This window comes from Sorex fumeus, unplaced genomic scaffold (assembly GCF_029834395.1).
Source record: "Sorex fumeus unplaced genomic scaffold, SorFum_2.1 ptg000029l, whole genome shotgun sequence".
In the NCBI taxonomy this organism is placed as follows: domain Eukaryota; kingdom Metazoa; phylum Chordata; class Mammalia; order Eulipotyphla; family Soricidae; genus Sorex; species Sorex fumeus.
The window spans coordinates 27,612-88,559 of NW_026606086.1; the positions used below are offsets into that span (position 1 = coordinate 27,612).

The 60,948-nt window shown below is 54.4% G+C and overlaps 1 protein-coding gene across 1 annotated transcript; it reads right to left on the reverse strand.

Moving 5' to 3' along the window:
- Positions 1-37,791: 37,791 nt before the first annotated feature.
- On the reverse strand, positions 37,792-60,182 carry LOC130024551 (CAP-Gly domain-containing linker protein 1-like). Its single transcript, XM_056115271.1, has 6 exons — positions 60,098-60,182; positions 58,819-59,360; positions 57,745-57,869; positions 56,547-56,772; positions 53,011-53,050; positions 37,792-37,856 (listed from the first exon to the last, which is right to left on the reverse strand). The coding sequence occupies exons 1-6, from the start codon at positions 60,180-60,182 to the stop codon at positions 37,792-37,794; spliced, it is 1,083 nt and encodes a 360-aa protein (XP_055971246.1).
- Positions 60,183-60,948: the final 766 nt, after the last annotated feature.

Sequence of the window (60,948 nt, forward strand, 5' to 3'; positions counted from 1 at the left end):
GCAGCCCCCAGCAAAGCCAGCCCCCCGGGACACCCTCTCCATCGTGGGCCCGTTTCCCTGTGGACAATATCTCAGGGCACCCTTGCATATTCAGACACACTTTAGTGTTTATGACTCAGATAGACGTGAGGGGAGAAGCCACGAGGCCCCAGCTTTGAATTGCGGCACCGCAATGGACAGAAGTCGAGGCCACTCTGCATGTGGACAGCGGTGCAGAGGGACAGGAGGGAGCAGGGAGAGACGGAGAGAGCAAAGAAGCAAGATGAAGGGCCAAGCCTTCCCCAGAGTTTCTGGGCCCTGCTCTGACCCTCAGGCGCCCCCTTCAGCTACCCCACTTCATCCCTAAGGTGGGCTGAGGCCAGAGAGGAGCCCTGAGCACCCCAGGAAAGGCCGATCCCTGCTCCTGTCACTGGTGGTGGCTGGGAAGCCACCTGCCTGCCACCCGGAGCTGCTCAGCCCACGAGCTCCTGCTCCGCCTCTCGCCCCTGGGGCTGTGGGAGTCTGTGGGGGCCCGAGCACCCCGCAGTGGTAGGGGGCTGCTTACTAGTCCCGTGCGGCCGGATCTGCTGCTCTCGAATGAGGCCCCGGAGCTGACGGAGCTGAACGAGGAGGCCGAAGGGCTGCGCTTCAGGCTGGCGGGGGTGGTAGCCATCACACGCCTCACGGCGGCCACCTTGCCCTTGGCCGGCGTCGTGGACGGGAAGCCGATCTTGGTGACTTTGTGAATGGGAGCAAACAAGCCATACTTGGGCTGACACTGGAAGTACCTGCGGACAACGAGGAGGGGGGGACAAAAACACCTTCGGCAAGAGACACAAGCGCCGACCCAGAAGTCCACTGAGTCCCACAGTCTCACACCCCCACAAACGAACACGCTCCCACAGCCCCACATTCCCACACACTCACACCCCAACAAACACACTCACACACGCACCCCAAACAACACTCCCACACTCTCACACTCCCACCCCAACAAACACAGTCACACTCACACCCCAACCAACACTCCCACATTTCCACAGCGCCACACTCACACTCACTCCCCAACAAACATCATACCCTCCACCAGCCCACACTCACACACACTCACAACCTAACAAACACACACACACCCCAACCAACACTCCCAAACATAAACACCACAACCAACACACACTTACACTCACACCCCAACCAATACTCCCACACTTCCACACTCTCACAGCCCAACAAACACACTCACACCCCAACCAACACTCCCATACTCTCACACTCCCACCCCATCAAACACACACACTCACACCCCAACAGACACTCCCACATGTCCACAGCCCCACACTCACACACACTCACTCCCCAGAAACACACATACTCACACCCAAACCAACACACACTCACACTCACACCCCACCGACACTCCCACACCCACACACACTCACACCCCAACCAACACTTCCACACACCCACAGCCCCACAGTCACACACACGCACACCCCAAGCAACACTTGCACGCTCTCAAACCAACACTGACACGCTCTCATTCCCCCACAAACACGCTCACACCCCCACCAACACTCTGATGCCCACGCCCCCACCAACACTCTCACAGCCCCACACTCACACGCTCACATACACACTCCCTCATACATTCACACCCACACTCGCTCGCATGCCGACCAGCCCAACCACGCAAACCAAGGGCGATTCCAAGCAGCCTCCCCGGCATCTGAAGGGTGACAGCAGGCCCGGGGGGTTCCTGCGGCCCGAGCACAGCTGCATATGGGGGCCCCAGGCTGTACCCACATCCCTGCAGGGTCCCCGAGTGCCGCCGGAAGTGGCCCCACCTAAGAACCAAGTGAAGTGGCCTGCAGTCCCCTCAGTGCCTCCCGGGCACCGTGGATAGCCCCAGGCTGTCTGGGGGGGCAGAGGGACCCACCTCGTTCCGGCCACGGCACCATCGTTCTTGCCCAGTGGCTTGTCCAGCTCTACGCCGCACCAATCCCCCTTGGCGAAGTCCGTCTCCCCGAGGAAGCGCACCACACGGGCCTCCATGCCTCCCACCTGCCAGAGGGATGGAGGGACGTGGGTCAGGCACCCTGGACTGCGCACAGCGCCCCCACCCCCGCAAACGAACATTCTGGCTTCAGAGTCGGGATTTCCTGAAGAAACCCCAAAGGTCAAAGTGCCATTTCCCCCCGCAACCCCTACAGGGTGAGCAGACGCTGCTGCTCAGTGTCCATGCAAGGCAGCGGCATTCACACCCACTCGCTGTCACCGGTGGCCTGGCTGACCACACCCCCGGGAATCTCTGACCCAGGCCAGCCACCTGGTGTGGCGAGGGGGTCGCTGGCCCTTGGGTGTGGGAGCGGAGCACTGGCAACCCCACCGCTGGAGAACAATTAAGCCAGAAACCAGCAAAAGGAAAATGACTGTTCTCGTATCTTAGCAGAGTTCGATCTTCCAGTTCTCCTTCACTATGCCTTGGCTTGACGCTTGGCTCCCGGGACACAGAGCAAAACAGAGTCACAGCGCTGGACACTGACAGGAATGCTGACAAACAGGGCTGGAGCACCGGGGGAAGGGTGCTTTGTGTGCGACCACCCTGTGACGCCCCAAGCAAAAACATCGAAAACCAGAGAAATAGAACCGATTTCCAACTTTGTTCATTGGTTTGTTTTTGAGTCACATTCAGAGTGCTCAGGGCTTACTCTTGGCTTGGTGCTCACGGATCACTCCGGGATGTGCTTGGGGGACTGTACATGGGACCAAGACTTAAACCCCGGGTCAGAGGTGTGCAAAGCATGACCCCTCCCCACGGCATGACCCCTCCACCCTGTTTTGGCTAAACTGGTAAAACTGGCAGCATCCCCGCACGCATCCATCACGCTGGAAACTGCAGGACAAGGCGTCCCGGCTGCTCGTGCTTCCACCCAAACCGCGAGTCTGGAGGAGCTGATGAACCAGACAGGCGAATGGACAGCCACCCGCGACCGCTGCCCTCGGCACTCACCAGCACCTGGTCCCCGAGCTTCAGCTTCAGCTCCCGCTCCCCTTTCTTGAGGAAACCAGCCTCAGAGAGGTTGGAGATGGACTCGCTGGCCGTCCTGGTCAGGCTGCTGATGTGAGGGGTGGCCGGTGCCTCCTTCGCGGGGGACTGGGGCACCTTCCCGGTGCCGGCAAGGGCCGGGGAGGCCGACAGGAGCGGTGTGGCCCAGGCGGCAGGCGCTGGCTGCCGGCAGTTGGTCTCATCGTCGGCCTGCAAGCTCCTACTCAGTTTGGACGGCCGGGTGAAGATGTCCTTCAGCGGCTCGCACTGGAAGTAGCGCACACCCGCCACCGAGCCGTCGTTCTTGCCGATGGGCTCGTCCAAGACGATCCCGGCCCACTGACCAGGGGCAAACTGGGTCTCCCCGAGGAACTGGATGAATCCAGGCTTGTTCCCGTTCACCCAGACTCGTTCCCGACCAGGAAGTCGCCCACAAACTCCTCCTGCATCTCCGAGGAGGGGGCGCTGGGGTTTTTCTCCCCAGGCACGGTCTTCTCAACGTGAGCAGCCGCTGGAACAGCAGAAAGGGTCAAAAGGGTCAGAAGGGACAGGAAGGGCCTGTGCAGGTGCAGTTAAAGTGTGGTTGGGGGAGAGGGACACCCAGCAGTGCTCGTGGCTACTCCCAGCCAATGACGGGGGCTGCTTGTGGCGAAGCCTGGCCGGGCCAGCCGTGAAGCGGATGTGCTCACCTACTGCAGCATCCCAGGCCACAGTCATACTTTGGGCAGCTCAGGGGAAATCTTTGGATACACCCCGTGATACTACGGACCAAGCCAGGTGAAAGCTGAAACCCAGTGTCTTATTTCTGCTGTGTCCACTGGCCCATCTTCTTTTTCTTTTGGGCGGGGAGCAACCCAGCCAATGCTCAGGGCCTATTTCTGCTTCTCCGCTCAGGGTTACTCATGGTGAGGTTGAGGGTGGAGAGTCACATGGGGTGCCAGTTGCCCTCCCCACTGTACTGTGGCTTTGGCCGGCAATGAGGCCCTCTAGTCCAGGTGAGTCCACCTCCCTAAGCCTGTCCCCAAGCCCGGGCAAGGGAGCTAGCAGTTAGAAGGGAGCAGGTTGGTCGCCTCAGCTGTCACCGGTTGCCGTGACACTAAACTCACAGAATGTGACACTCGTGTGTGAGAGCTGTCCCCAGAGCCACGGACGTGTCTACAGCTCAGGGAGCCCTTCCCGGGCGAGGACTCGGGATGGGGTTCCCGGGTGGGAATGAGTCTCCCTTGGCCTGGACTGAGCGCACTTACCGGCCGAGGGTGCCTTCAGGGCCCAGCTCCCATGCTTGAGGATCTTGGTGGGGGCCTTCAGCCCGCTGGGCCTCAGCAGACTCATGGTCAGGCGGTCAGACGCTGCCGCGGCCACTACCACAGGCCCCGACCATCGAGGATACTGTGGGGCCTTCTGAGGCACACTCGTTCTCAGGACTAAATCTCTGAAGAGCAGAGGGGAGAGTCTGTCTCAGGCGAGTGACCACAGCAGCTTCCGGAGCCCAGAGAGCTGCCAGCCTGGCACTCACCACCCAGAGTGCGACCCCCAGTCTCCCGCACAGCCCCCTGAGCCCACCAAGTGTCATTCCTGCGCAAAAACTCAATCCAAAACAGACAAACAAACAACTGCCGATTCGGGGCCAGAGAGCAGAGGGGACAGGTACTAGCCCTGCGGGCAGCTGACCCTCATTCTTCATTGGTTTGTTTGGGTGTCCCTCTCCCCCAACCACACTTTAACTGCACCTGCACAGGCCCTTCCTGTCCCTTGGGGGACTGTACATGGGACCATGGGATGGCGCCCTCCCTGCCATCACTCCCACCACCAAACACATTCAGGAGCCAGAAATCATCCCTGAGCACCGCGAGTGTCACTGACCACCTCCCCGTCCAGACACTGACGAGCCGGCAGGCGACTCAGCAGTGATGGCTGGTCTTGTGTGTGCGTGTGTGCGTATGTATATGTGTGAGAGGCCCGGGGTTACACGTAGAAGCTAAGGCAAGCAACAGGCACACTTTTTTCTATGGGCTGAGAACTGCCAGGGAAAAGGGCCCAGCAAGACTGCGCCAAAGGGGGGCTGGAGAGCGATAGCACAGTGGGAAGGGCATTTGCCTTGCACGCGACCGACCCAGGTTCGATTCCCAGCATCCCATATGGTCCTCTAAGCACTGCCAGGAGTGATTCCCGAGTGCAGACCCAGGAGTAAACACTGTGCATCACCAGGTGTGACCCAAAAAGAAAAAAAAAAATTGTGCCAAAGGGGAGCGAAGGAGTTTTCGGCATTTCCTTCATTCCTTGTGACGCTGCCCAGGTTGGATAACCACAAGCCAGTATAAACTCCATTTCTTAACCCACAGAACTGAGGCAGACAGGTAGATGGGGGAAGCGTCCCCATGGCGATGGAACTCCGAGAAAGTCAACAAAAGCTTCATGGCCACCAAAAGACTACCTGAGTGCACGGGACCCAAGGTCTTGTCAAAATTAACCCACATTATGAGGCCCAGAGCAGGCTGGACACCCCGAGGGAATAGGAACAAAGGGCAGGAAAGGAATTTCTAAGAGGACCATGGACCACTCAACTCTACCCCCTTGGCAACCACCCTAGCAACGGACTCTAGGTAGCTAGAAACTCCCACCAGGGGCAGCCTGGGGAAATCCCTAGATTAGCCACCTTGAACCAAGGGAGGGCGCTCAAGTGTGCCCGAGCCCAGGTACTGCTCTTGCCTATGAGGTCCATCATGTCACGGGCTTCTCCCCTCCTGAGGTGTGGACTTTCGAACCGAATGCAACCTAGCAACATAATATGTTCAGTGGCTTTCTGCACCTCTGGAGAAGCCACACTCTCTCTCGAGCGTGTTACTCCCTCCCTCCTTCCCCTTCCTAAAGGCCTCCAAATAAAATGTTTCTGCTTCATGCTCATCTCCTGAAATGCTTTCCTGCGAGGAGGACAAAGGCCCGGGGGCCTGAGGAGGTCGAGGATCGTCTCCCTTTCCCTGAAAAGGGCAACCCCTCACTTCCGCCCAAGACCCCGGGAAGGCCTAGTGGGCGTCATGGGGCTGGCGGGGCTCATTGCACTCAGCAGTGCCAGCGCTCCAGCCAGTCCCGGGGGTGTGATATCTTCTCCTGTGCTTCTCATCAGCCCCCCATGAGGGCCCACTGACTTCAGAGTCATTCCATATTTCAATAGAGAAGTCCGCAAGGGGCAGAGAAGCAGGACAGTGGGGAGGGCACTTGCCTTATATCCAGTTGTCCTGGGCTCGATCTCCGTCAGCACAGGGACGTTAGCCGGCCAGGTCACCCCTGGGCACAGCCAGGTATGGCCACCCCACCCCACCCCGCCCCCACCCCACCCAAAAATATATATATAACTAGTAAAAAATCTTAAACTAACTAAAGATTAAAAACTATCATACACTAAAGAACTGTTAGAGAAAAAAAACGCCCGCACGCGGGCAGAAAGCCCAGAGACTCAGATTCACCTGTGTCACACTGCACTCGCAGCTTCAGTACTGAGCTCTGCCAAACAGGCTCGTGCCAGTCTCGTGGAGAGACTGAAAATGGCAGTTGGACTCTAGAATGTTCTGAGGTAGAACTAGAATTCAGCAAGGAGGAGGGCATCATGGGCCATTCTTAAAGGGGCAGGCGCCACCCTTCGTGATGTCAGTGTCTGGCTGAGGCTCCGGAGGGCTGCCCTTGCAGACGTCAGCACTACATGGCCAACGAGCCTCTGGTCCCTGCGGGGCCCAGTTCTGGATCCCCGGGCCCTGTGAAAGTGGTTTCAGAAAACTTTTGACAAATGTTTGTCAGTTACAGATCTCCAACTGAGGTCATTCAGCATCCCCCGAGTGGGACCTGGAGCCAGTAACCCTGCCCAGGACCCTCCTCAGGAGCCGGGCCAGGAAATCTGTGAGCCGGGGGGGGGGGCGGGGGGGCAGAGCGACAGGGCAGAGGCCCTGAGTTCGACCCCGACAGCCCTGCTCTCTGTGACCCCAGTGCTGTGAGCAACACCGGCCGCACCGTGGCCAGGGAGTGGCCCAGCCCACTAAGGCCTGAGAGCTGTACAGAGGAGTATGGCACAAGCTGAATGAGTGCGGGTTCCCTCGAGGATGAGTGAGCAGGAACCTGGGAGTGGGGGGGAGGTGGGGAGGGCGGAGTGACCTAACCTGGGGGCTGAGGACGGGACATCTGACGGTGCTCAGGGCTGACTCTGATCCAGTCATGGGGGCTCATCCTGGCAGGACCTGGGTGGGGAGGGACTTATAGGGTGGAGTGGGGTCAGCCACAGGCAAGGCAGGCTCCTTGGCCCTGGGCTACACTTCCGGGCAAGGATACTTATTTTCTTTCTTTCCTTTTGTTTTTTGGGACACTCGGCAGTGCTCAGGGTTACTCCTGCATCTGCACTCGGGAATCACTCCTGGCGCTGCTCAGGGGACCTATGGGGTCAGCCATGCACCAGGCAAGCGCCAGTCTTCATGTCAAGGTGCCCACAAAACACAGTGTGCAACAAGGGACTCTACAGAGAACGTCAGGGCCAGCAAACGCTACTTGGAAATCAATCAATTCTGAAAAAACACAAAAAGATGCAAAAGGAGGGGCTGGAGTGAGAGCACAGTGGGGAGGGGTTTGCCTTGCTCACGGCTGACCAAGATTCGATCACCAGTCCTGAGCACTGCCAGGAGTAATTCCTGAGTGCCACGTCCGGCGCTGCGGGACAGAGCCAGGGGAGGGCCGTCAGGGTGAAATCAGCACTCGAGTCACACAGGGTTCGTCATTCAGGAGATGGCATGAATGCGTGCGTTTATTCAGAGCATAAGTACAGACTTAAGTATGTTTCCACAGCCCACCCAAAAGAAGGAAAGGGGATGGGACGTGGGAAAGTGGATGGGACAATGAGCAGAGCCATGCACTGTTGGTCAGCCACCTGGTGACCCGTTCGGCATAATGCTATTGGTCAGAACGACCTGCTTTGATATAGCTTTGACATATCTGCAAAGATTGTGCTGTTCCTCATACATCAGTTACAAATCATTTACGAGGGTGCATTTTCCCCAAACTGAAACCTCCTGTACTGGGAAGTTGCCCAGCTTTGAGCAGGACAAAGGGGGAATGAAAAATCAAGCATTCTTTTACTTGGTCAGTAGGCAACACTGAGCATCACTGAGTGTGACCCAAAAAGCCAAAAAAAAAAAAAAAAGAGAGAAAAAAACAGCGCAAAAAAAAATGTGTTTGTGCCTCACTGTCTCCCTGAGACTTGAGCACTCAATGCTGTGTGTGAGCCTAGTAGAGTCTCCGGCCTGAACAAGCCCCTACCCCCCCCCCACCCCCATGCTCCTGTGTTTGGACCCTGACCCTAAATCCTGTGATGGGACCACGTGTGTCCATGACAAAGACGCTAGCAGGCTCACGCCCTGGAACATCCCTGCTTCACACAGGCGTGGTACACGGGGCCTGGCCTGCTAGCGGCCGGCAGTGATTCGGCAGGAAGCAGAAGTGTGAGCCTGAACGTGGGTCAAATCCGTTCCTTCAGCTTGGAGGGGAGGAATGTACAAGAGGGGGTTTTGAGCACTGCCTCACAAGCAGGAGGTCCTGAATCCAAGCCCCCGGGGTCAACCGTGCACCTGGCACAAAGCCGGCACAAACCCGGCAGCTCTGCTGTCCCAGCACCACGCAGGAAGGGGGGTGACCCCAGGGGGAGGGCCACCGAGAGAGGAGGGGGACACCACAGAAAGGAGGAGTGAACACAGGGCAGGAGTTGAGGGCTGCAGAGCCAGGAGCACCGGGCAGAGAGCAGCCCTGGGGAGCAGGAGGACACGCGGGCGCCCTTGTCACTGGCCACTCGAGGCAGTCGCACAAGCCGTGTGCAGACCCACGAGGCTGACAGGACGCCAGGGACGGGGAAACCCCAGCAAGGATTTTTCTTTAAGTTTTGGGCCTTGGGGCCAGAAGTCTAGTACAGCAGGGAGGGCATTTGCCTTGCACACAACTGACCCGGGTTCAATCCCTGCATCCTATAGGGACCCCCGAGCACCTCCAGGAGTAAGTCCTGAGTGCAGAGCCAAGAGTGACCCCGGAGCACGTCCAGGTGTGACCCAAAAACAAAACTACAGCAGAGCAAGCGGAAGGGCACGGAAGCTCCGAGCCACGGAAACGCCGAGGTTGGTGCCCACTCGCCCCCGCCCCCCGCCAGGTCAGGCCTGCCTGCGATCAAGGTGCCCGATTGTCTCCAGACAGGATCTGCCTCAGCGGCTCAGTGCGTCATCTCAGCCTATTACCCAACTCGACTGGGATTGACTCTGGTTATCTCCTTGTCTGGTTATCTTGGGCATCTCAGGGGCCAGCCGCCAATCCCCGTCCTCCCACCTGCCCAGGGCGGGATCAGGTGTCAGCAGCTGGGCCCTGAACACCCCACCTGCCCGTCCAAACACAACGCGAGCCCAAAGGCCAGGCTCGCCCCCAACTCGTAGGACACGACCAAGCTAGGGGCCCCGGAGAGCACTGGGCCCGAGGATGGGTCCCAGAGATCCCCAAATCTCCCTTGATCGACGGCCCGGCCCAGCAATCTGCATCAACCACTGGGCCCAAGCTCTTTGCTTTCCTTCTGCTTGCTGAGCGAAACTTGGAGGGGAGGAACTCCAAACTTTTTTTTTTTTTTTTGCTTTTTGGGTCACACCTGGCGATGCACAAGGGTTATTCCTGGCTCTGCACTCACAGGGGTTACTCCTGGCTCTGCACTCAGGAGTTACTCCTGGCATTGCTCAGGGGACCATATGGATGCTGGGACTCGAACCCGGGTTGGCCACGTGAAAGGCAAACGCCCTACCCGCTGTGCTATCTCTCCAGCCCCAGAACTCCGAACCTTATATAGAAAACAATGTATTTCACAATGCCATTTCAGCCATTCTGATTGTTGGGGGGTAAATTCTAAGCAATCATGGTGCATCTTTTGTCAAAATAATGAATGTAATCAATGTAGAGAAGAGTTAGTTAGAAATCATTTGCCTCATAGGCATTGGGTGGGTGGGAGGTGGGGTATATTGGGGTTCTTGGTGGTGAAAAATGAGTACTGGTGAAGGGTGAAGAAGACGGTGTTTGATCATTGTATGACCGAGACTTAAATCTGAAAGCTTTGTAACTTTTCCCACAGTGATTCAATAAATAAATATAAGAAGAAAAAAGAAAGAAAGAAAGAAAGAAAGAAAGAAAGAAAGAAAGAAAGGAAGGAAGGAAGGAAGAAAATTATGGAAAAAATTGTAAGGTGGAGTTCATGCCCAATTCAATCAGCTAATCAGTGGCTGAATAAATAGCAGTACTCCTACATAAAAACACAAACCATGAAACAAATATCACTGTACCTGTGAGGCGAGTGCATCAGCAGCCTGATGGCGCCTCCACACTTCCAGATACCCCAAAATTGCTGTTGTGCCTTTGGCCAGACCCCAAAAACTTGGGGCAAAGTTTACCAAGAAAGTAAATGGCCAAAAGTTAGGTATGTGGGAAACACACCCACAAATCACCTCCGGCTCAGCTAGATCATTGGAGGCATGGCCTCTCTGGGTCCTGATTGAACTGCTTAATGACCATGATCCCAGAGACTCAGAAAAAAATCTCGAAACCCAGTGGCTTTTGGCAGAAATGCATCTGGTCCCTGCAGTGCTGGGCCCACGGTTTCGTGCCTTGGCCTGTTCCCTCTGCTGGCACGGTGGCCGCCATCCTCCAGAGGCCACTGGACAGTCAGGCTTGGGACCTCAGTAACAAAACTTGTTGGGCCTCACAGGATGGGGGTGGAGCCAGTCCTGTCCTCCCCGTCCCCAAGAGACCCCAAGTCATTGCCCACGAACGGCCTTTCTGGCTCCTGATCAAGCTGCTTAACGACCATGATCCCAGAGACTCAGGAGCAATTCTCGGGAACCCAACAGGTTTTGACAGAAATCCCTCCAGATTTAAGTGTTCAAATGTCAGAATTTCAAAATCGTGCGGCCAGTACTGCAGCCACGAAACATCATATGTTATTCATAACCAGCAATAGAAAACAAATTGTCTACTGTTGCCTTTTCAGCAGATTTGAGTGTTGGGGCAAAATCTCAAATAATAATGGTGGGTCTGGTGTCAAAATATTGAATGTGATCAAAGTAGAGAGAGAGTAATGTGGAAATCATCTGCCCCACTGGTAGGGGGAGGGTGTGGGATGGGGATATACTGGGGTTGTTGGGGGAGGAGAATGGGCACTGGTGAAGGTATGGGTGTTTCATTGTATGACCGAGACTTAGACCTGAAAGCTTTGTAACTGCTCTCACGGTGATACAATAAATAAAATCATAAAAAGTGAAAAAAAAAGTAAGGTGGAGTTCATGCACAATTCAATCAGCTAATCAGTGGCTGGATAAATAGCAGTACTCCTACATAAAAAAAAAAGAGAGAGAGAGAGAAATCCAGAAAAATGTGGCAAATCTGTACCCCAGGCACACTTCTCCCCAAACGATCCGTTTTCCCCCACCCGAGATAAAGCCGACACGCTATGGGTCACATCCTTCTGCCACTGACCCCCAAAACCCGATGCTCCCTCCTCCCACCCTAGGGACTGATGGCACAAACTCCATCTTTGTGTCACGCCATACATGACACATTTGTCACTAGCACCTGATGACTCATTTCAGAACCTCAACAGAAGCCACAAAGATGGGGAGCACTGCTCAGGGAGCACCATGCAGGGGCTTCTCAGACCTTCCCTCTACCTCTGTCCCCCACCTGTTCTGGGGAAGATGTATAGACAAATGGCCGGGGGTTGAGAACAGAGGAACCAAGCTGGGAGGAAGCCGGTGCTTGTGCTTTGTTTTCTCTGGTGGCCTCTAACTACGGTTCCTCTTAAGAGACAAAGAAGGCCACAAATAAGCAAACACTCTGTCCTCAGTTACCACCCAACTCTGATTGAACGCCAAGATCTGCTCTAAATGAACTTTGAAAGGGCAAGCTAAATATCTTTCAGGGAAGCAAATAACCTTAGGGGATTATCTGCTCTGGTACTAAAAATGGGGGGGGGGAAAGTCTGTTTTGTATCTCTTGAAAATGTCAGCTTGACTCAAAGGCAGTTCTATTTCATCCCGCGGTACAAATGCTTCCTCCCAGCTAGAGCTTTGGCTCACGTCTGTCCAGCATTTTCTGGACAGGGAAACACCAGCCCTGGGAGCTGTGGCGTGATGGGCAGCACCACACACCGTTCTATGAGGAAGTTACATAAAAATCAGTCTTTCGTTCCAAACAAAATGTCAGGAGCTGCAGACACAGTTCAAAACTATATATAGCCTGAAGGCACAGGACATATGCAAACGGCATCTATTCAATGTCATCAGCCAGCCCAGTCACCCACCTCACGCTGGCATTCAACTTCAAAATATCCAGATAGAGGAAATTGTCACATGTAAGGGGGAAAAATCAGAGTTAGCAAGAGCTCGAAGAGAAGAGCAAGCCGGCAAACAGGACTGAGAGAAGGTGACCGGAGGTGAGGCAGGTCTCTGGCCTAACCCAGGTCCTAGCCCCAGCTGCCCTGCAGAACCTGCCAGGGGCAACCTCACATGCCTCGGAAGACTCACGGGCACCCCACATGCTATAGAATCCCCCCAACGCCCACAGTCGCTCAGTTCTGACTCACACCTGCCCTTCCATGCAAAAGACCCGAAGGAACAAGAATCCTAGGTCGAAGCTTCTAGTATTGGGGCTGGAACGATAGTACAACAGTGAGGGCATTTGCCTTTCATGCAGCCAACGTGGGTTCGAATCCCAGCACCCCACATGGTCCCCTGAGCACCGCCAGGAGGAAATCCTGAGTGCAGAGCCAGGAGTAACCCCTGTGCATCACCGGGTGAAAAAATTAACAATAAAAAAATAACACCGTGGAGATGTGCAGACTGGGGGCGGGGTGCAGAGGAAGACCTCCCAAAGAGTGGCCCAGAGTGAGCATAACATCCCCAAAGATTCCGTAGGATGGGTCCGCCAGGTCTGGGGTGCAGCCTCACACTTGAGTCTAAGCCACCCTGGTCAGGATGTCCAAAGAGTCCTCAGAAAAGGACCAGAAACTCTGCATTGGAGCAGAGTAGAGAGGATGATTCAGGGGAAGGAAAGCATTAGGGGGCCTCTTTCGAACTGCTCAAGGGTCCAGGTGACTGTTCAGAGCGGGAACTGTGTCTGCCTGCGGACAGCTAAGCCGGCTCCTGCCCAGCCCTGCCCAGCCCCGAGTACCCAAACAAAACATTCATTTTGAAAAACGGCGTATTACTACAGAGACACCTCTAACAACTCCCACCCGGCGAGGCTCAGGGGATACCCCTGGCTCTGCACTCAGGAATTATTCTGGTGGTGCTTCGGGGACCATATGGGATGCCGGGGATTGAACCTGGGTCAGCTGCGTACAAGGCAAATGCCCTCCGAATGTATATAGCTCCAGCCCTTGCAATTCCTCTTTAAAAGTCCCTAGGGTCATAACTGGTGGTGTGTGGGTCCCTCCTGTCCTGAACCCGGGGCTCCCCAGGTGATGCTGGGGCTCTAGCTCTCTAAGCTATCTCCACACCACCCAGAAATCCGTAAGTAAAGTGAAAAAAGTAAAGGCCCTCCCGTTGTTCGTCCATTTGCTCGAGCGGGCCCAGTAACGTCTCCATTGGAGACTTTGTTGTTACTGAGTTTGGCATATCGAATACGTCACGGGGAGCTTGCCAGGCTCTGCCGGGTGGGCGAGATACGCTTGGTAGCTTGCCGGGCTCTCCGAGAGGGGTGGAGGAATCGAACTCGGGTCGGCCATGTTGGCTGCGTGCAACACAAACGCCCTGCCACTGTAATATCGCTCCAGCCATAATTCCGTATTAAAAAAAAATTTGTTTACTTTAACCACAGGGGCCGATGGCACAGCGAGGCCCGGGTTCTTTCTCTTAAGGTGCTGCTGAGACCAACATGCTGAGGGGAAAGGGTGCCCGGAAATCTGGTGATGCACCTGCGTTCTCGAACGGTCGTGTCTTGAGACCAGCAGCAGCAGTACCACAAATCAACTCACACGCCCAAGAAAGCAGGGAAACGCGGTCACATCTCAAACACACCTGCACAAGCTTCCAATGGCAGAGGGCGCAGAGGGCGCAGACAGGCACCGGAACCGTTGGGGCAATGCACGGGTTCAGGCTAACTCCCTGGCTTGGCACTGGGGGTGACACTTGGCGGGGATTGGGGGACCGTATGGGGTGCTTGGGAACGAACCCGGGTCTGCCAGGGGCAAGGCAAGTGCCCTACCCACCTTACTATCTCTCTGGCCCTGGTACGCTGTTTTTAGAAGACATTATCAAGCCGATGTGTTTCCCCCTTGCATCTTCCCCTTCATTCCAGTATTTATTTTCCCTTTCCCTCCCTTTCTCGCTGAGGCTGAGGGTCGCACACTCTAGATGGTGGTTACACACTTGAGGGGAGGGGGGTCTCACTCGGCCTGCCAGAACTCCAGCCATGCCAAATTTTCCCTATTTCCAGTGAAGAATATGCCATAGGAAAAACATCTGGTTGAAAACTCACATAAATCAATGCTTTTGGGTCTACAGATACTCTTAAGGGACTAAGCATGGAGAAACCTCACCGCACAGAAGATAGAGCCAGAGTTCTGGCCCGGGCGCCCCTAAGAGCCAAGCTGACAGTTCGAATGAGAAATTTTTCAGAAGTGCTCCCTGTTATAAAGATAGTAAACAAAACATATAAAATCATATTTGTAAACAAAAATCCACCTTTCAGAAAAAGACAACATTTAAAAAAGAAAATGTCCCGGGGACCCGACAGATAGTTCAGTGCGAAGGTGCTTCCCAGGCATCAAAGAGTCAAATATGGACCCCTGAGGATCCCCAAGAGTAATCCCTGAGCATCACCAGTGAAGCCCCAAGCAAAAACCAAAGCAAAGCAAACAAATAAATATGTGCTGAAAATAACCAGTAGGAAACAGGCTGGGACGGGCGTGTGGGAGAAACAGAATTTCCCGCACACCCTGCACCCAGCCCTGAGGTCACACTGCAGAACCTCAAGAGTTTGAATGAAAAATGTAAGCAATTTTATTTCTAAAAATGAGAATGTAAGATGAAAGTCTTCAGGTCTTGCCAAGACTCAATCAAGGGGAAAGGCGGGTCACGAAAACAAAATCACTCACAAACCTACGTTTCTTCTGCAGGCACCTGGGCAGCGGCTGCCACTCCTCGAAGTGGGGACCCGGGAGGATGTGCAGAAATTCCTCGATTCTGCGCCAACCAGGCCGGGAGAGCAGCTGGGCCAGCCACATGCTGAGGGAGGCATAGCCGAGATGTCCGTGGGGTTCTGCGGAGGATTCGAGAGCGACACCTGGAGTCAACCAACTCCTCTCTGCCCAATGGGCCATGGGATCTCTTTTTGTTTGTTTGTTTCGGCGGAGGCCATACCCTGCGGTGCTCAGGGCTCCCTCCTGGTGCTGCACTCAGGGATCACAACCTGGGTTGGCCGCATTAAAGGCAAACGTCCTCCACGCTGCCATCCTGGATTTGACTTTGGGGAGGAACACAGTGTGCTCCAGCCTACCCTGCTCAGCCCTGCCATCTCCACCCTCTACCCAATTTCCCAATCTCTCTCTTCTCTCCTTCTCTTTCTCTCTCTCCCCCCCACCCCCGCCCCTACAGCTTTATGGATCAGACCTGGTGGTGCAGAGCTGACGCATGGCTCTGCCCTCACCTCTCCTGGCCCTGAGTCCTGTCTCAAACCAATCTCAGAAAGCTGCTTGGTGCCCCTGTGTGCTGGAAGGTGCCAGTGCCCAGCAGCACGTGCAGAGGGCAGGTGCGTGGCCAAACCCCAGCACCGCTGGGTCTGAACATTCACCTGTCTGCCCGGGAAAGATTCCATCCGACCCCCACAGAAGAAAAACTGTTCATCGATTTGGTGAGAAACTTCTCCTATAGAAACTTGGCCCACTGGGGGGAGGGAATGTGGAGAGTTCTAAGCCCAGCCAAGCTGCTCTCAGGCATTCTTCCAGGGGGCGAGGCCCCAGGGCAGAGCCAAGCCAAAATCTCCCAAGGGTGAGAGTGACAGCCCCCAGCATCACAGTCACCCCCAGTCTGAAACCCCCCCCCTCACAGTGACTCTGAATCCAGCAGCCCCAACTGCCCACAGTGAGTCAGTTGTGTTGGTCCCCAATCCTCTTACTTGAGGCCGGCCTTTTCCCTGACCAGAGGCTTCCTTGAGTCCAGACCAGCCTCCCCCGCCCTGAGGCCTAAGTGGACAAGGGCCCCCGCTTCCCACCCCCCAGCCCCCATTTTCAAAGAGCATCCCCCAAAAAGCCCCTCTCAGTCCTGGCTTCTGCAAGGGCAGCGCCTTCCCACCAGCAGGATGCCACACCACTGGGGAAATGTGTGTGTGTATGTCTATGTATGTTTCTGTGTGTGTATGTTGGTCCGCATGCATGTGCGTGAAGGCTCAGCTCGCCTATTAGATGGCGTGCATGTGCATGCGTGTGCATGAAGACTCGGCTCACCTGCTCATTCACATCGTCCATCCAGAGGCGCAGGGTCTTCCGGATGGGGGGGTAGCTGTTCCTGCCCCACTGCTGGGGCCGCAGCAGCCCGGCCTTCTCCAGGTTCTGTAATGTCAGGATGTGCTCGTAGCCGTATGTCTGCCAGAGAAGTTGGGGAGCCTGCTAGATCTCCCACTTCCGAAGAGGGAGCGAACATTTTCAATCTCATTTTGATACTATTGTTTTTGAGTCATACCCGGCAGCATGCAAGACAAGTGCCTGACCCCTTTCTACCTCTTGGTTTGTTGGGTTTTTGTGTTTGTTTGTTTGTTTGTTTTGCTTTTCAGGTCACACCCGGCGATCCTCAGGGGTTACTCCTGGCTTTGCACTCAGGAATCACTCCTGGCGGTGCTCAGGAAAACGTATGGGATGCTGGGAATCGAACCAGGGTCGGCTGCGTGCAAGGCAAACGCCCTACCCGCTATGCTATTGCTCCAGCCCCTTTCTAGCTCTTTGGACCCCACATTTTCACTTTAAAGTCAGAATGCATGGGCCCAACGTAAGGAAGATAGATGACAGTGTACTGAAATAACTGAGTAAGAAAAGGAGGCCAACCACACCTCCTGACGTGCTATTGTCCAGATGTCTCCTTTGTTTTGTTTGCTTTTGCCCGCCCCCCCCCCACTTCCTGTGCTCAGGGATCAGTGCTGGTGGGGCTCAGGGAACCCATATGGGTGCCGGGGATCGAGCCCAGGTGGGCACATGCAAGGCCAACTGCCTTTTTAATAAATTTCTTCCTTGGCAAATGAGTCACTTAGAAACACTGACCTGGAGAATTTCTCTTTTGTAATAATCCAGAACCTTCTGCTTGACCCCACTGTTGCACACCGACTGCAGGCAAATGAGCCTGAGCACCTTGATGAGTGGAAGCTTCTGGGCGATGCAGTCCTCCATGTACCTGTTGACCTAGAGTCATGGCAGATTCATGTGTGAGAGCCGGGTCTGGGCCTGCAGTCCTGGGCGTTCCCTGGCCCCTGAGAGGCCCAATCAAGGAGAGGCTGGAGATTGGCTCACGCTCCTGCCCACACTCCCTGGACAACCTAAGCTCCAGGGGCTACGGGCGTGTGCAACTGTCCCACTTGTCAGCGACACCTGAGCAGCATCAGTAAAGTATCAAGGACTGTGGGGGATTTGGGCGCTTGCTTGCTGCAAGTGAGAATGTGGGATTTATTGACAGGCAGACAGGAAAAGGGATCATATAACCCATGCTCTTAAATAATCCCTGATGGGCTTCAATAGTCTTGGGCTTCAGGGCTGGGTCTTGTTTCTCTGAGGACAGCAAACAGCAATGGAACACATGCACACACACACACACACACACAATGGAACACACACACACACACACACACACACACACACACCACCCCCGGTCAACAGAAACCTATCCCTTGGCAGAATCTCTTTCCGCACCTTTTGCACTGCCCTGACAGGTATTTAGGCCAGACACAGGAATCAAAGCGATTCCTTTCCTACCTCGAGTTCTGTTTGCCAATCTCGTTAACTATCGGCTAAAACAGTTTTAGTGTTCACGTACCTGATCAGTGTCTATTCCAGACATAAACTCCTGCTCCACGGTTAACTTATCAAAGAAGTCTTCAGACGCTGAAACATTATTAACACACGAGCAACTCAGAAGTGGGATAAATGCTCATTTCTCCCAAAGGCATGCAAAGTAGCAAGCAAGCACCAAGTTTAAGTCATCACCAGGAAGGCACATTCCAGAACAGAGAGGCTGACAGCCTGTGCCCCGAGGTGCGCCTAGACACAGAGCCCCAGGGCCTGGGCCCTAGCAGCTTCCCCTTCACACTAATTAAAGCAATTTCCCAAGGGCATTATACTTTGGTTACTTTGGGGGCCACTCCCGGTGGTGCTCAGGGATCACGCCTGGCAGGCTTCGGAGACCATATGGGACTCCGGGATCCAGCCCGGGCCGGCTGTGTGCCAGGCACTGCAGTACCGCTCCAACTCCAGCTCCTTGACACATCAGACTGCAACCAACCTCAGCAAGTATTGCCAGGTCTGGCGAAGCAGTGCTGGCGCCACCCAGAGCCTGGGAGAGTCCTGCTGCACCACCTGACCCCGCAGAACCCAACAGTCACACTCAGAACATTTCTGTGAGGACACAGCGGCTGGCACAGGGAACAATGCACAAGTGAAAAAGTGGCCGGGGGCCCCCCCAGAAGTAGCAGGGAGCCAGTGACACACCCTGAGCCTGAGCCCGGGACAGGGCACTCACTCGTTACATCCCTGATGAGTTCGGCGATGGAGGTGTGGTTGGCCAGGGAGCCCCGTGTCACCTGCATATGGGGTAGCTGGGAGACAATCTGCTTGATCTCGCCCACCGTCTTGACATTGTGCCTTTCCTGAGGGAGGGGAGAAGGTCACAACAGTACTGGGGACAGCACTCAGGGCCTCGCACACCTGTGTGTGTGCGTGTGCGCACACGCACACACACACATACACGCACACACACACACACATACACACACACACACACACACACACACACACACACACACGGGGCATGCCCCAGACACAGCCAAAGCAGTGCTGGGAATGCACCCAGGCCACCCACCCTCCCACGTCCCCCGCCCACACACACAATGTGCCCCAGCTCCAGCCCTGGTTGCCAAGAGTGCATTTTTAAGAATTTGGGTCTTTGGGTTGCCCAGGGCATGTTTGAATCACGTGCAAGGCAGTGCCCCGGCCTTCCTCCTGGCCTGGCACTCAGGGATCACTCCTGGCATGCACCGGGACCACATGGAAGGCTGGGGAGTGAGTCCAGGTCAGCTGCATGCAAGGTAAGCACCTTACCTGCTGTGCTATCACTCCGGCTCCCCCAACTTAATTTTTAGTGTGAGAAATGGACACAAAACGAATTAGGCTATAACCAGATCCCACAGCCACAGGAAAATAGAAAAGGCAGGTTGGTGGGTCCAGGTACTGCGACAGCCACATCCTGCAGCACTGGGAGACCATGTGGACGGGAGGGAGCCCAGGGCCCACGCAGGCCACACCTGACACTGCATGGTTCCTGCCACGGATGTGGAGCTCAGCAAACTGTGCCTTGAAGCCACAAAAGCTAACGCTCGTATAGCCTGAGACCTCAACAATAGCAAATCAAGTGTAAAACGTTTCTGGGGTCCAAGCTATACAGTGTGGGAGGCGCTTGCTCAGTGCCCGGCCTCCCCACAGAACCCCGAGGCCTGCCAGGAGCCAGCCCTGAGCACTGTCAGCGGGAAGGGAGGGAACTGGACACCGTGGCGAGCTCGGAGCTGGAACAGTGAATGCCTGACACTTCTTATCCATAGTTTTATAAGTCACGGTGAGGAAATAAAAAATTGAGGAACAAAACCCAACTGAGACAAAAGCAACTTCAGAAATACAACAACCATGGGGTCAGAGTGACAGAACAGTGTCGAGGCGCTTGCCTTGCATGCGGCCAGCCTGGGTTCGATCCCCAGCATCCCATGTGGTTGCCTCAGCCCACCAGAAGTGATCCCTGAGCGCAGAGCCAGGAGTTAGCCCTGAGCACCTCTGGGTGTGCCTCCCCTCAAAAAACAACAACAAAAAAAAACCCAAAGAAATACAAATACTGATATTGTGGAGATAACTCCTAAAAAAGATGAAATCAGGAAATCAGCCTTCAAGGGAAAAAGTGATTTTTAAAAACTTCCCCCAGAGTTAAAAAATTCAGTTTCTATCATTTTACTGATTCAGGTTTCAAAAGTGAGCTGAACCCAAAATAAATGAGCAGCAGGAGGGCGCGAGGTGCTAAGGAAGCTGGGGGCCGGGGTCTGTGCTCTCATTATCACACGCCTTCCCAGCCTGCTCCGGCTGAACCCCGATTCCCTAGATGCAGGAGCTAGTGGAGATGCCGCCACCGCCAGCAGCTGGGAGGAAGGTGGGAGGGACAGGGAGTGCAGATGATGACTGGCAAAGGACCTGACACCAGGAGAGGGCCTGGCACCACCTTTCCCCGGGCGCCCAAAGCCCGCCTGCCGCCTGGCCCCAGGCCCCAGTCACCTCAAAGGCGGCCAAGATGACCTTGGCCTTCTTGCAGAGCACGGCGCCCACGGCGTTGAAGTTGCGGTCTTGGATCTCAGCATAGAGCTCCTCGGCTGAGTTCAGCGGCAGCTTCTTGGACTCTGTGGGCAGGTCCTGCCCGGCACCCTGCCTCTTCAGGGCGAATTTCTCGGGTGGCAGCTTTACATGACCTGCACGGGAGGGGACACCCAAGTGAGACTCCAGAGACTTCCTGTCAGGGGAGAGCACTGGGCTTTGAGTCACTAGATGCGCACGAGCGTAGGACGCTCACGCTTTTCACGCATGGCTTCCCTGGCCTGGCCCGCGGGACGCCTCCTGCCACTGCCAGCCCGAACTGAACTCAGGATGGGGCCACCCGAGGAAACATGCCCCAGGGAGGCCCACTGTCTGTCCTGCTGGCGCATGCAAGTGCATGCCGTCTATATCGCCATTTCAACAAGCCAAGAGGAGCCCAGGATGGGGCAGGAGTGATAGCACAGCAGGGAGGGTGTTTGCCTGGCACAGGGCAGACCCAGGTTCGAGTCCCAGCATCCCATATGGCCCCCTGAGCACCGCCAGGAGTAACTCCTGAGTGCAGCACCAGGAGTAACCCCTGTGCATTGCCAAGTGTGACCCCTGTCACTGTCCTCCCATTGTTCATCGATTTTGCTCAAGCGGGCCCAGTAACGTCTCCATTTTGAGACTTGTTACTGTGTTTGCCATATAGAACACGTCACGGGTAGCTTGCCAGACGTGGCCATGCAGGCAAGATACTCTCCGAAAAAGAAAAAGAAAAGTCAAAAGAAAAAGAAAAACAAAAACAAAAACAAGATCCCAGGAATCATCTCAGCATGGAAGTTTGCTTGAGGGCGGGAGACAGCTCTGACAGCTTCTTTCCTCTCTGTTTCCTTTCTCTGATTTTTGGGCCAAACCTGTCAGTGCTCAAGGCTTATTCCTGGCTCTGTTCTCTGGGCTAATTCTTGGCAGTGACTGGGGGAACCATATGCGGTCCTGGGGACCAAACTCACCCTAACTGCTGCACTGCCTCTAGCTCCAAGTTGGTTCCTTTCAAAAAATCATCTCCTCCACTTTCAACACAAATCCCGACGTGTCTACACACAATCAGCTCCACTGCTGTGGGTCCAGAGAGATGGGTCATCGGGGGCAGCGCACGCTCAAGTCCAGCTGTCTGTTCCTCTGAGCACTGACCCGTGTTGGCTCTGAGCACTGTGGGGTGGGTGCTGAGAATCATAAAGCAACAACCAGAACTCCTGCATTGGAGAATGTGGGGAGAGAAAGTGACCGACGGAAGAAAAATACTTCTCGGATGCTTTCCAAATCCTAAGCCCCTCGGAACAGCCCGGGCACCAGCGTCTGGAGACAGCACGCCACGGTGGCCACGGGACCCAGGGCCTGAGCACATGCTGAGATACACGAGGTCGGCAAGACCTCGCATTCCAGCTCAAAGCAGAGGGGCAGCCGCTGGCCCAGGCAGCCTGCACGCAGCTCCTGCACGGGCCTGCCATCGTCCTCGGTCCAGCCACGGGCGCAGAGCTGGGGGGTTATGGGGAAGCCCAATTTCTCCTTGTTTTTCAGATTTCTCTTAATTTTTTCTTTTTTGGGGGGGTCACACCCAGCAATGCACAGGAGTCACTAGTGGCTCTGCACTCAGGAATTACTCCTGGTGGTGCTCAGGGGACACTATGGGATGCTGGGAATCGAACCCGGGCTGAGCCACGTGCAAGGAAAATGCCCTACCCGCTGTACTATCACTCCAGCCCTCTCCCTTAATTAAATGTTTCATCAGAAGTAAGTGTGTGATGTGAAGAGACTGTGAGCTCCCCAAACGCCTTCCCCCCGGGAGGCACCCCACAAGCCCCATCTCTCACACCTCCGCACCAGCAACCCCAGCACCTCTGCCAGATCCCTCGAGGGATTTGCAGAAGCACCAGGAGGTGGGGACCCCTCGCACGGGGTGCTCCCGTGCCAGTGAAAGCTCGGAGCAGGAGTCTGGGGAGGGACTGTGTGTGTGGCATCACACCCAGCCGCTGCCAGGCACAGCCCCGGTGGCCCCAGGGCCACGGACTGGCCCCACAGAGCAGAAAATCACCGAGATCAGCCCCACAGTCCCTTGGGCACTGCTTACGACTGTCCCCACAAAAGGAAGCAACTTAAGAAGTTATCCTTTGGAACAACTGGTAAAAAACAAACCGGAAACACCCCCATAATCATGAAAGAGCAGGAAAACGCTTTGTTGTGTGGAAATGCCTCCATGTGTGGTCCTGTTCTGCTTCCGTGGCCGCTGTCACTGAGCCACGCATTCACCACTGCAGTGACATACACACTAACACACACGAACACACACACACACACACACACACACACACGCCATCACAATCCACTCTGCGATAACCAGCTTGGCACACTTGACAGACAGCACTGTCTGGACTCGGCTTCCAATGATAGAGGGCGCAGAGGGTGCAGACAGGCACTGGGAGCTTTGGGGCCGGGCACGGGTTCCGGCTGACTCCCTGGCTTGGCACTGGGGGTCACACCTGGCGGGGCTTGGGGGACCGTATGGGGTGCCAGGGAACAAACCCGGGTCTGCAAGGGACAAGGCAAGTGCCCTACCCACATTACTATCTCTCTGGCCCTGGTATGCCGTTTTTAGAAGACATTATCAAGCTGATGTGTTTCTCCCTTGCATCTTCCCCTTCATTCCGGTATTTATTTTCCCTTTCCCTCCCTTTCTTGCTGAGGCTGAGGGTCGCACACTCTAGGTGGTGGTTACACACTTGGGGGGGGGGTCCCCACTCGGCCTGCCAGAACTCCAGCCATGCCCAATTTTCCCTATTTCCAGTGAAGAATGTGCCGTAGGAAAAACATCCTGGTGAAAACTCAAATAAATCAATGCTTTTGGGTCTACAGATTATCTTAAGGGACTCAGCATGGAGAAACCTCACCCCACAGAAGAAAGAGCCAGAGTTCTGGCCCGGGCACCCCTAAGAGCCAACCTGACACTTTGAAAGAGAAATTTTTCAGAAGTTCTCCCTGTCATAAAGAGAGTAAACAAAACATATAAAATCATATTTGCAAACAAAATACAACCTTTCAGAAAAAGACAATATTTAAAAAAGAAAATCTCCGGGAGCCAGATAGATAATATAGTGGGAAGGTGCTTCCCTGGCATCAAAGAGTCAAATATGGACCCCTGAGGACCCCCAAGAGTAACCCCTGAGCATCATCAGGTGAGGCCCCAAGCAAAAACCAAAGCAAAGCAAACAAATAAATCACTTATCACTTAATCACTTAATCCCCGTTATTCATCGATTTATTCGAGCGGGTGCCAGTAATGTCTCCATTCATCCCGGTTGCGTGCTAGCGTAGCCCAATGGTATCTGTTCGTTCTAGGAACATGCAGAGCCTTAATCCGATCATTTAGGGTCTTGACGAAGAAGTCTGACCATCTTATAGGTGGACGTCCACGTGATCTTTTGATGTCTCGTGGAATCCAATCAGTAATGGCTCTAGTCCAGCGGTTGTCTGTAAACCTCATTACGTGTCCAGCCCATCTGATTTTTGATGTCTTGGCAAATGAGATAGCGTCCCTGATTCTTGAGCGTTGATGAAGATCAGAACTCCGGATTCTATCTCTCATTTGAGTGAATCGTGATATTCCAAGCATAGTTCTTTCGATTCCTCTTTGAGAGACACGAATAGCGTTCTCATCCTGTTTTCGTAGGGTCCAGGTCTCTGAGGCATATGTTAATGCAGGAAGAATAGTGGAATCAAAGAGATGTGTTCGTAGCTGGAGGTTCTTTGTCCTTTTAGTTATTTCTTCAATGCTCTTGAAGGCATTCCAAGCCGCTCTCTTCCTCCTGCGCAACTCAGGTGCCATGTCATTCATCATGTTGATTTCTCGACCTAGGTATATATAACCGTTGCATTCGGAGATGGTGGTTCCGTTGAGAGCGAATGGAGCGCCAGGAACAAGGCTGTTTCTCATAAACATTGTCTTCGTAAGATTCAGCTGTAGTCCGACCTTTCCACATTCACGGTCAAATTCGTTCAGCATTTGTGCCGCTTGGCTGATGTTTGGTGTTATTAGAACGATGTCATCAGCAAAGCGGAGGTGGTGTAGTTGCCGACCATCTATCTTCACTCCCATGTTTTCCCATTCCATCGTCGCATGATGTTCTCGAGGGTGGCACTGAAGAGTTTTGGTGAAATGGTATCACCCTGCCGAACCCCTCTCTTGATATGGATGATTACTTCTTTGTAGAATGGTGAGATTTTGGTAGTTGTGTAAACTCACACAAGATAGAGGGCACGGCACCCACACGGCGGCGGCTCTATCTCTCCCGCCACCGTGTTCGGTAGTCTCACCCTTCTACCACCCCGGAGAGGTCGATGGCGATGGTCAGGCAGAGGAAGGAACGAGGGCCAGGCTGGTAGGTATTAGTCATAGTTTATTCTGATTCTCTCCTCATCTGTCTCTCTATCTCTGCCCCCATTCTTCCTCCCCCAGCTACTTCATTCTCCTTCTCCATTCCCCTTCATCCTCCTTCTCTGGAGTCTGGGTTCTGATCTTCTCTGAACTCTCTTCCTTCTTTCTGCCCTCTATCTCTGCCCCCTCCTACAGTACAGTTAAATCCTCTCTCCATGAGGAATTGGGGGAACAAATACACATAGGTGCGGTCACAATCAATAGGGGTGGAGATCAACAGGGGTAGAAATCTTAGCCTCAGGGAAGACCGCTCCTAGGACAGATCCTTCCTCAGCAGGAGGACCCACCCTAGAGCAGAATCCCATGGGCGTGCCTCTCCTCTCCTTGTCCGACAAGTGTACAAGAATATAATATAAATCATTTTGTATGGATACAGTAAGAAATATCTTAAACTTATAGAATTGCTCTCCTAGGGCCATCTTGATCTCAGACTACGTTGCTCAGGCCAGATAGTCTTTCTCACCCCTAGCAGGATCCTAGTCTTGTCGTTACCTTTGTATCATGACAGCATTTGTCTATGATCAAACTCTTAACTTATAGTTAAGAATCGTGGCACTTTGGCTTGGCCCATTTCGCTGCCAGGGTAGCTCACTGCTTGCCCTGGGTCCATTCAGTCCCTCGTCGGGACCCTGATTTTGGGGTGTTAGGAACTAAGGGCAACTGAGGCTTAAGTCGAGAAAGCAGATGCCTGGGAGTGAATAATATTCAAGGCCAATCAAATCCTAAGTTACAAAGCATAATGTTAACGGTCTTTCTGTATCTATACAAAAAGGATATTACCTTAAAGTAAATTGTTCATAAGGCATAAGGAGAGGAAAAAGGCAATATTTCACTCATACATATAAAATCATAGATTTCTAGGAAACTGATCTTACAAATTAACAAAGTCTGATTAAGGGGAAAGCTGATTAACTGGGTGGGAAGGAGAGCATAGGGAAGACTGTTTAGAGATAAACACAATGGAAGTGGAAGTGCTTCAGGAGCACTGTGCACTGTGATGGGTGTAATCAGATAAACCTAAGCTTCTTGAAGGACAAAGCAATGTTACCCAACAGGTAGTGAATCCGCAATAGAGCTCACGAAGGATCCTGATGTATTGAGTTTGTACGCCCTGATTGGCTAGGGCTTCCATGACCGCTTCCGTCTCAACAGAATCAAAGGCCTTCCTTAAATCAATGAACGTTAGACAGAGCGGCATCTTGAACTCCCGAGATACCTCAATGAGCTTGGTTATTGTGTGGATATGGTCCATGGTACTGAATCCTTTTCGGAATCCAGCTTGTTCACATGGTTGTCCTTCATCTAGCGTTCTGCTAATCCTATTCAGGATGACTCGAGTGAATAGTTTGTAGATGACAGACAATAGGCAGATTGGGCGATAGTTGCCAATGTCGTGGGTGTCTCCTTTCTTGTATAGTAGTACAGTCCTGCTGGTTTTCCATTGGGATGGAACCTTGCATTCAGACAGGTAGCGTGTGAAAAGTCGAGCCAATGTATTGATGAGTACTGATGGTAAGTTCTTCAGTTGTTCAGGTCTGATCTTGTCTGGGCCAGGTGCTCTTTGTTTCTTTACCGACGAGATGGCATGTTGGATTTCAGAAGGGAGAACATTGGGAACGACATATCCATCATGTGGTATGTGGTATGTGGGCAAGTGGATGTGGCTATGAAAGAGATCTGAGTAGAAGTCATGAATAATCTTCTCCATTGCCCTTCTGGAAGATGTGATAGATCCATCATGATGTCGGAGGGCAGTCATCTTGGTTTTGTAGTTGGTGAAGGACAGGCGGGCATTACAAATGTTTTTCCCAGCTTCTGCTGCATCTACCAGTACTGCAGCTCTCCTGTTTTTGAGGTCATCCTCTGCACTGTTTTGCCAGTTCGGATGTTCGCTTGTGGTTGCCTGAGGCATGTGCCAAGCCACGTTGGCGATTAAGTTCAAGAGTGTTCGAAGAACGACGTTTTTTTGTGGTTATCTATCTCTTGGCATTCCTTGCACAATCATGGAGGTGCTGAATCATTCGATCGTATTCCTCATCAATGTTGTCAATGACGGCATCTTCCCATGTTGCCGCAATAGAGCCAAAGAGCTCCCAGTTGGTGGTTGTTCTGGGAGTCCTCTTCTTAAACCTTGCATTCTTTTCTCCTCGTTCTGTGAGGTAGAATTTTGCACGAAGAAGACGGTGGTCTGATCCCGTTTGGAATTTTGGGACAACAGCAACATCGGTTAGGCAAAACCGCCGATTGAATATGATGTGGTCTATTTCATTGTGGAACCGTCCATCGGGAGACTCCCATGTCCAACGTTTAGATTCAGCCTTTTGGAATTGTGAGTTACCATGGAAGGTTTTGGTTGACATGATGAACTCAGACAGTCTGTCACCCTGTTCGTTCCGTTCCAGGCCATGGGTTCCGATGTGGAGTTCATCGACTGATCTTCTTGGTCCTATCTTGGCATTAAAATCACCGACAATGATCTTGTAGAAGGTGTGATCTTCTTTATAGAACTTCTCCAGCTCCATGTAGAATTTCTCAGTTTCTCTTTCACCATAACTGGATGTTGGTGCATAGACAACAAAGATAGAAACTTCCGGTAGTGAGCCACATTTATTCAAGTGTAATCGTCCGATTTGGGTTGTTAGGCATTCGAATGAATCAATGCTCATGACTAAGTTTGTATTGACAAGGATACCAACACCACCGACGCCTCTTTTATCACATGTTCCAAGGAACAGTTCTTCTCCAGTGTCGAAAACAGTATGATGGGATTGATGTCTTCTCGTTTCGGTCAGACCAATGATGTCGTACTTGATCTTTCGCGCTTGTACCATAAGTCTTCAATGGATGCAGTAGATGCCAGCGTATGAGAATTAAAAGTACAGACAATCATTATTGTTTTTCTGCGTTTAGGCAGCCTATGTCTGCCTTGGTGTTTTATCAGCCTCTCCTTCCATATCCTTCTCGACTCTGCATATTCAGGGTTAGGGAAATGAGATCCATTTATTACTGGATTTGGCATATCAATTTGGTCTATTTGACAAAGACCACGGATAGCTTGCCAGACTCTGCCGTGTGGGTTGGATATTTAAGGTACCCTGAAAACTTAGAGAAAAGTAAATAATATTCACGGCCACGCGCTCCCGGGAGCTTGTTGTGATAATCTCTGGATCCTGGCCATTGTTGGGGTTACACGGCAATTGGAGGGTGTAACTGTCTAGCTACTGACAGGTCCAGTCCCAAACCGTGCAGGCTTGGAGATCTCAAATAAATCACAAATAAATATGTGCTGAAAATAACCAGTAGGAAACGGGCTGGGACGGGCATGTGGGAGAAACAGAATTTCCCTCACACCCTGCACCCAGCCCTGAGGTCACACTGCAGAACCTCAAGAGTTTGAATGAAAAATGTAAGCAATTTTATTTCTAGAAAATGAGAATGTAAGATTAGAGTCTTCAGGTCTTGCCAAGACTCAATCAAGGGGAAAGGCGGGTCATGGAAACAAAATCACTCACAAAGGGCTAACTGGAAAAAACGCAGTGACAGACTTAACTATTTCTGGCTAGAGCGGCCCTGCCTTCCACTCTCAAAGCTTCCTCCACAGCCACAGTCAAGTCAGGGTGGGACGGGCACAAGGACAAACATCGAACAGCAGCAGAGAAACACCAGAAATCAACACATTTAAGGCCAATTGATTTTTGAGAATTCAGTAAGGGCAACAACAATTTTAAGCCAATTTGTTGGAACAGGAGGTTCTCCATAAGCAAGAGGAGCAGCGGCCGGAGAGACAGCACAGGGGAAGGCGCTGGTCTTGCACGCAGCCAATCTGGGTTCTAGCCCCAGCACCACATATGGTCCCCGAGCATGCGCAGGAGTGATCCTTGAGCACAGAACCAGGAGTAAACCTTGAGCACTGCTGGGTGCGGACCAACTCCCATCTCTCCCCAAAAGGAAGATACTGGACACTTCCAGGAATCACTAAAATGCCAGTGTGAGTGTCACCATCACAAACGAGGCAGAAACGAGTGTCAAGTTCAAAGGGCAAACACTGAACTTACTCTGAAGGCGCCCTCCGACTCCATGGAAAAAAGGTCCCCGTCGAAGGGAATGAGGTCCAGGCTGTACTCCTCCCTATGGATGAAGGAGCCCAGGACGCCCAGGACCTTAAGCTGCTGCTCACACAGCAGGCTACGCCGGGGCACAAACAAAATGTGGAAATCTCTTGTGGGACCACGTCTGTCTTCACTGCAAGAGAGGACAGTGCCTTGGCCCGAGGCCCCGATGCGAGGACTGCTCCCCAGGGCCCCACCTGTGCCTGACACACAGTGGGCTCTAAAGAGACGCTTATCAGCTAACCCCCCACTACTGACTCGGCCCAAGTTTCGAGTTTTCCTGCTCTCTTGATGTGATGCTTTTTCTGGAAACCGCTGACCTGTGCTCTGCCAAGGGGCAGTGCTGCTTCTCGTGGGCCATTGATGGGACATGAAAACTCTCAGGGTTGGGGCTGGAGCAACAGCACAGCGGGTAGGGCGTTTGCCTTGCACGCGGCCGACTCGGATTTGATTCCCAGTTCCCAGCATCCTGTATGGTCCCCTGAGCACCACCGGGGGTAATTCCTGAGTACAGAACCAGGAGTAATCCCTGTGCATTGCCGGGTGTCACCCAAAAAGAGGGAAAAAACCCAAAAACCTCTCAGGGTTATTGCAATGGACATCTGTTTCTTGCAGAAAAAAAAATGTTTTTATTTAATCAAGCGATGTCTCTAGGAAAATAAATGGTTGCTTCACACCGTGCCCGATCTTGCGCAAATACCCCGCATGCTTTTAAGTCCGTTCGTAGGGGCCATTTCGATCAAACGTAATGCAGACTGGTCTGGTGCACTTCCTCCATAGATGCTGCAGCATTAAATTTTAATCAGCTTCTCCTGACGTTGCTTATGAAATTTGAGCATATGGTATTCAGTACTTGAAAAAGAACCACTAGCTGTTTTTCTTTTTATAAAAAAATCTGGGTCCTCCTACTGAGACAGGCTCGAGCTTCATACTGTCCTGAGAGAGTGGGTTTCTGTGGTTTGCCCTGCCTCCCCAAGCCCCAATGCACAAAGTTTCCCATTCTCTATTTATAGTTTTTGGGCCACACCTGCAGGTGCTCAGGGATAACTCCTGGCTATGCACTCAGAAGTCACTCCTGGAAAACTTGGGGACCACACTGGGTTCCGAGGATCTATCCTTGTCTGGCTGCAGAGTATCCTACTCCTGACCCCCCATTCTCCTCCGACACACTCTCACATCTGTCCAAAGATCCACTTCCTAAAGCGCTGGCAAGCAAAGGTGTCCTTATGAGCACTAAAACCACTAGAGGAATGATTCCGTATGGACCATGCATCAGTTCTGAGATACCTAAGCACATTTTCAGCAATTATATCCATCAGTTCTAGCCGGGGTCTGACCAAAAAATTGATATTCTTGACATCCGCTGCTTGCAAGCGGCTTCCTTTGAGTGTGAACATTTTCTCCACCTCATGTTCCTAGGAAAGCACACATACAAATGGTGAACAGAACCCCTAAAGCTTAGCAGCCGACCCAAACTCAGACATCCCTGCAGGCAGCCAACCCGGGTTGGATTGCCGGCCTCCCACACCGTCCCCAAACACCACCAAGAGTCATTCCTGAGTGCAGAGCTAGGGGTAAGTCTGAGCACTGCCAGGGGTGGCCCAAACAAAACAGACCAACAACAAAAACTCAGGTGTTCTGACACTCCCACTCCAAAGCACAGTAGACTTTAGTGTTGAGTCAGAGAATGCAGGGGTTACGGTACATGCCTGACACATGACTGCCAACTTCGCCCCCTGGCACCACAAGGGTCTCAAGCATTGCCATGTGCATCCCAAGAGAGGCCACTGGAGTGGCCTGGGATATCCCTGCCACCACAGTGCCAAGCCTCATCGAACTGCTAAGACTCACCACCAGGAGGTGCCCAGGGGCAGTGCTCAGGAGACCTGGGGCTAGGGAGAAAGTAGAGTGGTGAAGGTGCTTGCTTTGCATTCAGCTGACCCGGGGTTCTATCCCCAGCACCCCATACTGTCCACTGAGCACTGCCAGGAGTGATCCTAAGTGCAAAGCCAGGAGTAAGTCCTGAGCACTGCCTGGCACGAGCCCCCAAATAAAATTCAAAACCACTTTAGGATAAAAATTTAGATTCCCCAAAGGCAGGTGTATAAATTCAGGCTGAAGTAACCAATCCTGTGTCTGAAAAACTTTGAGCCACATGAAGTAACAATCAGAAGACATGCCGCTCCGTCAAGGAGAAGAGGGGGGAGCACACCCACCCTTGAAAGGTCCCCTGAAGGCTCCTATGCTGCCCGAGCCCCTGAGCTGCTTGTGCCCATGTAGCCGAGCAAATGCGGTGCCCGCAGCTCTCCTTGAGATGGGGACTTTTGTGCTTTCCTTTCTAATGATGCGATGTGTGTAGGGGCTCTCTCTGTCTTTGGAGAAGCCCACGTTCTCTCCTGAAATGTTACTCTCTCTCCGCTCGTCCTCTTCCTAAAGGTCACCAAATAAAATGATTTTTTTTACTTCAAATAAATAAACAAAAGGTCCACAGAAGATAAAACATTTACCACTCATAACAGCGTCAGTGATTCTAAAAACCAGACAGCTCTGCACACCACTTACTCCAGAAGTGGAACATCATATTACTCTTGCTAGAGTCCAGAATGACAGTTTCAAAAAAATAATAATAACCAAAACCTTTTTACCTTTAGAAGTGAGTACTGTGCAATCAAGCCAAATGGTCCTGTGAGATACTCATCTCAAACTATTGCCTGCGGGAGAGAGAAGCATCCCGTTCTTTTAGTAAAAGGGATTTCAATAATGGCCAACAGCAAACAACAGTCATTTGCAAACTCTGGACAAACAAAACTTGCCATTAGCAATAGCTAACCACACTCCTATTTTGTGGCCTGAAGAAAAACAGCGTCAGGGCAAGGGGCGCTACTGGCCACGGAAGCACATTCACTGTCATCCACAAAGAGTGTGTATGCAGTGTCCTGGTGTCAGACTGGGGTCATGAACCCCGTGGGTGAACTGCCAAGGAAACCGTTCAACCCAGCATGTAACAGGCATCACATAATCCAGCATCAATCAAATGAAAACCTCTCGTATAGGTATCCCATAGGTATCTTAATTCTGAGAGAGTATTTGGAAAGCTGGGACAGTGTCATGTGCCCCTGAGAGAGTCAGGCCTCCAGCTGACCTTCGCCTCTACCTAGGCAAGGATGGTGTCACTGGGGGCCAGGACGAATGCCAAGCGGCCTGTGAGCATTTCGCCTGTGCGACACCAGGGTCCTTTTTCCCCATTTGGCGTAACTGATTGCGCGAACCGGGGAGGAACAGGCAGCTGGGAGAAGTGGTACCCAGGGTAGCATGCAGCGCCACCCCGCACACGGGGACAGCGGGGAGTGCCTGGACGCGGGGCTGTAATCATCCTGCTGAGAAGGACTCAGGTCGCTCCCGTTTTCCTTCCCAGAGCCAGGCCACAGGGGCAGGGAGCGCAACGCCCCCTCCTTCGGGGCTGCCGACTCTGGGTGGCGCCCCCAGATCCAGAGGCCGCCACCCGCCCCGGCTGTCAGTTTGCTGCCCACGCACATGTCCAGGAACTCGCGCAGCAAGTTCAGGTTCATCCGCCTGAAGACAGTTGCGCGGACTTGGCTCCGCTGGGCCCCGCCGCCACGTGACGCCGCGGTCATGTGAAAATAGTGACATCACACCCCCTCATCTCCCTCCATACCGCTAGGGGCGCCGGGCGTGCCCCACGGAGCAAGGGCACAGGCCGCCGAGACTCAGCGCTTCCCGGGGGCTGTACAACCCCCCCCAGACCCCCAGCAGAGCCCGGGCACAGCGCTGCCTCTGCTCCCTCCAAGGGACCCTCCCGGGAAGCTGGGGGCGGTGGGAGGAGGGCGCCCTGGCGTCATCTCCCCTGCTCTGGCAGCTGGCCTTGCAAGGGCATGTTTCCCCCCCGCCCCACCCCGGCTCCTGGGAGCGGTCTCAGGGGGTCCTCGGGTTCCCCTGGCCATCACCGGGTCCTGCCCAGTGAGGGACCGACCAGCAGCCCCAGCAGGCCGGTGAGCGGCTCGCCGCGCCCTCTGCTGGCCGCCGTGCGAACTGCACAGGTGCGGGGCCCTGCCTGACACCCAACAGCGCCTCACTCAGGCCACGTCCCCCCGTCCCGGGGTTCCCTGCCCGGCCCTCGGGGGCCAGCCCGTGGTTGCGGAGCCGCAGGAGGTGGCGCTGCCCGCGCAGCGGTCCCTGGGGGGCCTCCGGCCGGATGCCCGAGATCCGTGGCGCCAGGTGGGTTGGCGGGGGCCGGAGCAGGGCGCGCGACTCCCGGCGGGCGACCCCCAGCGCCCGTCTGCCCGCGCGGGGCGGACCACAGCCCCCGGCGCCCATCGAGGCGCACACCGAGGCCACGTGACCGTCTTTCCTGGGGGCCGCGGCGGGCGGGCGGCGGGGAGCGCAGGGCGCGCGAGTCCTGGGCCGCGGGCGCGGACCCCCGGCGCGGGGGTCTCAGTCCTGAGGCATCTGTCCGCGGGGCTCTGGCGGCGGGGACGGGGGCGGCAGGACTGGATGGCGGCCTGGGATCCTGGCCCCTCGGGCGGGGCGGGCGGGGGCCCCTGGCGTGCGGCTTTGGGTCTGGGTCCAGCGGTGGCGTTGGGCTCAGGCTTCGGGCTCCTCATCTCCCTCGTGGGGGGGGGGGGCACCCTGCCCAGCGTGGTCTAGGAGATGGGGGTCAGCGGCGGCCCGGGCACCCTGCACTTGCCGGCAGGGGGCTGTCCCCGCTGCAGCGCCCCCGCCCCAGACTCACCACGCACCCCCTCGCCTGCTAGGGGGCGCCCTCCACTCCAGGTGGGAAAACCCCCAGCCCACTGAGCCTCCTAGGACCCGCTGGCCAAGGACTGCTGGTCACAGGCCCTGAGGGTCCTCATGGCCCCTGGGGCCTCGACTTCCCTTCCTGTACCAGAAATCAACCTAGAGAGAGGCCAGTGCACAACTGCCCTAGAACTGATGCTCAACGGTTCCCAGGACTATTGCGGGGGGAGGGGTCCAGGCTTTGATGCTTGCAGAAGTTTAGTGAAATTTTACTGACTGTGAGGGAGAAAAAGTTTCCTGTGTGTACATGCCAGAACCAGCGTATCATTGTGTCCATTTGAATTTAAAGAAACAAGTTAATACCTTTGCGAGATGGAGAACAGAAAGAAAAAAAAGAACTTGTTGCAGCCCCACCCCACCCCCCAAAAAAGAATTCTTTTAAACACCTAATCCCAGGTTGAAGTGCTATTTCTTGAATAAATTATTACCAAGCAATGACAACAATTAAAACACACACAAAAGGACGTCTGTGGGGGAGCACAGGGTGGGGACGGACATTCAGTCAAGACTGGGCAATGCCACAGCCTGGAAAGGACATGAGAGGGGACAGAAGTGTGGCTCCTGGGATGCATATTGGGAGAGAGACAGAGGTGCGTGTGAAGTGGGGGATCTCATTAAAGTCTGGGGTCCAGGACAGCAGTGGATGTTCGTGTCCTACTCAGTGGTTCGAATCTGTGTGCCTTGGGGATGGAGGGAATGTGCACCCCTGGGAGAAGCCGTGAGGGCCACTGGGTTTTCCCTCCAACCCACCTTGCGGCACTGGGTCATGCATATTTAGATCACATGCTCTGGGCCATAGCACCAGTGATGCGGGCAGGTGACACATTGAATGAGGCGTAACTTACAGCAACAAGCCGAGTCTCTCAGGTCCCCGGGTGAGTGGGTGAACGAAGAGCATGTTCCGAGTGTCAGATGCCTCCGAAAACTGACAGGAGGAATCGGAAACTGAGGCCCACGTTAGAAATGGCAGAATGTATGTCTGGATAGTGAGACCCAAGATATCCGCACACACATTACAGAATTCTCATGGGTTTACGGCAAACGGGAATTCTCACAGAGATGAAAAGAGAAGTGTGTATTTCCCTCAGCGCCTGGCTCACACTTACACTCCAGATCATTAAATAGTAAGCAAAGAATCTGAGACTAACAGAGATCTCCTGAATTCCACACCCAAGGGCTGGAAATACACCGGAAAGGGTGGACTTCTGTGCAGTTAAGCTATTACATGAGCAACACCTCGCTAGGGAATAGGATCTTGTTTAGGTGGAAATAAGAGCGTTTTACTGGAAAGGAAATCTCTGATGCAACCCTGTGGGTCAGGAATCTTGAGGTTCCTATGGCATGTGTTTGGGGCTGGGCTGGGGTCCCCAGCACTGCATGGTCTCTGGAGGCAGGAATGACTGAAGAGCACTGTGTCCCCAAAGCAAAACAAAAACTTATTTGGTAACTGATCCCACCATAAGATTATTTTAAGAGTTCCTTGCTCTAAATCTAACACATACTTAGAAAATCTGATTTTAAATCTTTATTCAAAGTAAAGGGGTTTAAGGAGGATGAGCAGAGTCTTCTGCCCCCGCGCCTGGCTGTCCTCGCCGGGACCCCTTGGAGGGGAGCAGGTTGAGTTTCCCTCCCCACCCCGACCAGGGCTCCGGCAGCCGAAGACCTCCACAACCAGCCACCACCATGCTGAGACCACTCTCCACAGGCATGAAGGTACTGGCAGAGGAACAAAGGCATGCGTGTCCTGGGGCTGAGATCTCCAAGCCTGCTCGGATTGGGGCTGAGCATCCTCCACTCAGATCCTCCATATTCCAGTAGGCAGGGGTTACACCCACCAACTGGCCCCCTTGTGCCCTGTAATCCCATCAACGGCCAAGACCCAGAGACTATAAAACCCAGCTCCCGGAAGCATCTTATTATCTCATTCTTTCTTTGGACAAACTGGCAGGCTACCGAATGTAACCTGCCCTCACGGCAGAGTCTGGCAAACTCCCCGTGGCTTACCCAATATGCCAAATACCAGTAACAATGATGAGGCTCATTCTACTAACGTGGAAAGAGCCTTGAATATGGCACTTTTTAAAAAATTCTCAGGGCTAGGACAAAGGAGACATTACTGGGGCCTGTTCGAGGCAATCGACAAACAACAGGATGGTTGTGACCATGATCATGAGCAGATTCCGATTTTTTTGGGCGGGGAGGGGGTCATAATGAGAGATCTCAGGGGATCCTCCTGGTTGTGCACTCAGGAATTACTCCTGGCAGTGCTTGGGGGACCATATGGGATGCCAAGGATCGAACCCAAGTTGCCCGTGTGCAAGGCAAACGCTCTCCATGCTGGAATGTCGCTCCAGTCCCACATTCCCATTCTTTGGTCAGGACTATCCAACTAGCCTGAGCCATCAGCTCTAAGGCAGGAGGGGAGGGAAGCTTCCTTGGCGCATTCCTGACACAAGCCTGGAACATTGCACAATCACCTGGCAGCCTTTCCTCGAGTGGGCACGTGTGGCGACCCCTACATGGACACGGCCAAACAGACCCTGGCAGCTGCTCCTGCTGACCAGTCCTCACGGCTAATTCCTTTGGTCTCTTCTCAGCTCTGACTTCTACCGTGCAATCCACAAGTGGCTGGAGGACATCGGGCCTCTTTACCGATGCCCGAGTCACAAATACGTGGGCCCCTTTAAAGCCACACGCTTTAGATTTGGTGTCATGAGCAACAGCAGAGGGAGGAGAGCCGGAAGGGAGGTGTCCGGGGCCAGAAACCTTTCCCAAGGGATCACACTATCCAGATTCTTTCCTTACGACTTTCATAAGAAATAAATCTCAGTCATGATGCAAATGCCTTAAAGTGTTACTGGGCAGCCTTTCAAAATGCAAAAAACAAGAACCAATTATTAGAAACTAAAAAAATATATGAAATTTATTATAACATGGATAGAGTTTCTTTAGTCTTTCCATCAAAGACTCACAGATAGAGCAAAGGAAGCAGGAGTGGGAGGAAAAAGAGAGGGTGAGGTGAGCACGGCAGCGCGTGAGCGCAGAGACAGCCAGACATCAGCACCCACAGTGAGCTCAGGACCGCGGAGGCTGCCTCCCGGACCCGCAGAGTTCCTGACCAAAGCCCGCACCTGACATTCTGGTTCTGGTATCTGTCCTTGGCCGTCAGGGAAGTGGGGTACGCTGAACAGGACCACCCTGCCCCCGTCTGCTCTGGGCTTTAGCAGTGGTCGGAGCAGGGCAGGACTGGCCCTGCCTTCCGCAGCTGGACCTGTTTTCTTTTTTTTATTTATTCATTTATTTATTTATTTTTTAAATTTTATTTATTTATTTTTATTGAATCACCATGAGAAACTTACAATCTTTCATGTTTGGGCTACAATCACACAATGATCAAACACCCATCCTTCCACCAGTGCACATTCCCCACCACCAATCTCCCAGGTATACCACCCCCTTCTACACCCTCCCCCTGCCTCCATGGCAGACAACATTCCCCATACTCTCTCTCTACTTTTGGACATTATGGTTTGCAATACAGACACTGAGAGGTCATCATGTTTGTTCCATTATCTACTTTCATCACAAATCTCCCATCCCGACAGATCTGGACCTGTTTTCAACCTGTCTGAAAACCTAACTTGGAGACAAGCTCCCGAAAGAAACGCTGACTTTCACCTTTGGCACACATCGCGTGCAGCTAAGCTGGAGATAACTACAGTCTGGGGAAAACCCGCAGCAAACCCAGGGGCTGGGTGAGTGTAGGCGACGTCCTCTCTCAGAGGCAGCAGATCTGCGCCTCCATGTGGGAGTCCAGGATGGCGAGAGCCTCCGCCATCAGGACTGCACGCCAACAAGGCCCTTGGGGGCAGGCAGCGGTTTCTGCATGAACCCAGGGAAACTGGACCTAAACCCTTCTAGGCTTTCAACCTGAGAGCAGAGCAAATTCCTTTTAGCATTTTATGTACCATCACACTCAGACCTACATCTGAATCCTTTACAATCTCTACCTGGCGATGAAGATCCTGAGATTAGCTACAATTGAGTTGTCTTCAGATTTCTGAATCAGACACAGCTTGCCATGATTAACAAGAAGAAACAGTTCAATATTTGTTTTAAAATTTTTTAATAGTTTTAAATTTTTTTATTCCCACAAAAAAAAAAATAAAGTCATCATTTGTTCCTTAGATTCACTGAAAGTTTTTTTCCTTCGGGGTGGATGGGTGCACACCTGGCCATGTTCAGGGTTTACCATGGCTCTGGGCTCAGGGTACCACATGGGGTGCCAGGGATTGAACCCAGCTCCGCTGTGTACAAGACAAGATAGTACCAGTTCTACGACTTCCCCGGCCCCTGAAAGAGTGACTTTCCATGGATGGCTGCATAAACATTCCTGGGACATAGGGGGAGAAGGGGAACAGAGGTGATGAGACAGCAGAGGGAAATGGACAAGTGGTTAAATGGGTCATTTATATTTTAAAATTTATTTGTGTATTGATTTTTGCCGGGGGTCACGCCCGGCGATGCACAGGGTTACTCCTGGCTCTGCACTCAGGAATTACTCCTGGTGTTGCTCAGGAGACCATATGGGATGCTGGGAATCGAACCCGGGTCGGCCGCGTGCAAGGCCCTACCCTGCTGTGCTACTGCTCCAGCACTAAGTTGTATGCCAAGACGAGTGTTTTAAAAAACAAAACCAAAATGAAACAAAAAACTGCTTCCCGTTCTGACGGATGGTTCCTCCTCAAGCCAGGGGCGCCAGCCTTGATTCTGGGGGGCTGTGCGTTGTGGGGAGCGCGGGGGAGGATGGGACTCTGGTGTCTGTGTGCCCCCAACTTGGGAGTTGTCTCCTGCAAATAGCACCAGGGATGAACCGACCATTTGGGACCAGCTGTGGGGAGCTGGGAGGATGAGCGGATGGAAGGACCTGAGATGGGAGGCAACCGTGGACGCGCAGCAGACCCCGACAATCGCCACTCAAGAGTACAGAGGAGGGGGCCTCCCCGCAACCAGAACAGACGATGGGGGTGGGGTGGGGGGGTGCGCTGTGTCACAGGGAATTACAGCACAGTAGATTTCATGGGAAACGCATTTCCCTTCCTTGTGTCCTCCATCTTCGGCAGCCTGGCAGTGGGCTGGCCTTGGGGATACTCCTGGCTCCTTGCTGGGGGCTGGGTGGAGGGAGGGAACTCTGCCTCCTGCAAAGCCTGTGCTCCCTGTGGCCCCAGACTTCAGAGCAATGCTCAGATATGCTTAGGCCCATCTGCCTTTTTCTTTTCTTTTGTTTTGGGGCCACACCTGGTGATGTGAGGGGCTTCCTCCTGGCGATGCGCTCAAGGATCACTCCTGGTGGGGGAGGGTCCACTTGGGATGCTGGGGATCAGGGATCGACCCTGGGTTGGCCTCAAACAAGGCAAGTTCCCTGCCCGCTGTGCTCTCCTGCACTTCCCCTATTTGTCCTTTTCATTCTGACTTTCGTTTGCATTTCTGCAGGAAGTTCAAATTCTGGGCCTATCTGCCCCACCTCAGTTCAAGATTTTTTCCATCCTGTTGAAGTATGTCTTTTTCTCCTGATACTCTGGTTGAAGTTTTTGTTCTCCTTAGTCATAACAGTACATGCAGAAAACGAATCTGTAACAAGATAGTTCTTTTTTGTGGCACATTTGGCGGTGTTCGGGGCTTACCCCTGGCTCTGTGCTCAGAGAACACTCCTGGCGGTGCTCGGGGGACCATACAGAGTGCAGGAATTAAGCAGCACATGGGCTCCTTTTTTCAAGGTGGCCTTTATAGGGTTTCTCCAACCTGCCCCCACGTAGGGCTTCTTCCCAAGTAAAAATCCGTTGCTAAGGAGGTTACCAGGGAGGTCCAAAAAGAGGAATTTCATGGGGAGGAGGCCTTTATCCTCAGGGTCTGCGGATGGTCTTATCGGGCCTTTGCTTTCTGTATCCACAAGGTGGGTCATTCCTAGAATTCTTCTTCCATGAAACTTTGTTTCATTGCAAAGGGCCTTTCCCCATCTACCTGCCTACATCACAACCATTATTGCCATACTGGTCCCTACTTTGTCCTAAGCATCCTCTGTCACCTACACGTGTGGTTTTCTCCAATCATTGACAAGGCCTCCTGGCCTCCATTTTTCTAGCCTTGGATATCAATCTCGTGTGTGTGTGTGTGTGTGTGTGTGTGTGTGTGTGTGTGTGTGTGTATTATGGGCTGGAGCCATAGCACAGCGGGTAGGGCGTTTGCCTTGCACGCAGCCAACATGGCCGACCCGAGTTCGATTCCTCCGCCCCTCTCGGAGAGCCTGGCAAGCTACCGAGAGTATCTCGCCCGCAAGGCAAAGCCTGGCAAGCTACCCTTGACATATTCAATATGCCAAACACAGTAACAACAAGTCTCACGATGGAGACGTTACTGGACCCGCTCAAGCAAATCAATGAACAACGGGAGGACTGTGACCATATATATCATATTCCACAATATGGGTGCTTACTTATATTTGTGAAGGGACTTGGGAATCATATCCAGCAGTGCTGAGGCTCCTCTGGGCTCTGCTCAGGCATCACTCCTGGAGGGGATACTGGGGACCCTATGAAGTGCCAGGGAAAAGAATCTGGGTTTGCTGCTTGCTAGGCATCAGCCTTGCCCCAGGGCTCTCTCTCCAATCTACAGTTTACTTACTTACAACGTAGTATTACAGAATACTCACAGTACGATGTAATAATATTTGGATATCCTGCAAAGTAACCATGGTTCATGTATAGACCGTTTGAATTCCCTACCATAGATTCTAAGGTCAAGGACTGCTATTGGGTATTATGAAGGCTGACAGTAACAGTCCTACTCAAGTTCTTTTTCCAGAAATCTCAACGTGAGGACATGTGCTTCAAACGTACAGGAGTTGGTGCTTATAAGCATATTTGGTTCTGTTCATTTTGGGTTAATAATATAGCAATGTCCAGTTCTTTCCCAGACTTTATGGATTGATGGTGTTTGTACTGCTTGGTGTCCCTTCATTTTTGTCTTGTGAAGAATCACTGAAGGCATTCATTTTAAGGTACATTGACTAGGAAGCTTTGCAATAATGCAAGAAAGGTTTTGTTTGTTTTGGGGTTTTTTTTTTTTGCTTTTAAACCTCACCCAGTGGTTTTCTTTTCATTTTTTATAATTTTATTGATTGAATCACCATGAGAGCAGTTACAAAACTTTCGCGTTTAAGTCTTGGTCATAAAATGAAACACCCGTACTTTCATCAGGTCCCATTCTCCACCACCAAAAACCCCAGTATAGACCCATCCCACACCCTCCCCCTACCTGTAGAGGAGATAATTTCCATATTACTCTCTCTGCTTTGATTACATTCAATATATTGACACCGGACCCACCATTATTATTTGGTGCTCAGATCTGCTGTAAAGGCAAGAGTAGACAATTTGTTTTCTACTCCTGGTTATGAATAACATATGACATCGCATGGCTGCTGTAGTGGCTGCGCGATTTTGAAATTCCACAATTTTAACCATTAAATCTGGAGGAATTTCTTGCCAAAACCTGCTGGGTTCCAAGATGAAATCAGCAGCCAGAGAGGCCGTTTGTGGGTGACGACTTGGGGTCTCGTTGGGGAGGAAAGGGCCAGCTCCACCCACATCCCGTGAGGCCCTACGTGTCTCGTCACTGTGAGCCCAAACCTGACTGTCCAGTGGCCTATGGAGGATGGCGGCCAGCGGGCTGCCAGGGGGAACGGGCCAAGGCACGAAATCTATTCCCACCTGGGGTGGCCCAGTGCCTGTAACTTACTTCAGGGACTGGACACATTTCTGCCCAAAGCTGTTGGGTTTCGAGATTTGTTTCTGAGTCTCTGGGATCATGGCCGTTAAGCAGTTCAATCAGGAACCAGAGAGGCCATGCCTCCAATTATATAGCTGGACTGGAGGTGGTTTGTGTCTGTGTCTCCCACATACCTAACTTTTGCCTGTTTACTTTCTTGGTAAACTCTGCCCCACGTTTTTGGGGTCTGGCCCAAGGCACAGCAGCAAATAGGGGGTACCTGGAAGTCTGAAGGCGCCATCAGACTGCTGATGCACTCACCTCACAGGTACAGAGAGACCTGCTGGTGGCACCATACCCCCAACCCAGTGCTTCTTACGGTTTACTCCTGCCTCTGCACTTAGCGATTGCTCCTGCCGGGGCACAGATGACTGGATGGGATTCCTGCGATTCAACCCAGATCAGCCACATGCAAGATAAGAAACCTACTCACTGTACTACCTCTTTATCCCAAGATAAACACTTTTAAGAAAATGGCATACAGGCACAGAGCAATAGTTCAGCTGGTAGGGCATGTGCTTTGGCCAATCTGGCTTCAATCCCTGACGTTTCGTATAGTCTGCCCAAGCACTGTCAGGAGTGATTCCTGAGTACAGAGCCATGAATAAGCGCTAAGACATCACCAGGTGTGGCACAAACATAAAGAAACTAAAAGAAATTGGTGTATCAGAATTCCGTTGTAGAAACTCTTTGACTTCTTTGACTCTATAGTTCTTGATTGCTAGCCAAAAATCTTTTATAAATAAACCGGAGAATAATCAGTTATCACTGGCAAAAAGGAAATAATTTTATTCAAGTAGATAAAGAACATTGTTTGCTCAAATTTTAATACTGCTTTACATAGTTTGTGAAACAATTTCAATCGTGTTTATTACTCAAAATGTCAATGGATTACGATCTTTCACTGGTGAGACACTTGATAATCTCCAGAGGAAAATACATCAAAAGCATATATACAATTATAGAAGTTCTTATAATCCATGTAGCCCTGATGGTACATTATTTATCACGTTTTACAGAACTAGAAAACATTCAAATGAACATAAAGAGATTCAGACTGGATGATAAACTTCTGATGGTTCAGGTCCTTCATTTAATTTTTTCTGATAAGAAAATCCAAAATTATTAATGTTGAATTTCTCATCATACATTCATCTAAAACCACAGTGGAAAAAAATAAACTTTGTAAAGACAGTAAATTGGTTGTTTTAGGTGTTTCACAAGTAGCTTGCTATCTAATCCAGGAACTGCTGGAGATTTCTGCAGAGTGCAGAGAATGAGGTGGCTGGGCCGAAGTTTTTGTTGTCGTAATTGTTGAGGTCATCCCCGTTCCCTTTGAGAGCCGCCTCGGACATCATCTCCACTTTCATGTTGAGGTCCTGATTCTTTCTTTGGAGGTCCACAATCACGGAATTCAGGAAATCAATCTGTGTTCAAGGAGAGCGTGAGACGGTGAGCCATCTGCGGGAGCCATGGGAGCCCGCCACAGAGGAGGCTGGGCCCCGCTTCCAGTCCCTGGCCCAGGGTTGGAGGCAGCCAGAGCTCCCCTTTCCCTTCCTGAGCGCAAGCTCCCGGGTGCCCAGGGAAGACCCCAGGAAGAGATGCTGGTACCCCTCGGTTCTTCTCAGAGCAGGGAGTCAAGAGGGGTCTTCCCTCTCCTACAAAGACAAACTCACTTCTTTCAAATGAATGGGGCGGGGGGAAATCCCACTTTACAAAAGCAAGCATGACTGTAGGCACAAACATTCATGTTTCACTTGAAAACTGGCAGGCGCGTTGGGTCTGAGTGATAGCACAGCGGGAAAGGTGCTTGCCTCGCACGCAGCCAACCCAGGTTTGATTCCTGGCATCCTATAGGGGCCGCCGGAGAGCAGCCAGGAGTGATTAATGAGTTCAGAGCCAGGAGGAAGCCTGGAGTATCGCCAGGTGTGGCCCCCAAAGAAAGTGTAAATAAAACCAGAAAAACAGACTGATTCTTTTTCTCCCTCAGGGCAAGTTCTGATGGCCAGTCTCTGAGAGTGCCCAGGCCATCCCACACTAGAGCCAAGAAACGCAGATCTCTCTTCCTCCAGCTGAAAACAAAACAAAACAAAACAAAACAAAACAAAACATGGAAATGTTCAGTTCCCAACAAACCCATACAGGGTCCACCTGCACAGCCCACATGCAAAGTTCACTTCAGCCCACAAGTGCCCTCCAGGACCACCGGCTGTTAAGTACAGAAGTGCAGGAAGTGAGGGTGTGCGGGAACTCCTCAGGGCACTGGAACCCAGATGGTCCCCTTCCTTGGAGAGGATTAAAACGATAAAGCGCTGCAGACCCGGGTGGGATGGAAGGGGGGTTGGGGAAGGAGAGACATCAAGGAGGCCCCAAGGCTGACTCCTGCTGCAGGCCAGACCCGAGCCTGGTGATGGTAGGTGCAGGCACCGGACTGCAGCCAAGTGTGCAAACCCCGGAGGACCCCACCCAGCTGTCTCCCTTGACAGGAGCAAGAAGCAGGAAGGCAGCCCAGAGGACCAGACTCCCCCAGCTCTGGGACTAGAGCATGCGCAAAGAGGCTGGAAAAGCCACATGCTGGTGGGCGTTTCCATTTGCGACTGAACCTTCCTGGCAGGGAAGAAGCCCTCCAAAGTGGTGTTCGACTCTGGCAAAGTGAAGATTTGCCAATGTGATAGGAGCCCAAAGCCCAGGTTCTGGGAGAGCAGCAAGAGGAAGGGCATTGGAGGGCTCTGGCAAGGACATGACCCCTTGACTGAAGGGATGTGTCCTTGTCCAAGGGGCCTCTCACTCCTTAAGCATCATCTCTTGTGCTGGGAGCGTGTGGGGGTGGGGTTCCGGCAGCATGTGCGCGGCCCCTGGTTCTCACGGGCGCCAGGGGAGCACAGCCCCTTCTTCCTCAGCTTCCATCTTTTTGGCTTCTGTTATTTTAATGAATCAATTAATTTGGGGAGGGGGTTTTTGGGTCACAATCCGGCGTTGCTCAGGAGTGACTCCAGGCTCTGCACCCAGGAAGTACTCCTGGCGGTGCTTCGGGGACCATATGGGATGCCGGGGATGGAACCTGGGTTGGCCATGTGCAAGGCCAACACCCTACCTGCTATGCTATTGCTCCGGCATCATTCTCGGATATTTTAAATGGTAGATATTCCCCGACTCTTTTGAAGCATACACGCATATATACATATATACATGTCTGTGTATGTATACATGCTTATCTAGAACCTTTGTGGGTAGTCAGTTTGGTTTGTTTGGGGCCACACCCGGTGGGGTAGGGAATAAACCCTAGCTCTGTGCTCAGGGATCACTCCTGGCTAGGGTGGAACAGCTCAGGCTGTCAGCCGTCACTTGAGCCCGGGAAAGTGGGGCTGTGAATTCAGAGGGCACTGGCTCACCTACAACTGCACTCAGGAATTACTCCTGGCGGTGCTCAGGGGACCATATGGGATGCCGGGGATTGAACCTGGGAATTCGGTGTGTAAGTCAAACGCCCTCCGCGCTGTGCTATCACTATGGCCCAGGATATGGTTTCTCTCAAGGCTGAGGCCGGGCCTACACAGCCCTGGTCACTACCATCACCCACCTTACTCTGCATCATCGCATTGGTGTTCCTGGTGTCCTCCAGGGAGGCCAGGGCCTGCAGGGACGCCTCCCGCTCGGCCAGCAGCTCGGTCTGATGCGCCTCCAGCAGCGCCTGGTCTTTCAGCAGCCAGTGCAGCTGCCGCTGGAGCTTCGTGGCCTTCTGGCCCAGCAGCTCCTTCTCAGAGCCAAGGCTCTTCAGCTGCTCACGCAGGGCCGACTCCACGCGGGCGGCCTCCTCCTTCTCAGCCGTGAGCTCCTCGATCTCTTGCACAAGCGACTTCTGATCCCGAGCCAGCTCCTCGGAGGAGCACTGCAGCTTCTGGATGATGTTGTCCTTGTCCTTGGCCAGGGATAGGTTGTCCAGAACCAGCTTCTTGACATGCTCCTCCAGCTGGCCCCTCTCCTCCAGGCCATTGTTACACTCGGCCACCAGGCTGCTCTTGCTCATCTGCAGCTCCTCCACCAGGGCCTGCAGCCCCAGCTTGGCGACCTGCAGTGTGTCCTTCTCCGCGCCCACCCTCTGGAGCTCCTCCTTCACCGCCCTGCCCTCTTCCAGCACTTTCTCTTTCACCGCCTCGAGGACTTCTCGGTCCAGCCGCTCCTGCTGGCACAGCTTCTCTGCGGCCCACCTGGCCTCGATGACCTTCTCCTTATCCAAGCGAATCGCTTGGTTCAACAGCCAGAGCTTCCTCTGCTCTTCCCGCAGCGAAGAGTTTTTGGCCTCCGCTTCTCTGAGTTTCAATTGAAACCACCCTCTCTCGGACTTCAGACAGAGCTTCTCCTTCGCCAGCAATTCATTCTCTGACCTCAGGGCCCTGCGATCCTCTGACATCAGCACCATCTCTTCTTTGGTCGAGCTTAATAAGCAAGTTAAGGACTGCAGAAACAAAAATCGGGGAAGAATGGAAACAAGAATGAGATCAAGCAGGCACAAGCTAGCCAAGCACTTCATGTGGCCTAAATACCAGAAATGAAAATGGCAGAGTAGTCTTACCTGCACACGCGTGTATACGCGCACGCGCACACACTCACACACACACGCACACACAGACTCAGGATGGAGAGGCTCAAACACAGTTAGCTTCTTAGCGTCAACATAAATACCTGCCTATTTTGTGGATGGGGGCCCCACACCTGCTGGTGTTCGGGTCTCGCTCAGGGTACTGTGTTCAGGGATCACTGCTGGCAGGGCCGGAGGACCATACGGGATGCTGGGGATCAACCCCGGGTTGGCCGAGTACAAGGCAGCACCCTACCATTTCTACTATCAGCCGATTAGATATTTGAAATGCCGTCTGAAATGTTTCCTGACAGCTCCCCGGAAGGTGTAAGTACAGTTGCATCTTGATATTGGGGCGTAAGATTTTTCCCCCCACTTCAATTCTTCTATTATAAAATCCATCACTCTATCCTAGAAGGGATGCATTCAAAAACTAGTTTTCAATACAATTCAAAGAACTACAAAAAGTATTTTGTTTTGGAACTTTGTGCAGGAGGGGAAGGGAAAAGCAACCACTGCTTGTCAAACGATTTTCACAGGGACAAACAGGGGCAGGAAATGGACTTAGTCCCAAAAGTTATACACCTTATAGAAAATCCAGACGAATCCACCAAGCTTTGGAGACTGAAGTCAACAGTTTTTGCTTGCCAAACACAGTAACAAGTCTCAAAATGGAGACATTAGTGGGCCCGCTCGAGCCAATCGATGAGCAATGGGAGGGCAGTGTTTGCAGTCATTTGGGAGGGGCCCAGGGGCTCCAGGAGGACTGGCCGCACACGGGTCAGGGTCTCCCTCACCTGCTCTCCCTGCCCGGCAGCAACGGGTTGTGCGTTTTCATTTCTGAGTCTCAATGTACACCACAGTTGAACCGCCATGTACTTTCCAGAACTTTCTGCAGCAAGGGCTATCTTCTCTGTCCAGCTCAGCAGCCATGAGCCGCAGCAGGCTACTGGTGTGTGCTGGGCAGCTGACCGCTGACGGCCATGTTACCGGAATGGGACTGACCTGAGCATGCACACGAGGCTGCTGGCCACAGAACTGGGCCAGCAGGTGGTCCAGAGAGGAGACGTAGCCCTGGCTGCGGTGCGTGGTGGAAAGAGGCCGGGCACCAACACACACACGGGCCACGGCCGCCATCAGCTGCGGCGCTGCCCTGCGCCCACCCACCTTGGCCTTGCCGGCTTGCGTCTTCAGCTTGGCCACCTCCCGCTGCAGGCTCCCGTTCTCCGCCTGCACCGCCTGCAGCTTCTCCTTCGCCTGCAGCAGCAGCTGCTGAAGGGCCTGCGGCGCCTCCTCGTGCTGCCCCTGGATCTCCACGCTGGCCTTGGCGTGCTCGGCCTGTAGAGCCTGGCACTGGCTGCGGCTCACGTCCACCTTCTCCTCCTGTGGGGAGCCGGGGGCCACTGTCAGCCGCCGGCCCCCTGCCCACTCCCAGCACACACGCACACACACGAACAAACATGAACACACGCACACACAATGCAAACACACAAACATACACACACGCACATGCACGGCCCCTCTCCTCTGCTCACCAGCATGCACACACAAACACACATGCACACACACATGCGCGCACACACGGCCCCTCAGCTCGGACAATTTCGTTCAAATTCTCCTGAAGACTACGAAGCGCTAGCCCCTTCCCCTGCAGCTCTTTGGCCAGGCTATCGGCCTACCAGAGTCACAAGGATGGAGTGAATGGACCAAGGAGACAAACAGGAACGGGAAGGGGAAAACAAAACAGAAAACACGTATGAGAAGCCCATGACCCAACACAACCCTGAAGAACAGAGGCGTCAGGGGAGCGTGATTGCCTGAAGCTCACGAAGCCAAGGCCTTGGCGCCGGCAGTTCTGGTGATGACTGTCTAGTGGTTATTGAAAACGGCCCAAACAGAGGCGTTTTCTAGACCTAACTTTGGCGTGACCAGAAAATAAGAAAGCCTATGAGAAAGACTGACTTTCCAGGGGCGGGGAGACGGCACAAAGGGCGGGGAGACGGCACACCAGGCCCGAGTTGGAACTGCAGTTGGAACTGCAGCACCACTGGGCGAGACTGAGATCGGTCCACAAGCTGAAAAGCCCCACTACTGCTGGGCGGGAGGACCCCAGAGCCCAGAGCATGGCTTGGCGAGGAAGAAGGAAGTAAGCAAGGGAGGAGGGAAGCTAAGGATAGGAAGGAGGGAGGGAGGAAACAGGGAAGAAAGGGAAAGGGAGGGGAGGGAGGGAATAAAAGGTTATCTTTTTTTTTCCTTTTGGCTTTTTCGGTCACCCTAAATGCTCAGGAATTTCTCCTTGGCAGTAACCCGGCCAGCTCACCGAGAGTATCTCGCCTGCACAGCAAGCCTGCCAAGCTCCCTGTGATGTATTCGATATGACAAACACAGTAACAAGTGTCACAATGGAGACGTTACTGGGTCCGCTCGAGCTAATCGATAAACAACGGGAGGGTAGAGACAATGACAGGGACCCTATGGGATGATGGAGATCGAACCCACGTGGGCCGCGTGCAAGGCAAACGCCCTTCCCACTGTACTATCACTCCGGCCCCCAAGATTTACTTTCTTGTCATTTCTTTTCTGTGACTTTAAAAGTTCGAGGGGTTTCAATATGAAATTTAAAATGAGGAACCTCTAATCCACTAGACAGCAGTCACCCGAACTTGACGTTTGTTTTATCTTGATGCGAACAAGTGGGTCAGCTATCCCCTGCTCTGTCCTAGGAATTGATTCCATTTGTTTCAGCCGGTGTTTCTGGAATGCCAGCCAAGGAGTCCTGAGTCCTGAAGGGAACTCCCAGGGATCTCGGGGCCCTTCTGTTATGTCTGTCAGTCCTGTCTACAAAACCCACAGCCCTTCCATCTTGGCCAACAGAGAAGTTTCTCCAACAAAGTGCCCAGCGTGGGGGTAGCAGGGGGGGGGGGGTGAGGGCCCGTCCCTGCCACCACAATCCTATAGGAGGAAAAGGGCATCTCTCGGGGCTCCTTGGTGAGAACTGCAGCTTCCTCGGCTTGGCCCAGATCTCACTGTCTCGTCCTTCCCCAGGGTCAGGGCTACCATGAGAGTCCATGCCTGTGGCCAGCAGGGGGCCATGCTGGAAGGCGGACTTGGCCCAAGCACCTGTTAGAGGCTGAAAGGGATGAAATCTCTGCAGGGCTGCGCGGGGGCTTGTGCTGCAGGGAGGGAGGGGCTGGCAATGAGAAATACCAAGATGGGCCACATCACCAGCCTTGAGGGAGCTCAGAGGCTCAGAGACATCGAGCACCAGCTGGGAACTGAGGAGCCTCGGGGAGAGGAGGGCAAAGCCCGTCACACGAGCAGGTGGTCAGCAAGGTCAGGGAAAGACCCTCGCGGCCTGACTCGAGCCCAAGTGTCTGGGCGAACTCGGCGAGTATGCAGCGAGCCCAAGAGGTGGGGGGCAGAGGTTTGCTCTGAGGGCTCCTATCTTGTTTTCTCACTGGCCTCGTGAAGAATTCTCTGTTTCAGAAAGACCCCAGACGGGCCCGATTAGCCGGGGCCAAGGCTAGCACGGCATCCGGGTGCTGGGGACCAATGACAGCCCCAGAATCATGCCGACACCTTCTCAGTCCCCTCAGAGGGAACCGCACGGGACGTGACCGGGAGACCTGTCAGCACCAAGCCGGAACACGGCGGCGAGCAGACTGACACACAGCATGCAGGGAGCGAGCGTGGAAGTGGGCGAAGGCGCCCGAGTACCAACCTGCAGCTCTCGGCCCGCTTTGCATTCTCTAACTCCTGAATCTGCCGCTCAGCCACCTGGAGCTGCTGCCTGAGCTTCTCCATTCCCAATTGACCTTCGGAACTGGCCTTCCAGAGCCCATCGAGCTGCAAGAGCTTCTGCTGGCTGGCCTCCAGCTGTGCCGTGGCATTGGCCAGGGCCTGGGCTTGCTGACTACACACGGCCCGCAACCCGTCCAGGTGCTTTACCTTCGTCTCCGCCTCCTGCAGCTTGTTCAGGGCGTCCTCCATCTCCACCAGGTGCTGGTCCTCGATCTGCTCGAGCTTGGCCCGTGCAGCCTCCAGGCTGTTCTTCTGCTCCTGGGCCGTCCTGAACAGCCGTGACCTGAGTGTCTTCAGCTCAGAGGCATGGGCTGCACGCTCAGCCGCCTGCTGGGCCTTCAGGCTCTCCACCTCCTGCTGGTACTCGAACTGTAGCCTCTCGATGTGCATCTTGAGCTCGGCCAGCTCGGCCGCCTCGGCGCCCACGCCCTGGCTCACGCATGCCTTCGGCTCGCCCATGACCTGTTGGTGCGGGGCGATGGCCGTCTCCAGCTTGGACTTCCTCAGGGCGATCACATCCGCGTTCTCCTTGTTGGCATGGTCCAGCTTGGTCCTCAGGCACTCGTTCTCCTTGGCGAGCTTCTCAGAGGCCACCTGCAGGGACTTCACCTCCTTCTAGTGGGAAAACAAAATTTCCATGAACTTAAAACAGGAAGGAAAAGAAGCAGAAATAGAAATTTTTCTTTTCCAAACTGACTCTTTGCTTCTTCTTGTTTTAAGGAAAAGCTTCTAAAAAATGGGGTTCTAAAGGATTTGATTTGTGCTGCTCGACTGAAAATCAAAGCTGAGGCAAATGCATAGACCCGAGTGTCAGAACGAGAGAAAAACGCTCATCAAGAGCAGCCTCCAGCCCCAAGGAGCAGAGATGTGTCAGCCGGGCCCTGCCAGGTGCATGACCCCAGGTATCCATGTCTGATTCGGAGTCTCCAGCAGAAGTGGTCGCCGGCCAGGCCATCCCGCATCCTTGCCTGCACCCTGCAAGCCTCCGGGACCTGCCCGGGCTTTACCTCCAGGTCGCCTTTGGTGATGGACTCCTCCTCGACTCGGAACTGGAGGTCGTCCACTTTCCTGTGGGGGAGAGGGAGACGTTGTGAGGGGCGTCACTGCTGCCCCCCATGAGGGCCACCATCTTGTAGATGCGCCTGACCCAGCCCCCGGCTCCACACACAGGAGGGCTGAGAGAGTCGGGGAGGGCCAGAGCGAGAGTACAGCAGGCAGGGCGTTTGTCTTGCACGTGGCCGACCCGGGTTCAATTCCCAGCATACCACTGTGGACCCCGGAGCAATGCCTGGAGTAATTCCTGAGTGCCGAGGCAGGAGTAACCCCTGAGCATCGCTGGGTTGACCCAAAAAGAAAAAAAAGAAAGTCAGCGAGTCCCCTCAGCTTCGAGCACTGGGTGGGACCCGCAGGCTACAGGAGGAAGTTAGGCCGAGCCAACACCAGGTGCAGTGTCATATCAACCCTTTCTGCCTCGCAGCTAACAGAGGTGGTTAAAAACTGACCCAAGGCGCCTGCCAGTCCCTCCCAGCCAGCACCTGTCTCCACATTGGGACAACAACTGAGCCCCTGGGGGAGAAGCAGCCAATGACTCGGGGGCGGGGAGCGGGGGGCGGGGCTCCCAGTGACTGTCGAGTCAGCATGTGGAGCTGAGGGACTGAGCCAGGCACTGGCAGTGCCCCTGGGCACCACACTGCCGGGAGCCCTTCTGAAAAGGCGGTCTCGGCCAGCACCCCGTGTCCATCTGTCTGCAGCCAGGCCTCAGCCCCGCGTCCGTCTGTCTGCAGCCTGGCCTGAGCCCCATGTCTGTCTGTCTACACCCCGGCCTGAGCACCACGTCCGTCTGTCTGCAGCCTAGCCTGAGCCCTGTCTGTCTGCTGTCGTGCCCCATGAGTACTGTGGGTTTCCTCCCGCCTGGGACTTAACCACAGGGACTCCCACAGGGCCCCACTGGGTTAGGACAGTTCCTTGCCACCCAGCACAGGCCTCCTGAATACCAGGCCAGGTGGACACAGCAGGGAGGGCCGGGGGTGGCTTGGCTCCACTGAGCTCCCCCCCCAGCCCTCCCGCTGAGGCCGCGCTCAGGACTGGGCACCCGTTGGTTTCTGGTTCTCACAGCCCTGGAAGGCCAGGAGTGCCCCACCCGAGGGAGCCCCCAGCTCCGGGCACGGCCTCACCTCTTCTCCTCCTCCAGCTGGTTCAGCAGCTCCACCTTCTCCCAGTCGGTCGCTTCCAGCATGGCCCGCAGCTCGTCGTTCTTGGCCTCCAGCTCCAGGACGTGCTGTAGAGGCAACGGCGCGTGAGTGGCCTCGCCCGCCCCCAACAGCCCTATGTGGGCTGGCATCACCACCTGTCACCACGGCAAGCTGAATGCATCTCCCACCTAAGCTACGGCATTTCTGGAAGGCCAGAGGGGAACCACACCACGAAAGCACCGGCGCGGACAACTCGGCACTCCCTAAACCCCCACAGGGCGAGCAGAAGGCGCATGCGATCAAACCACGCGCCGGACGCCACAGCAACGACGGCAGACGGGGACCCACGGCCTCTGCCTGCACCGCCTGCACCAAGCTCGCGCCCAGCCTCTACCGCAGGCGTCTCTCGGCCCCGGCACTGCCGTCTGCACAGACGTCACCTGGTCGTGCCCGTTCCGGCCAGGGCCAGCTCCTGCTCTATCTCCCCCATGTGGCTCGTGGCCTTGGCCACCTCTGCCCGCTCTAGGTCCCGCTCAGGCCAGCAGCTTCTCAATGTGCTGCTGCTTCTCCTTCAGCGCCTCCTGGAGGGCGGTGGTGCCAGAGATCTTGTGGGCGTAGCGGGAGGAGGTTTCCGGCAACTGCAAAGGAAAAAGAGACGTGAAGGGGATGGGGCCGGCCGACACGGGCATGCTCGCGGTGATCCTCGGCAAAGCACATGGAGCAGTGCTGCATCCTTGCATATGGGCCAGCGACTCTCAGCAGAAATGTCATGAAACCTTCCCGAAGATCCTTGGACGGGACCTGGGCTCCACTGACCTCGGGCCTCGTGGGAATCCAGAGACTCTTCTGCAGAGCCGGAGGCAGCCCCCTCCACAGCCCGCTCTGGCCTGAGCTTCCTTAAGGATGAGCCCTTGGCTTGAGCTTGAGGCCAGCTCCAGCATCTTCAGCCTTGCAGGTCCGTCAGGGTCTCCCTGGGCAGCCTGTCCCTTCTCTCTTCCTCTTCCTTCCAGCTCACCTCGCTCTCCCGGGCACCCGCCCCATGCCTGAATAGCAGTAACCAGAGACTCTTGTCTCTGGGAATGGCCCCGTGCCCCCGGGGGTCACTGGGTGTGACCCTATAAAAGACCCCTGTGCGATCTGCCTTCGAAAATGGGAGATGAGAGGCTAGAATGATAAAGTTGCGGGAAAGGAGCTGGCCTTGCACGCCGCTGACCCGAGCTGGATAACAGGTACCCACCCCATAGGGTCCCGAGCCCACCAGGAGTGACTCCTGAGTGCAGAGTCCATAGTAAGTCCTGAGTATTGCTGGGGCATGGCCAAAGTCCAGGGAAAAAAAAGGAAAAAGTGGTTCGAATGTGTGAGGGCTCATGCCCAGCGAGCAGGACAGCAAGGGCAGCTCAGGGAAAGACCAAGCACAAAGGGAAGGAGAGAAGAGGCAAAGACAGTGAGGAGGGGAGGGGAGTGGGCTGAAAGGCTGCGGGGACCGGGGGTCCTGTCCGTTCTATCCTGGGCTCGTGGTCACTCATGGTCTCTCTGCAGACCCAGATCCCTCTCTGCACAACGGCCCCTGCAGGAGGGGATAAGGCGGGACCTGATCTTCATTCTTCGGGCACATGGTGGCGGGGGCTGCAGCGGCGATGGCCAGGACTTCCGCTCCTTCTGCCCGGCCATCCCTGTTCCATCGCCCTGCTGCGGTCCAGCCGCAGGTTCTCTTGCCGCTTCCCCGCATCATCTGAGCTGCTGCCAAACGCCTCCGACGGGCCCAGCAGGGCCCAGGCTGTCCAATGCTGCTTTGCCTGCTGGGAGCTCTCGAGCCACCTAATTCTGTCCGGAGAGCGGGATCATCCTTGCCTGTGCGTAAGGACCTGGCCGTGATTTCCCGATACACTTAAAGTATATCTGATCCGATTAAATGCCCTCCCGAGGGCCAAAGAGTCTGTTGGGGGGGTGGGGGAAGGTGCTTGCAGAGGTTCAAGATCCAGCACCATCAGGAGTGACCCCACCCCCCAAGCAGAGAGCCAGGAATAAGCCCTGAGCACCCCTGGGTGTGGCCCCAAAACCAAATAATAACTAAAATTTCTAGGAGCACACGAGCTCTCGGGCCAGCCATGTGCAGTGCTCTCGGGAACTGCAGTCAACTCGGATTTCAAGGGGTGGCTGGGAAGAGCTTGCCAGCCTTGGGGGTCTAACAGCAAGACCCGGGCTCAACCCCCCCTCCACCGGGAGCAGCCCCCAAGCACCATGCCTGGAGTCCCTGAGCACTGCCAGGTGAACCCCAAAGAGCAAAAATAAAAACTAAGAAAGGCGGGCGGCGGTGTTCCCTGAGCCTCCTGGCCTGAGCGGGTGGGGCAGGCCAGACGCACGCGCTTCCTGGGCCCGAGACAGCTCCCTGAGGAAACCAGCACAGGAGCGATGGGCTTCTTTCAGCCAACTATGGAGACGAGACTGTGAGGTTCAGGCGCCGGAGCAGGGAGAAAGCAGCACCCCTAGCATGGGGGGAGGCCCGTGCTGAGGGGCTGGGCAACGTCGGGGCCATGAGCTGAACTCAGGATGCTGATGCCAAAGCCTCTGCCCTGCGCGTGGTTTGTGAGGCCCCAGGCTCCATCCCAGCAAGGCCAGGCCTTCTGTGGGAGCCTGGTACCTCAGAAGAGCAACTCAGCCAACAGACGAACAGGGAGGCCTCCACAGGGCACGCACGGACCCGTGTGCATGTATGTATGCGTGCATGTATGTTCCGGTGGGCATATCAACACGCACCTGTGTGCATGCGTGCGTTGTGTTTATGCATGTATGTGCCTGTGTGTGTATACCCATAAGCCTGTGTATATACGGTATGCACTACGTGTACATGTATGAGTGACTGTGTGTATGAACGCTTGTGTGTGCACTTATGGAATTATGTTGTCGAGGTATACTTCCGTGAAGTCACACAGAATCTTTCTATATTCCTGTCATAGACGCTAACGGTGATGTTCAGTTTAGGAGTGAGCTCCACCCTGCATAAAGATATGCAAGGCAGGGGCCAAAGAGCTGGAGAGCGAAGCCCCAGCTCTGCCCAGGCTCAATCCCGGAGGCCCGCCAGGAATAATCCCGAGCACAGAGGTGGGAGAAAGCCCTGAGGTCTGCCAAGTGTGACCCCAAAACAGAACAAAACAAGATAGCGGGAGGAGGCTGGAGATACGGCTCAGGCGTAGGGCTCTTGCTTGGAGGTGGGAGGCCCCGGCACAACCCCAGCACTGCAATTGGCCCCTTGAAGCACTGTAGGGTGTGGTCCACAGTCAAGCAGAAAAACAAAACCAAATTCCACAAATGGGCTGGCTCGCGAGGGAAGGAGAGGGGCTTCTGAGTCTGCTCCCCTCCTAAATGGTGAGGCGAAGGGAAGGAGGAGTCGGACTTGAGGATGTAGGTGGGGCAGGGAAACCTGGTGGTGTTCGAGCAAGACAGGACTGGCCCTAGGCCTGTGCCCACGGCGCGTGGCCTCCTGGCTCCCGTTCCCATGTCATCTGTTTTGTATCTTCCGTTGCACACACACTCACTCCCTCCTCTTCCGCATCGAGGGTCAATGCACGGAGCAGAGGCGGCGGCAGGAAGCGCAGCCCCCAGCAAAGCCAACCCCCTGGGACACCCTCTCCATTGTCGGCCCATTTTCCTGTGGACAATATCTCAGGGCACCCTTGCATATTCAGACACACTTTAGTGTTTATGACTCAGATAGACGTGAGAGGAGAAGCCACGAGGCCCCAGCTTTGACTTGTGGCCCCGCAATGGACAGAAGTCCAGGCCACTCTGCATGTCGGACAGGGGTGCAGAGGGACAGGAGGGAGCAGGGAGAGACGGAGAGAGCAAAGAAGCAAGACAAAGTGCCAAGCATTCCCCAGAGTCTCTGGGCCCTGCTCTGACCCTCAGGAGCCCCCTTCAGCTACCCCACTTCATCCCTAAGGCGGCCTGAGACCAGAGAGGAACCCTGAGCACCCAAGGAAAGGCCCTTCCCTGCTCCTGTCACCGGTGGTGGCTGGGAAACCAATTGCCTGCCACCCGGAGCTGCTCAGCCCACGTGCTCCTGCTCCGCCTCTCGCCCCTGGGGCTGTGGGAGTCTGTGGGGGCCCGAGCACCCCGCAGTGGTTGGGGGCTGCTTACTAGTCCCGTGCGGCTAGGCCTGCTGCTCACGGATGAGGCCCCGGAGCTGACAGAGCTGAGCGACGAGGCCGAAGGACTGCGCTTCAGGCTGGCGGGGGTGGTGGCCATCACACGCCTCACGGCGGCCACCTTGCCCTTGGCCGGCGTGGTGGACGGGAAGCCAATCTTGGTGACTTTGTGAATGGGAGCAAACAAGCCATACTTGGGCTGACACTGGAAGTACCTGCGGACAACGAGGAGGGGGGGACAAAAACACCTTCGGCAAGAGACACAAGCGCCGACCCAGAAGTCCACTGAGTCCCACAGTCTCACACCCCCACAAACGAACACACTCCCACAGCCCCACATGCCCACACACTCACACCCCAACAAACACACTCACACACGCACCCCAAACAACACTCCCACACTCTCACACTCCCACCCCAACAAACACACTCACACTCACACCCTAACCAACACTCCCACACTTCCACACTCTCACAGCCCAACAAACACACTCACACCCCAACCAACACTCCCATACTCTCACACTCCCACCCCATCAAACACACACACTCACACCCCAACAAACACTCCCACATGTCCACAGCCCCACACTCACACACACTCACTCCCCAGAAACACTCATACTCACACCCAAACAAACACACACTCACACTCGCACCCCAACAACACTCCCACACCAACACACTCACACCCCAACCAATACTCCCACACACCCACAGCCCCACAGTCACACACACGCACACCCCAACCAACACTTGCACGCTCTCAAACCAACACTGACACGCTCTCATTCCCCCGCAAACACGCTCACACCCCCACCAACACTCTCATGCCCACGACCCCACCAACACTCTCACAGCCCCACACTCACACGCTCACATACACACTCCCTCATACATTCACACCCACACTCGCTTGCATGCCGCCCACCCCCACCACGCAAACCAAGGGCGATTCCAAGCAGCCTCCCCGGCATCTGAAGGGCGACAGCAGGCCCGGGGGGTTCCTGCGGCCCGAGCACAGCTGCATGTGGGGGCCCCAGGCTGTCCCCACATCCCTGCAGGGTCCCCGAGTGCCACCGGAAGTGGCACCGCCTAAGAACCAAGTGAAGTGGCCTGCAGTCCCCTCAGCGCCTCCCGGGCACCGTGCATTGCCCCAGGCTGTCTGGGAGGGCAGGGGGACCCACCTCGTTCCGGCCACGGCACCATCGTTCTTGCCCAGTGGCTTGTCCAGCTCTACGCCGCACCAATCCCCCTTGGCGAAGTCCGTCTCCCCGAGGAAGCGCACCACACCGGCCTCCATGCCTCCCACCTGCCGGAGGGATGGAGGGACGTGGGTCAGGCACCCTGGACTGCGCACAGCGCCCCCACCCCCGCAAACGAACATTCTGGCTTCAGAGTCGGGATTTCCTGAAGAAACCCCAAAGGTTAAGGTGCCATTTCCCCCCACAACCCCTACAGGGTGAGCAGACGCTGCTGCTCAGTGTCCATGCAAGGCAGCGGCATTCACACCCACTCGCTGTCACCGGTGGCCTGGCTGACCACACCCCCGGGAATCTCTGACCCAGGCCAGCCACCTAGTGTGGCGAGGGGGTCGCTGCCCCTTGGGTGTGGGAGCGGAGCACTGGCAACCCCACCGCTGGAGAAAAATTAAGCCAGAAACCAGCTAAAGGAAAATGACTGTTCTCGTATCTTAGCAGAGTTCGATCTTCCAGTTCTCCTTCACTATGCCTTGGCTTGACGCTTGGCTCCCGGGACACAGAGCAAAACAGAGTCACAGCGCTGGACACTGACAGGAATGCTGACAAACAGGGCTGGAGCACCGGGGGAAGGGTGCTTTGTGTGCGACCACCCTGTGACGCCCCAAGCAAAAACATCGAAAACCAGAGAAATAGAACCGATTTCCAACTTTGTTCATTGGTTTGTTTTTGAGTCACAGTCAGAGTGCTCGGGGCTTACTCTTGGCTTGGTGCTCAGGGATCACTCCGGGATGTGCTTGGGGGACAGTACATGGGACCAAGACTTAAACCCCGGGTCAGAGGCGTGCAAAGCATGACCCCTCCCCACGGCATGACCCCTCCACCCTGTTTTGGCTAAACTGGTAAAACTGGCAGCATCCCCGCACGCATCCATCATGCTGGAAACTGCAGGACCAGGCATCCCGGCTGCTCGTGCTTCCACCCAAACTGCGAGTCTGGAGGAGCTGATGGACCAGACAGGCGAATGGACAGCCACCTGCGACCGCTGCCCTCGGCACTCACCAGCACCCAGTCCCCGAGCTTCAGCTCCCGCTCGGCTTTCTTGAGGGAGCCGGCCTCAGAAAGGTTGGAGATGGATTCGCTGGCCATCCTGGTCAGGCTGCTGATGTGAGGGGTGGCCGGTGATTCCTTCGCGGGGGGCTGGGGCACCTTCTGGGTGCCGGCAGGGACCGGGAAGGCCGACAGGGGCGGTGTGGCCCAGGCGGCAGGCGCTGGCTGCTGGTCGTTGGTCTCATCGTGGGCCTGCAAGCTCCTACTCAGCTTGGACGGCCGGGTGAAGATGCCCTTCAGCGGCTCGCACTGGAAGTAGCGCACACCCGCCACCGAGCCGTCGTTCTTGCCCATGGGCTCGTCCAAGACAATCCCGGCCCACTGACCAGGGGCAAACTGGGTCTCCCCGAGGAACTGAATGAATCCAGGCTTGTTCCCGTTCACCCAGACTCGTTCCCCGACCTGAAAGTCGCCCACAAACTCCTCCTGCATCTCCGAGGAGGGGGCGCTGGGGGTTTTCTCCCCAGGCATGGTCTTCTCAATGGGAGCAGCCGCTGGAACAACAGAAAGGGTCAGAAGGGTCAGAAGGGACAGGAAGGGCCTGTCCAGGTCCAGTTAAAGTGTGGTTGGGGGGAGGGACACCCAGCAGTGCTCGGGGCTACTCCTAGCCAATGACGGGGGCTGCTTGTGGCGAAGCCTGGCCAGGCCTGCCGTGAAGCGGACGTGCTCACCTACTGCAGCATCCCAGGCCGCAGTCATACTTTGGGCAGCTCAGGGGAAATCTTTGGACACACCCCGTGATGCTACAGACCAAGCCAGGTGAAAGCTCGAACCCAGTGTCTTATTTCTGCTGTGTCCACTGGCCCATCTTCTTTTTCTTTTTTGGGGGGGGAGCACCCTAGCCAGTGCTCAGGGCCTATTTCTGGTTCTCCGCTCAGGGTCACTCATGGTGAGGTTGAGGGTGGAGAGTCACATGGGGTGCCAGTTGCCCTCCCCACTGTACTGTGGCTTTGGCCGGCAATGAGGCCCTCTAGTCCAGGTGAGTCCACCTCCCTAAGCCTGTCCCCAAGCCCGGGCAAGGAAGCTAGCAGTTAGGAGGGAGCGTGTTGGTCGCCTCAGCTGTCACCGGTTGCCGTGACACTAAACTCACAGAACGTGACACTCGTGTGTGAGAGCTGTGCCCAGAGCCACGAACGTGTCTACAGCTCAGGGAGCCCTTCCCGGGCGAGGAATCGGGATGGGGTTCCCGGGTGGGAATGAGTCTCCGTTGGCCTGGGCTGAGCGCACTTACCGGCCGAGGGTGCCTTCAGGGCCCAGCTCCCATGCTTGAGGATCTTGGTGGGGGCCTTCAGCCCGCTGGGCCTCAGCAGACTCATGGTCAGGCGGTCAGACGCTGACGCGGCCACTACCAGGCCCCGACCATCGAGCCCACTGTGGGGCCTTCTGAGGCACACTCGTTCTCAGGACTAAATCTCTGAAGAGCAGAGGAGAGAGTCTGTCTCAGGCGAGCGACCACAGCAGCTTCCGGAGCCCAGAGAGCTGCCAGTCTGGCACTCACCACCCCGAGTGTGACCCCCAGCCTCCCGCACAGCCCCCTGGGCCCACCAAGTGTCATTCCTGCGCAAAAACTCAATCCAAAACAGACAAACAAACAACTGCAGATTCAGGGCCAGAGAGCAGAGGGGACAGGTACTTGCCCTGCAGGCAGCTGACCCTCACGCCCTCCCTGCCATCACTCCCACCACCAAACACATTCAGGAGCCAGAAATCATCCCTGAGCACTGAGAGTGTCACTGACCACCTCCCCGTCCAGACACTGACGAGCCGGCAGGCGACTCAGCAGTGATGGCTGGTCTTGTGTGTGTGTGTGCGCGTATGTGTATGTGTGATAGGCCCGGGGTTACACACAGAAGCTAAGGCAAGCAACAGGCACACTTTTTTCGATGGGCTGAGAACTGCCAGGGAAATGGGCCCAGCAAGACCGCGCCATGGGGGGCTGGAGAGCGATAGCACAGTGGGAAGGGCATTTGCCTTGCACGCGGCCGACCCAGGTTCGATTCCCAGCATCCCATATGGTCCTCCAAGCACTGCCAGGAGTGATTCCCGAGTGCAGACCCAGGATTAAACCCTGTGCATCACCAG

What these genes read in the sequence shown, in the direction of transcription:
- LOC130024551 (XM_056115271.1), bottom strand. Translation starts at nt 60,182, where the DNA reads ATGAGTCTGCTGAGGCCCAGCGGGCTGAAGGCCCCCACCAAGATCCTC. An exon ending in CCTGAAGGCACCCTCGGCCG is followed by an intron (nt 59,361 to 60,097) that starts GTAAGTGCGCTC and finishes CTGTTGTTCCAG; the next exon opens with CGGCTGCTCCCATTGAGAAG. An exon ending in AGCTCGGGGACTGGGTGCTG is followed by an intron (nt 57,870 to 58,818) that starts GTGAGTGCCGAG and finishes TCCCTCCGGCAG; the next exon opens with GTGGGAGGCATGGAGGCCGG.